Source organism: Coregonus clupeaformis, chromosome 10, assembly GCF_020615455.1.
Source record: "Coregonus clupeaformis isolate EN_2021a chromosome 10, ASM2061545v1, whole genome shotgun sequence".
Taxonomy (NCBI): domain Eukaryota; kingdom Metazoa; phylum Chordata; class Actinopteri; order Salmoniformes; family Salmonidae; genus Coregonus; species Coregonus clupeaformis.
Genome location: NC_059201.1, coordinates 28,093,883 through 28,165,971, shown reverse-complemented (window position 1 = coordinate 28,165,971; position 72,089 = coordinate 28,093,883). Strand labels below are relative to the sequence as shown.

Sequence of the window (72,089 nt, the reverse complement as noted above, 5' to 3'; positions counted from 1 at the left end):
TCCACACGCATCATTAAGGGACAGAGCTCTCCTTGACAAACACACATACACACACACACACACACACACACACACACACACACACACACACACACACACACACACTGGAACAGTCTTTGGAAGCAAAGTGCATTGTAATGCCACAGATCCCCTTTAACAACAACCACTATTAACTTTTGGTAGTTACTGATACAGCCACCGGAATAGTGTTCAAATTCCATCCATGAACCGTCAAAGAGGGTTAGAGAGTGTTTAACCACTAGAGAATGGCCATTCCAAGAACCTTGGAAACCTTGGTGTTATTAATCTGGTGGATTACAAGAACATATACAGTGAGGGAAAAAAAGTATTTGATTCCCTGCTGATTTTGTACGTTTGCCCACTGATAAAGACATGATCAGTCTATAATTTTAATTATAGGTTTATTTGAACAGTGAGAGACCAAAATCCAGAAGGGACCAAAATCCAGAAAAGCGCATGTCAAAAATGTTATGAATTGATTTGCATTTTAATGAGGGAAATAAGTATTTGACCCCTCTGCAAAACATGACTTAGTACTTGGTGGCAAAACCCTTGTTGGCAATCACAGAGGTCAGACGTTTCTTGTAGTTGGCCACCAGGTTTGCACACATCTCAGGAGGGATTTTGTCCCACCCAGATCTTCTCCAAGTCATTAAGGTTTCGAGCCTGATGTTTGGCAACTCAAACCTTCAGCTCCCTCCACAGATTTTCTATGGGATTAAGGTCTGGAAACTGGCTAGGCCACTCCAGGACCTTAATGTGCTTCTTCTTGAGCCACTCCTTTGTTGCCTTGGCCGTGTGTTTTGGGTCATTCTCATGTTGGAATACCTATCCACGACCCATTTTCAATGCCCTGGCTGAGGGAAGGAGGTTCTCACCCAAGATTTGACGGTACATGGCCCCGTCCATTGTCCCTTTGATGCAGTGAAGTTGTCCTGTCCCCTTAGCAGAAAAACACCCCCAAAGCATAATGTTTCCACCTCCATGTTTGACGGTGGGGATGGTGTTCTTGGGGTCATAGGCAGCATTCCTCCTCCTCCAAACACGGCGAGTTGAGTTGATGCCAAAGAGCTCAATTTTGGTCTCATCTGACCACAACACTTTCACCCAGTTCTCCTCTGAATCATTCAGATGTTCATTGGCAAACTTCAGACGGGCCTGTATATGTGCTTTCTTGAGCAGGGGGTCCTTGCGGGCGCTGCAGGATTTCAGTCCTTCACGGCGTAGTGTGTTACCAATTGTTTTCTTGGTGACTATGGTCCCAGCTGCCTTGAGATCATTGACAAGATCCTCCCGTGTAGTTCTGGGCTGATTCCTCACCATTCTCATGATCATTGCAACTCCACGAAGTGAGATCTTGCATGGAGCCCCAGGCCGAGGGAGATTGACAGTTATTTTGTGTTTCTTCCATTTGCGAATAATCGCACCAACTGTTGTCACCTTCTCACCAAGCTGCTTGGCGATGGTCTTGTAGCCCATTCCAGCCTTGTGTAGGTCTACAATCTTGTCCCTGACATCCTTGGAGAGCTCTTTGGTCTTGGCCATGGTGGAGAGTTTGGAATCTGATTGATTGATTGCTTCTGTGGACAGGTGTCTTTTATACAGGTAACAAGCTGGGATTAGGAGCACTCCCTTTAAGAGTGTGCTCCTAATCTCAGCTCGTTACCTGTATAAAAGACACCTGGGAGCCAGAAATCTTTCTGATTGAGAGGGGGTCAAATACTTATTTCCCTCAATAAAATGCAAATCAATTTATAACATTTTTGACATGCGTTTTTCTGGATTTTGTTGTTGTTATTCTGTCTCTCACTGTTCAAATAAACCTACCATTAAAATTATAGACTGATCATTTCTTTGTCAGTGGGCTAACGTACAAAATCAGCAGGGGATCAAATACTTTTTTCCCCCACTGTAAAATGTAGGAATAGAGGATTTGGAATCGTTTATTCTCTATGGTGGGAAAATACAGTATAAGCTCAGTGGGATTCTCCACCAGCTAAGTTCCTACCATTATGTCAGCTTCACATGGGGCCATTCTGTAGTTCTTATGAATGGATCAGAGGGCTCCTCCACTGTTGAAATCAATAAGTTATAAGCCTAATATTATCAAGTTAATCTCTCTGATATTACTGTGGTAGGTCCTGAATATTAACTAGCTGGTTTAGAGGGGGTGGAATAGTTGTGGGTGATCTGTTACATACCGTTTGACTGTCTGTAGATGAGAATGAACTTCTCTTTGAAAGGAAATGTGTGAGATATTATGTTAAAATGAGCAAAAAAAAAATCTGATTTCACAAATCATTAAAAAGTGGCGCCTGATGCCTTTTTAATGAAGGGGGGCCCAGCAGAAAGGGCTGGGGAAGATGATGTGTAATATTCATACAGAGTTGTTTCTGCATTAACCTTAAATTATGCAAGCTAATGGAGTTCAAACTGAAGTTTATGAAAGACCATCTTATAAAAAAATAATCTCCCCGCAATCGTTTCAAGTTGACGAGCGATGTCTGAGGGCCATGTCGGCTTTTCATGTGGACTGGATTCACTGTGAGTTTTCTCTTTAATGAGCCTGGTTCTGTGGGAAGGTCAGGATGTCACGATCGTTTACGGACGAGAAGGACCAAGGCGCAGCGTGATATGCAATCATGTTTATTAACGACTAAACACACAACAAAACAACAAACGAAACGTGAAGTCCAAGGTAGCATACAAACAACATACCTTACACGGAACAAGATCCCACAACCCACTAGTGCCAATAGGCTACCTAAGTATGGTCCCCAATCAGAGACAACGAGCTACAGCTGCCTCTGATTGAGAACCACCCCGGCCAACATAGATCTACACATTCTAGATCTAAACATAGAAAATCAACATAGCAAACACAACACAGAAAATACACACCCTGACTCAACAAATACCAGTCCCCTGAGTCAGGGCGTGACACAGGACCATGTGCCACAACCACATCAGCTGACATGTACTCAGTGTGTATCCATCCTCACCATGTTATTGAGACACAGCGCTGACACAAGGTCAGGGAAAACAAACTCCTAGCTCCCAACACATATACATCACACACACACACACACACACACACACAAACCCACACACACACACACATATACACACACACACACACACACACACACACACACACACACACACACACACACACACACACCACACACACCACACACACACACAAACACACTTCCTCCCCTTCCACCCAGCCCCTCACTGGAGACTACAGTTACCTGACTGTGATTAGAACATACCATCCTCCTGGCCTGCAGGGCTATGTCTTTTAATAAGGTATGTATATTTATCTCATATCCCCTGTCCATGTCTCTATCTGGATCAATAAGGATTAGTATTTCACACCAAATCAAGGGTACAACCTGAACCTGCAGACATTTATAGGAAGTTTATATTGCATCGAATTCATACACAACATGACCAAAAATATGTGGACACCTGCTCGTCGAACACCTCATTCCAAAATCATGGGCATTAAAATAGAGTTGGTCCCCCCTTTGCTGCCATAACAGCCTCTACTCTTCTGGGAAGGCTTTCCACTAGATGTTGGAACATTGCTGTGGGGCTTGCTTCCACTCAGCCACAAGACCATTACTGAGGTTGGGCACTGATGGGGTTGAGGTCAGGGCTCTGTGCAGGCCAGTCAAGTTCTTCCACACCGATCTCGACAAATCATTTCTGTATGGACCTCGCTTTGTGTATGGGGGCATTTTCACGCTGAAACAGGAAAGGGCCCTCCCCCCTACTGTTGCCACAAAGTTGGAAGCACAGAATCGTCTAGAATGTCATTGTATGCTGTAGCTTTAAGATTTCCCTTCACTGGAACTAAGGGGCCTAGCCCAAACCATGAAAAACAGCCCCAGACCATTATTCCTCCTCCACCAACCTTTACAGTCGGCACTATGCATTCATGCAGGTAGCATTCTCCTGGCATTCGTCAAACCCAGATTCGTCCGTCGGACTGCCAGATGGTAAAGCGTGATTCATCACTCCAGAGAATGCATTTCCACTGCTCCAGAGTCCATTGGCGGCGAGCTTTACACCACTCCAGCCGAAGCTTGGCATTGCGCATGGTGATCTTAGGCTTGTGTGCGGCTGCTTGGCCATGGAAACCCATTTCATGAAGCTCCCGACGAACAGTTATTGTGCTGAAGTTGCTTCCAGAGGCAGACAGGAACTCAGTAGTGAGTGTTGCAACTGAGGACAGATGATTTTTACGCGCTACGCGCTTCAGCACTCGGCTGTCCCATTCTGTGAGCTTGCGTGGCTTACTACTTCGCGGCTGAGCCGTTGTTGCTCCAAGACGTTTCCACTTCACAATAACAGCACTTACGGTTAACCAGGGCAGCTCTAGCAGGGCAGAAATTTGACCAACTGACTTGTTGGAAAGGTGGCAGCCTATGACAGTGCCACCTTAAAAGTAACTGAGCTCTTCAACAATGCCATTATACTTCCAATGTTTGTCTATGGCTGTGTGCTCGATTTTATACACCTGTCAGCAACGGGTGTGGCTGAAATAGCTGAATCCACTCATTTGAAGGGGTGTCCACATACTTTTGTACATATAGTATATCTATTATGATCTGTGTTTGGAGTATTGGAAACATTATCTGACCAATCCAAACTAATATCCTATAGATGAAGAATGACAGGCATGGTTATTTACAATAAAACTCCTCAGTTACGTTTTTTAAATTCCGTAGTTGTTTTTTTACTGTCATATTCTCAGTCTGTGTTGCTGTGCAAAGGGGGCCTTTAGTGACATATGATGGAAAAACTTGATAGGTTATGCTGTAGTTGGTGTTCCCAAATAATTTTTTTCCCTCTACTGTGACTTACAAATTGTCCTTGAATGATACGCCATGGGCACATTGTCAGCGTGAATAGACCTTTAGAGTACACAACAGAGTATGAAAGAAAACCCATCATTTGTCTTTAGGCCTATTCCCTGGAAAGGAATGACATGTGTTGCCATTATCTCAGACTTTTATGAGTCATTCCCAACAGCACAACAGAGAATCAAAATATTACATAATTCAAACCCCTCTACTCAAGCAGTGAAACAGCTGTCAATTTGCCTCCTTGGTAGAGCAGGTAAGTTGTTTGGTGAGTTTGACTCCCACCTGTCATCCCACCTGGATTCATTGTCCTTGACCCATCCTTTAGGGAAGAGCTGCTGGGCTGCACCCTCCATGTAAGACTGTTCAGCACATAATGACACCGACAAGCCTCGTGCTGCAGCTGCTGGAGCATTCTGTGGGGGTGAAGTATGTGTGAGCATCAACCCCCTCTCCTCCCTCCCTCCCTCCCCTCCCCTCTCCTCTCCTCCCCCTCCCTCCCCCTCCCTCTCCTCCCTCTCCTCCCCCCTCTCCTCCCTCCCTCCCCTCCCTCTCCTCTCCTCCCTCCTCCCCTCCCTCTCCTCTCCTCTCCTCTCCTCTCTCTCCTCTCCTCTCCTCTCCCTCTCCTCTCCTCTCCTCTCCTCTCCCTCTCCTCTCCTCTCCTCTCCTCTCCTCTCCTCTCCTCTCCTCTCCCTCTCCTCCTCCCTCCCTCCCTCCCTCCCTCCCTCCCTCCCTCTCCTCCCTCCCTCCTCCCTCCCCTCTCCTCCCCTCTCCTCCCTCCTCCCTCCCTCCCCTCTCCTCCCTCTCCTCCCTCCCTCCCCCCTCTCCTCCCTCTCCTCCCTCCCTCCCTCCCTCCCCTCTCCTCCCTCCCTCCCTCCCTCCCTCCCTCCCTCCCTCCCTCCCTCCCTCTCCTCTCCCTCTCCTCCCCTCTCCTCCCTCCCTCCCTCCCCTCCCCTCTCCTCCCTCTCTTCCCTCCCTCCCCCTCTCCTCCCCTCTCCTCCCTCCCTCCCCTCCCCTCTCCTCCCCTCTCCTCCCTCTCCTCTCCTCTCCTCTCCTCTCCTCTCCTCTCCTCTCCTCTCCTCTCCTCTCCTCTCCTCTCCTCTCCTCTCCTCTCCTCTCCTCTCCTCTCGTCTCCTCTCCTCTCCTCCCTCCCTCCCTCTCCTCCCCTCTCCTCCCTCCTTTCCCTCTCCTCCCCTCTCGCCCCACTCCTCAGCGCTGCAGATGAAATTTCATAAAATATTTATAAAAACGATCTCTAAACAGTGTAATTAGAGGCAGCAATTAATGTCGGCCTAATCCTAGGGCTCCTTTTTTTCCGTCATCCTCCATGTGTGTTACAGCAGCCCATGCCGCAGTGCCGCCACACACATTCGCCCGGGCGCCGCTCGCTCAGCCAATTAACTCTCTGCCGGATTTTGTCATATAACATGCCCTACTCAAACATCATTTTTGAATGCATGCTGGATTCCTTACTCTCTCCCTTTTGATGTGTCATCCTATAATGCCGCTACTGTAGTACATAGATATTGCAGCAATCAACAGCTGCTGACACTATAAAACCTAGTCACTATGACACCTACTACATTTCTGCTGAATGGGCTGTAGAATAGCTCTGTCTGCACATTATTGCATTTTAGGTTATTAATTCCTTTCCAATTATTTAAACAAATATGGTACATTAAGTGCCTAATTTCCCAGCTAAGTGTGAGCCGATGGATACTGCTGTGCTGGATAGTGAGTAGACTACCTTGGTCTAACAGAGGAGAATGTAGAAGCAGAGATATGTCATGCACTACTACCTACTGCACAGCCTTTCTTCACGGCTGCAACACCTGTGGCATGTAGTTATACTGCAGGTTTGCAAATTAGGGGGCTATTGAACCTGATATTAGTGGAGCAGGACTTGCATATGTTTCATATGACCCTCTGGATGAGCTTGTTGTATTCATGTATTATTAATTTATTATAATTAGATATGGAAAGTCAGGTTTTTAAAATGTACTCCGTGACACAACTTCATAGCAGTGTAATGGTTAGGGGTGTTTTTCTTCCTGTATGAGAGTGATGTATGTATGTGCAGAATAAGCCTTGTCACATAATCATGTGTCACGTCTTCATGCCAGTTTTCACACAGCTCTCCTAATATTGCAACATGGTCAGAGTCAAGATGGGAGGTGTGTGTGTGCGTTCATGCGCGCGCGCGTGTGTGTGTGTGTGTGCGTGCATGCCTGTGTGTGTGTGTGTGTGTGTGTGTGTTTGGATGGGGTAGAGGGGAGACAAACTCCTCTGTCACCATGAGAACCCTGATGGGAAATATCTCCCTAATTAAGATGCATGAATAATTCAATCCATCCCATGCTAATTAGTATTCCATCAGCCAGTGTGGAGATGACGGCCTGTCAGAGCTCCACTCTGTTTGGTACAGGCTGGGGCCACAAGTGAAGGTATGCACACACATTGAGGCTAGGTTGATTAACTATGTTCTCAATCAAGCCATATGTATCAAATCCAGATCAGGAGTGGCATATAGGCAGTATGTTTTCCTGTAGCTAGTTAGCTTGCTTGATCAGATGAGTTAAATGTTATTGGCTTTAATCTATTACTGTATTTGTTGACTAAAGAGTAGTAGAATGAGATGTATCTAAATATGAAATATTTCAGGGGGTTTCATCTAAACTGGACCTGTTTATTTTTTATTTCATATCCTAAAAAGGACAAAATAATTATGATAAAGTACAAATATGCTATACATGCTTAATTTGTCAGCACTGTGGCCCTGGAGTTAAAGAGATTCCTCTGTGGAGATATTAAATGTTAATAAATGCAATAACAAGGTCTTTAGAAGGGAATTAAGTGCAGATAAATCACCAAGGTTAACGAGGCTCTGGCTTATAATTACTGTTGGGCCAAATAACTGGTTGTCTTTATTTACTAACATTACTTTACTCCTGGTGGAATGGCCTGTCTATGATCATTATACTGTCTGCACATTGCTGGGGACTATTAGCAGCATTTTAGAAATTGTGAATCCTGGATTAATCAATTTAAACATTCCATTTTCTGTTGTATTTCCATACTCAGTCCTTGTGCTGTGCATTTGCAGGATTAGCTCAAGTTATCATAAAGGAAAAATTATATCTCACACAAACACACACACACACACAGCGAGGTGCCTGGAGACTGACTTGGTGAGGTTTCTCCTCTCCTCTCTTCTCTTTGTGGTGGATTTAACCTTGGCTTTGGGGTAAACGCATGGGGAGTGTTCTAAGAGGACCTCGAACTATCAGCTGTGGTTTTCATGCAGTGCTCTGGCCCTCTGGGAATCACCACAAACACATCTATTGATCCACTGTCATACGCTCACACATTCTCTCTCTGTGCACTGGCTAGGCATGGGCCTGGGGGATAGAGCTGGAGTGCGTGCTAATAATACCTTTTGGTTGTCATGGACCCCTTGTTGTGGTATTGGGGTATTGATGGTATGTATGTTTCATGTGGGCTTGATGTTTTGTGTTTGGTAAATTTTAGTGCTATAGGCTTTCCTGAACGCCGATATGGTGGTCTTCTTTACTACATATGATATTAATTAATATCACATTGATATCACATTCTGTTTGATTCATAATTCAATATTTTCATTATGGCATGCAGTATGTACACTATGTGTAGGTTAGATAGGTTAGTGTATGCATTGTGTTCTAGGATATTTAGGCATGGTAGTGTGAGTTAAGTCTGTGGACTGCTCTTACTACAGTGAGGGAAAAAAGTATTTGATCCCCTGCTGATTTTGTACGTTTGCCCACTGACAAAGACATGATCAGTCTATAATTTTAATGGTAGGTTTATTTGAACAGTGAGAGACAGAATAACAACAAAAAAATCCAGAAAAACGCATGTCAAAAATGTTATAAATTAATTTTCATTTTAATGAGGGAAATACGTTTTTGACCCCTCTGCAAAACATGACTTAGTACTTGGTGGCAAAACCCTTTTTGGCAATCACAGAGGTCAGACGTTTCTTGTAGTTGGCCACCAGGTTTGCACACATCTCAGGAGGGATTTTGTTCCACTCCTCTTTGCAGATCTTCTCCAAGTCATTGAGGTTTCGAGCCTGACGTTTGGCAACTCAAACCTTCAGCTCCCTCCACAGATTTTCTATGGGATTAAGGTGTTTTGGGTCATTGTCATGCTGGAATACCCATCCACGACCCATTTTCAATGCCCTGGCTGAGGAAAGGAGGTTCTCACCCAAGTTTTGACGGTACATGGCCCCGTCCATCGTCCCTTTGATGCGGTGAAGTTGTCCTGTACCCTTAGCAGAAAATCACCCCCAAAGCATAATGTTTCCACCTCCATGTTTGACGGTGGGAATGGTGTTCTTGGGGTCATAGGCAACATTCCTCCTCCTCCAAACACGGTGAGTTGAGTTGATGCCAAAGAGCTCGATTTTGGTCTCATCTGACCACAACACTTTCACCCAGTTCTCCTCTGAATCATTCAGATGTTCATTGGTAAACTTCAGACGGCCCTGTATATGTGCTTTCTTGAGCAGGTGGTCCTTGCGAGCGCTGCCGGATTTCAGTCCTTCACGGCGTAGTGTGTTACCAATTGTTTTCTTGGTGACTATGGTCCCAGCTGCCTTGAGATCATTGATAAGATCCTCCCGTGTAGTTCTGGGCTGATTCCTCACCGTTCTCATGATCATTGCAACTCCACGAGGTGAGATATTGCATGGAGCCCCAGGCCGAGGGAGATTGACAGTTATTTTGTGTTTCTTCCATTTGCGAATAATCGCACCAACTGTTGTCACCTTCTCACCAAGCTGCTTGGCGATGGTCTTGTATCCCATTCCAGCCTTGTGTAGGTCAACAATCTTGTCCCTGACATCCTTGGAGAGCTCTTTGGTCTTGGCCATGGTGGAGAGTTTGGAATCTGATTGATTGATTGCTTCTGTGGACAGGTGTCTTTTATACAGGTAACAAGCTGAGATTAGGAGCACTCCCTTTAAGAGTGTGCTCCTAATCTCAGCTCGTTACCTGTATAAAAGACACCTGGGAGCCAGAAATCTTTCTGATTGAGAGGGGGTCAAATACTTATTTCCTCATTAAAATGCAAATCAATTTATAACATTTTTGACATGCGTTTTTCTGGATTTTGTTGTTGTTATTCTGTCTCTCACTGTTCAAATAAACCTACCATTAAAATTATAGACTGATCATTTCTTTGTCAGTGGGCAAACGTACAAAATCAGCAGGGGATCAAATACTTTTTTCCCTCACTGTATGTGGCCTCATCAGTCTTTGGGGCCGTGCTCTTGTGTCAGTATAGGCCTCACCTTTCATGCACATCTCTAGAGAGAGGGGGGGAGTGAGAATGAGAGTGAGATAGGAAAAGAGAGAGAGAGGGGGAGAAGGAGAGAGGAGGAGAAGGAGAGATGGGGAGAAGGAGAGAGGGGGAGAAGGAGAGATGGGGAGAAGGAGAGAGGGGGAGAAGGAGAAGGAGAGAGGGGGAGAAGGAGAGATGGGGAGAAGGAGAGAGGGGGAGAAGGAGAGAGGGGGATCATGATGAATCATTACCAGTCATATGTGCTATGAATAAATAGCAGGCCATTTCCCCATCATAAATATTATCCTGGCGTAATCTGCTCTCTCCAAGGTGGGACCAGATTTTCGTGCCCTGGGGGTTTGGGATGGAGGAGGGTTTACCCAGGATGGGGCCAAGGGCAGCTTAATACCTGAAGCGGTGACTAGATCTGTCCTGGTCCCTGTGGGTAGATGTGCTATAGATGCCAGGCTGAACATCATTAATCATTCTCTGCCTGATGGCTCTCCTCTCCCCTTCCTACCCTTCTACCTGCCTGGAGGGAGTGTGTGGATCCAGCATGCCTCTCTACTGCAGTGTTTCCCAACTCCAGTCCTCGAGTACCCCCCAAGCCCTGGACAAAAACACCTGATTCAACTTGTCAAGGGCTTGATGATTAGTTGACAAGTAGAATCGGTTGTGCTTGTCCAGGGCCACAGAAGAAATATGTACTGTTGGGGTACTCGAGGACCGGAGTTGGGAAACACTGCTCTACTGTATAAACATGTGCGCACACGCACACACACACACACAAACACAAACACAAACACAAACACAAACACACACACAATACTATTTTGTTCATGCCAAGCTATACCCACATAGTTTACCAACCTGTAGATACTTACCTATTAGCTATGCCGCTAAGCTCCACATACAGTACTGTGACATCCTTTAGTCAGTGTTGGAAAAAGTTCCCAATTGTCATACTTGAGTACGTTAATAGAAAATGACTCAAGTAAAAGTGAAAGTCACCCAGTAAAATACTACTTGAGTAAAAGTATTTGGTTTTAAATATACTTGAGTATCAAAAGTAAATGTAATTGCTCAAATATCATTATAAACCTCATCTGCAGCACATGCCTGTCAATCCAGTGGCCAGGGGTGGCACCACCATGCAGGGGGTTATGGAGGAATCACCAGCCAGACCCTGGGAGCGGGAGACCAGATGAGGCCTTAATGACCAAAAACCAAATACAACCTCCCGAGTGGCGCAGTGGTCTAAGGCACTGCATCGCAGTGCTAGCTGTGCCACTAGAGATCCTGGTTCAAATCCGTGACCGGGAGACCCATGGGGCGGCGCACAATTGGCCCAGGGTAGTGGAGGGAATGGCCGGCAGAGATGTAGCTCAGTTGGTAGAGCACGGTGTTTGCAATACCAGGGTTGTGGGTTTGATTCCCACGGGGGGCCAGTATGAAAAATAAAAAAATAATGTATGCACTAACTGTAAGTTGCTCTGGATAAGAGCGTCTGCTAAATGACTAAAATGTAAATATACTTAAGTATCTAAAGGTAAAGTATAAATCATTTCAAATTCCTTATATTAAGCAAACCAGATGGCACAATTTTCTTGTTTTTTATTTATTTAACGATAGCCAGGGGCACACTCCAACACTCAGACATAATTTACAAACAAAGCATTTGTGTTTAGTGATTCCGCCAGATCAGAGGCAGTAGGGATGACCAGGGATGTTCTCTTGATAAGTGCATGAATTGGACCATTTTCCTGTCCTGTTAAGCATTCAAAATGTAAGAGTACTTTTTGGTGTCAGGGAAAATGTATGGAGTAAAAAGTACATTATTTTATTCAGGAGTAGTAAAAGTAAAAGTTGTCAAAAATATAAATAGTATAGTACAGATACCCCCCAAAACAACTTAAGTAGTACTTTAAAGTGTTTTTACTGAAGTACTTTACACCACTGCCTTTAGTGCCACACACTACAGGGATCAACCATCACAGATACATCACAAGAAGATCTGGATACATTCTAATCAAATCATGTTTCAATCTTGCCCTCTCTCATATTCTTTGTGAGGGCTTTTGTGTTGAGCAACTTAGTGACATTGGGATGCAATCTGTCCTGACGTCTGGAGGAGAGGGCTCATTTTTCTTTGTGTCAGACGGTGTCCTTCCTGATGAATTCACAGGCCTCACCAGAGTGGATTGGCTTGCAGCGCAGCTACAGGCAGGTGATTGATGACAGGGAGAAAGGTCCTCAGCTTTTCTCTGATTTCCCCAGATCTGACGTTCTGACAGCCCCAATCGCCAGGCAGACATCTGAATCGGGCCTCTGCCCCACGTCCATTCCATCTCAGACTTAAAGCACTGTTACAGACATAATATAATTAACAGTGGTGGAATTTGACTTGACTCACTGTGATACAGTGAAAGGCTAAACAGTTGGACAATTTCTATGAAATATTCTAAATATTAAAAAAACACAGTTAATTTATTTTCTCATAGAGATGTAGCCTAATTATACATATTTTTTTACCATTAGTACACTGCTTATAGACTCAATACTGAATGAGTTCTCAGAACAACTTCTCAGCAGCATTACGAGAAAATGCTGTTAGCTTAAGTTCACAGGCTTAGCTTGATGGCACTGCATCAGCCGTTTGGGTGGGGCATTGCCTCTTCAATTAGCAGCTCATCCACAGTCCCTCCCCCATTCGCCCTCTCAGTGGGAGGAGCTCATTCTAAAGCCTCTGTCTGCCTGGTGGGTCTGTGTGTGGCTGCTCCTCTCTTTTCCTCTCTTCTCCTCTCCTCTTTCCCCTCTCTTCTCCTCTCTTGCCCTCACCTTTCCTCACCCTCCTCTCCTTTCTTCTCCTCTCCTCTCCTCTCCTCTCCTCTCCTCTCCTCTCCTCTCCTCTCCTCTCCTCTCCTCTCCTCCCCTCCTCTCCTCTCCTCTCCTCTCCTCTCCTCTCCTCTCCTCTCCTCCTCCCTCTCCTCTCCCTCTCCTCTCTCCCTCTCCTCCCTCCCTCTCCTCTCTCCTCTCCTCTCCCCCCTCCCTCTCCTCTCTTCTCCTCTCCTCTCCTCACCTCCCCTCTCCTCTCCTCACCTCCCCTCTCCTCTCACAGGGTGCAGCTTGCTGCTGAGGCAGCACATGCCTGTCAATCCAGTGGCCAGGGGTGGCACCACCATGCAGGAGGTTATGGAGGAATCACCAGCCAGACCCTGGGAGGGGGAGACCAGATGAGGCCTTAATGACTAAATTACAGTCCTAACTTTTTGAGGCGTGATTAGGTTTTCTGCGCCATGCTGTCTGTGCCAGTCCTACACGTCTGTTCAGACAGTCCACTCCTCCCCTTTCCTCGCTTCGTCCCATGGCAGCCTGCCTGGCGCTTGGCAATTATCTCCCACCCAAAGGGGAGCCTGGAAATATGTTGGCGTGTACCTGGGTGGATTGAAGGGGTGGCTCAGGCTATTTTGCTGATGGATGACTTCTTGGACACCTGTCTCAACCAAGAGAGGAGCAGGTGAGGGCCACGCAGACACTAAATTGATTTATTTTGGATTCAAGCCTTTTTTTCTGGCAGCCATTTACTTTCTTCTAAGCTGCAGCTGCTATTCTTAAACGATTTTTCTCTGTCAGTCTGGAGATGATGGGCTTGGTCACCGCTGGTTCTGGATGATTCAGAAACACCAGAGAAATGGCCTTGATAAAAGAGACCATACAAACAGTGGAGGAGGTATGAAGGTGATCAAGATAAGTTTTAACTGGTAGGCCTATTTATACACACATGCACATGTATTGGCACACATGACAGGTTGTTGACTGAATCTTCTGTGATCTCCAAATACGCACACATTCACACACTAAAAACATACCCTGCCAGATTGACCCACAGCCCAAACAGAACAGTGTGTGTATAGCAGTATGGCTCTTTCTCTCTGCCACTGGAGTTGTTCCAGCAGATCCCCAACACCCAGCCAGTGTGGAATCATTCATGCAGCCGCTGACACATCCATTTATTCATCTCAAAATTCTGGGACAGCCAAGCTAAACATTTGTCACATAGTTAGCTTCTTTTGACAGGCACAGGAGGCAGAGGGTCCTGTTTCCTGGGCCCCAGACCCAAGGCCCAACGAGCGGCGAGCAGCAAACAGCACGTTATTAAATCACAGACCTGGAGCTGGACGAGGGATAGCAGCCAAGCACAGACACATTACCGTGGCAACGTTCCCAGCATCCTGCCCATCAGAGCCCAATAAAATATTATATTACATTATTCTCCAATTTCTGCCCCTGTCCGCATCAGGGCCCGGGGGCTGTCTGTGCACTGACAGTGGAGGAATGTTTCCTCTACAGCCATCTGTCCTGATGGGCAGACAGGAACAGGAGGGGAGCAGAGGGGCAGGTCCCAGGGCTCTGGAGGGGCTCCTCTCTAGCCAGCAGCTACACAGCTATACACAGCCATGGAAAGAGAAAGGAGAGAGAGAGAGAGAGAGAGAGAGAGAGAGAGAGAGACAGACTGAGAAGCCATACACACACTGACTGGAAGAAAGGTCAGATATATACAATATTATCCACAAATAGAGATGTTATAGATAAACAGGGACTGTAACAAGTTGCAAAATAAATGTAAACTCATATACACAGATGTGTGTGTATGTGTTTGAATGTGGAAAGAATGAATTAGTGAGACATACTCCAGTGAGTTTTTGGGAGAATTTCTACCTATAATGAGTTTAGTATGAGTCAGACTGTCTGAGTCAGCAGATTCCCACTGGAACATAAGAGATCAACCCCTTAAACCTTCAGGAACTACACACAGTGGAAGATATATGGTGATAGAGAGAGAGGGGGAAGACAGAGAGAGAGAGAGAGAGAGAGAGAGACAGAAAACAAGAAAGAGGGAGTGAACTGCGAGAAAATGGAAGAAAGTAGTCTATGAGAGAAGAAATAGTGACAGATATTCACTTAAGATGTGTAATAAAAAGTGAAGACCCCCTCCCTCGCTCCTCCTCAATTATCCCGGCATCTGCTGTTCTGTTGCAGCCTCATACTGTTGCGCTCCGAGAGGGGCTGACTGAACACTCTAATCTTCCTTATATCCACATACTAGAGGCACATCCTCAGGCTTTCCTCATGTCAACACTCATTACAGATTAACTGGGCTTGGTCTCTATTATTTGGAAAAACTGCAGGATATTTTATGATATGATAACTCAACATTTTCCCCTCTTTTCACTATCCGATCAGTCTTTCCACTGCCTCCAATTCAGATGTTGCAGTCCGTGGCAGTGGATTGCAGGCATACGGTGGGGACTCTGTGGAATGGGAGATTGACTTACTGCTGATGGGACATGGAGAAGGCAGAGAGTGAGGTCAGGTCAGGTAGTGAGGAGAAAGGAGGACAAGAGACAGAGAGGGAAAGAGGGAAAGAGAGAAAGGGGGAGGGTGAGGCCATGTAAGGAGAGGGTGAAGGAGGTGATAAGGTTGAGAGAGGAGGAGGATAGAGATGTTACTGAAGATAGAGGGGATCTGGACGGGCAGACAGCAATTTATTGGATAGAGTGGGGAGGGGTTGGGGGGTCAGGGGGTGATTGGCGGGACATGTCCCACAGGAGATCGGGGTCAGGGGGTTGTGAGGTGAGGGAAGAGATTGACCTGGGAGAAAGGGGGTCAGGGGGTTGTCAGGTGAGGGAAGATATGGCCTAGGAGAGAGGGGGTCAGGGGGTTGTGAGGTGAGGTGAGGTGAGGTGAGGTAAGATATGGCCTAGGAGAGAGGGGGACAGGGGGTTGTGAGGTGAGGGAAGATATGACCTGGGAGAGAATCAAGAAGAGGAGGAGAAGGTTAGCAGAACGTCTAAGGTTAACGTGTGTCATTACAGAGAGAGGTCATTCCATTGAGAGATGTGTGGGTCAGTAAAGGCTGGCATAGAGGCAATGTTGTGGCAGCCCTTGTCACTTCTATACACGGCAGTGAGACTGAACAGAAAGAGGCAGAGAGGGAAAAGACTGGTAGTGAGAGAGAGGACGATGTCAGTATATATAGGTGGAGGTAAAGGCCCAGGTGTCGTGTCGTGGCAGCACCTCTCACCCTTTAACACGTTGTTACTGAGGTAATGTCAGACCTCAGAGGACACCCTCAGCTGTCCGGGCCGCTCTCGTCAGGCCCAGCGTACGAAGGCAGTCACGTGAGCAGGGCTACTATGTCGCCCTTCATGAATTATGCAGCTTAAACAAAATTACAAGCCCCAAGGGCCACCCTGCCGGCATCCATGGGGGAGAGATGGAGATGGAGAGAGCGAGAGCAAGAGCAAGAGCGTGAAAGAGAGAGAAGAGAGAGAGAGAGAGAGAGAGAGAGAGAGAGAGAGAGAGAGAGAGAGAGAGCGAGAGCGAGAGGGGAGCTCATTGACTCAGCTCTGAGAGAGGGACATCCACAGAGACTGTCTTAGCCTCCCCCTCCCCCTGCCTCTCTGCCCCCTTACACCGCTCCATTTGCTCCCTACATGAGCTGCCAACATCCCCCAGCTCCCAGCAGGAGAGTAGGGGGCATCTCGGAGCACTCTGACAGAACAGCGGGGGTCCAGAGGTGGGGTGCCTGAGGCCACGGCCGACTGAGCAGGGGAGTGGAGGGTGGTGAAAGGGGGATGGGGGCTATTTGGCTACCATGCCCATTAAGAGTGGCCAGCATGTACCTCAAACCAAGGACACATGCTCAGGGCTCTCCTGTAAGCCTGTCCCCAGTGACTGGTGTGTGTGTGTGTTTGTGTGTGTGTGTGCGTGTGCGTGTGTGTGCGTGTGTGTGTGTGTGCGTATAGCGCGTGCATTTTTGTGATGGCAGGGGGAACGTGATAGAATATTCAATCTCAAAGATTCATGGGGAGTCTTGGCTAGAAGGCTCTACTTACATTTTATATGCATTTGGATCATATAATTGTATATTTTCATATAAATTTTTACATTCATGAAAAGTTTAATTTTCCTCGCCATCGATCTGATCATTATCATTACCATAGCAATTGATAAGCGAGTAACTAATTGAGTGGCTAGCATACTTTAGTTCAGTCACCAGAGACCAGATGGTCCACAAATGATTAGCAAAGCATGTAGCTAGACCTGTGCTCAGAACATATGTATGTGTGCTGGGGCATGTAATCAACACATTGTTTGACCTGCTTGCTACGTGGTCCTGTAAGCAGTTGCATTTGCTCTCACTCTGGATACCATTAAGGATTCAGAATACAAAAACTATGATGCGTTTGATATAATACACAGACATGAGCACACACAACCAATGACCACATCATTATGTGAGGGCATTGTTTTAGTAACCATTGTGTCTCTCTTCAAACCCTAACCCTAACCCTAGATTGGTAATACATCACACTTGCAGCTAAAACTCTAATCCTAAAACTCCAGCCCCCACCCTCCCCCAACTTTTAACCCTAACCCAACCTTACCTCAAACCACACCCACCCCTTAACCCCACCTCCCCCTCCCGCCACTAGCCCAAGTGATGCTGGAAGTTCTAGCCACAGGATGGACAAAGCTTTTTTACCCTGGACTTTCCTCAAGGAATACAACTCCTGGGGGAAGCACAGGGAAATGGGATTTCTCCCCTAACCTAGCCCTAGATTGGTAATACCTTGCATGGTTAGGGTTTCAGCTGTAGGTGCAATGTATTACCAATCTAGGGTTAGGGTTAGGCCTGGTGCTGGAGAGTCTCCTCTCCAGCAACAGGCCAAAAGGCTGTCCTGTAATTAAAACCTGAGGAGAGCTAGTCTGGGACAGGGCATTTGTGGAGTCTGCCCATCTGTGATTAGGAAGGACCTGGCTTCATCCATTGACAGGCAGGGCAGGGCAGGGCTCAATGCTCTGGGTCCCTCCTCTCTCTGGGTACTGTGGAGACTCACAGGGACACTGAGAGGGGGAGAGCAGGGCAGAGGGGAAATCAATAGCAGGAGTGCTAGGGGGTAACAACATTATAACCTGAGTTATAGGTCTGACGACTGTTTCTCAGGGAGGTTTTGCTGTAAAATAATAGCCATGTGTTACAACTGGATGAATAGAGCAGTGATGTCATTGTTGCCTCGGGAAACGAATGGGAATTCTCATCTTTGAACCATGATATAAGTATAATACCCTGTTAAAACCATGTATTAGAAACACTACATTCTACTATTTTGTTTTGCAAACATCAAACAATTGTGTTGCTTTCATGTTTAAACCTCAAATAAACGACCTGTCAATCATTTAAGAAGCACTGTTGGCAGGGTTGCCAGGTATCCCTCTGTAGCTCAGTTGGTAGAGCATGGCGCTTGCAACGCCAGGGTTGTGGGTTTGTTTCCCATGGGGGGCCAGTATGAAAATGTATGCACTCACTAACTGTAAGTCGCTCTGGATAAGAGCGTCTGCTAAATTACTAAAATGTAAATGTCTAGTTGAAAATGTCTAACTCAAAACCAGCCAAAAAGTCCAGAAAATTAGCCCAAAAAAAAATTTCCACAGCAAGCGAGGAGTTGCCACATTTATACAGTAAAGAAACCCTTTTTCCATAACGTTATCGAGCCAATTAAGAAAGAATATCGTAATAACTTGTAATGACATTAGAAGCAAAGTTATGTTTTCCTCAAAATAATAGTTATTGCAAGCTATGACATGACGTAATAAAGGAATTTGAATATGTCACAAGAGAAAATATAAATCGCCATTATTAAACACGTCAGATCATTTTCCATTAACGGATTTGACTGCTATGATTAAGCAATAAGGCACAAGGGGGTATGGTATATGGCCAATATACCACGGCTAAGGGCTGTTCTTAAGCATTACGCAATGTGTAATCCCCGGAGTGCCTTGTTGCTATTATAAACTGTTTACCAATGTAATTAGAACAGTACAAATTAATTTTTTGTCATACCCATGGTATATGGTCTGATATACCACAGCTTTCAGCCAATCAACATTCAGGGCTGAAGCAGGTTTATAATTGTAAATAAATCCCTTTTGCGCATGTGCATAACTATAGATAAATCTAACAGGAGAGTTTGAGTGATGAAAGTTGAACAGAGGATCTCAAAACTAATATTAGGCTATTTTCTGGCAATTGTGCTGTTATTATGTGCCAGATGTTAAGACTACAACCTGTTGTAAATGGCCCATTTGTGAGATTGTCATTTCAATAGGCATAGGCTACAGACTAAAATCTGTGTTTATGATTGTAATTCAACTTTGCCATGGTTCGCTAAGATAAAGGCAGGTAGCCTATTTCCCCTGATAGTCCTACATCTCATTTCAGATAGTCGACAGTAGCCTAGGCAAGATGTAGGCAAGATGTAAACTGAACGATTTAGCAGCTTGCTTAGTTCAAATTAACAGACTAATTTATTCAACATGAATAGCTTGCCGATTTCGAGGTAAGAAGTGCTTGTGTTTCCCAATAGCCTGCTGGAATAGGCTACTGAGGATGGGGTCATAATTTCAATCACTGAATTGAATATTAATAATATGTGTATTAACTGAATATGCTTGTCAACAACTGCCAGTGTTTATTTGTTTTAAACCTGTAGCCTAATCTGACTGCTGTTACCATCGATCTAATGCGTTCTAACAACTGATCGGTAATTGCGATAGAGCTTTGATAACTTCCCATTTAATTGACTAAACATGTCCATTCATAATTGCATAATAACACAAGGCTCCAACAACAATAAACTGAAGTTATAGGCTAACCTAGAAATAGCCAAAAAACCCGCAACCCGTGACCAATACATTTTCACCCGCGACATCGTTTTCAAAGTAGCCCAATTTGACTGGAAAACCGCGGACATGGCAACCCTGACTGTTGGTTTGAATTATTTGATGTACTGCCTACCAAGTTATTTAGACCTATGTGATCATGTGAACTGGATGACCTGATTTGGTTAAGCCAACGAGAAGCCTTGTTAATTTTTTGGGCCAATCGTGTGAAGACTGATGTTGCTGTTCGACATGTGAGAAAAAATACACAGACACTGTGGTTGAGCTTACACTTTTACATCCGAAGAGATTACGAATTGCATTTAGAAAAAAGACTGTTGCTTAAAGCTGCAATATGTAACTTTTTGGACGACCCGACCAAATTCACATAGAAATGTGTGTTATAAATCTGTAATTCTCATTGAAAGCAAGTCTAAGAAGCGGTAGATATGTTCTATGCACGCTATTTCTATGGTTCCCGTTCTTAAGTTAAATTTTTGCTTCTTTTACTTTCGTTTTGTGTACACCAGCTGTAAACAATATTTTTGGTTATGGAAAATATATTTCACAGCGGTTTAGATGGTACAATGACTCTCTACACAATGGGTATTCAACTCTTACCCTATGAGGTCCGGAGCCTGCTGGTTTTCTGTTACCTGATATTTAATTGCACACACCCTGTGTCCCAGGTCTAAATCAGTCCCTGATTACAGAGGAACAATGAAAAAACACAGTGGAACTGTTGTGTTATATGTTATACTTGCTTGTTTTGTCACATAAACTGAAATTAGGCAAATTATTAGGCTAACTAACTTTTAGCAACTAGGAAATGGCGGAGCGATTTCTGCATAGTGCATCTTTCATTTTACTTACCTGTAACAAGACTAGAGAAAGTCTAGTTAAACATCTTATCTATCGAATTTACCTGAAATCGCCTGCTGCTGTGGAGAATATAGCTAGCCATCGTTGCAACAAGAGTTACCCACATAAAAATATTATACTATACTATGGTATAAATACTATGGTACTCACTGTGTTTTTTCAGACTTTACTGTAGTATTCACTGTAGCATTTACTGTAATATTTACTGTAGTATTCTGTAGTATTTACAGTTAACTATAGTATAAATACTTTAGTAAAAGAAAACTGTAGTATATGCTATAGTAATTAATGTAGTGTTTTTGCGGATTGTAGTATACTGTAGTATTTACTGTAATGCTTTTGCAGACTCTACTATACTGTAGTATTTACTATAGTGTTTTTGCAGACTGTAGTATACTGTAGCATTTACTGTAGTGTTTTTGCGGATTTTACTGTAGTATTTACTACAGTGTTTTATTATATTTGACATAGAAGTGGAGGCTTTCTCCTTCAGGAAACCTACTGGAGAAATACTAAAAGAGCAAATTTTCCATAAACTGTAGGTAAGTAGGTAGGACAGGGATCTGAACGAATAGTTCAGCGCTTCTGCTCTTTTCTATAACCTGTAGGGAACACAATATATGGTCTATAATTGGCACAAATTGCGATATTGGGGAGGGGAATGGGCAGGTTATATGAAAATTAAATACTGTCGTTTTTACTAAAGTTTAAAAAGTGTAGTATTTTTGCGCACTGTATTGTCTTTGCGGACATTACTGTAGTATTTACTACAGTGTTTTTTTTTGTGGATAATACTGTAGTATTTAGTATAGTATTCTACAGTATACCACAACGTTCTATAGTAAATACTACCATGATTGAGGGATACTACAATGGGTAGGATAGTATTCACTGTTCTGAGCGAGCTAAGGAATTTTTTCGTGACGCCAGACATATTTTCTGTTGCATGCAGGGCATTTTCCGCCATGGATTACAAATAGGCATCAGCCTTTGAATTAGGCTATTGTTTTAGGGACTTCGGTACTGTGAGTTGCATTGGGTTCCCGTTATTTTTGCTGTATCATTCGTCATATTTTCAATGAGCTCCAACGCACGCCAGCTTTAGCTTGCAAGGTTGCTAGATCGAACAGTGTCAGTGACAGAGGTTTTAAAGGTCCAATGCAGCCATTTTTATTATTTCTTGGTAAAAATGAAGTACCTTACTTTGATATTTTCAATTAAAATGTTCAAAAATAAACATAAATAGCTTCATAGCAAAGAGCAATTTCTCGAGCAAGAATTTAGCTAGGACTGTCTGGCAGTGGTCTGAGTGGGGAGGGGTAAACTGAAAACTAGCTGTTATTGGCAGAGAGGTTTGGAACTTTCTTTCTTATTGGTCTATTAACCAATTGCCTGGCAGGCCAAAACTCCATCCCACCAAAACAGGCTGAAATTTCAGGCAGTCTTTCCAAACAGCTCTTACACTAAAAGGGCATTATCATCATTTTCACAATTTCACAGCATTATTCTAACGTCATAGCGTGGAAGTATATATGAAACACAGGAATATGACATTTTTTACTTTAAGAATGCATTCTAATACCCAGGGTTATATTTTATTTCTATACATTCTAATTAATTGTATTGTGTAACTGATTATATTAGTTATTTATTATTATTATATATATATTTTTTATATTTAAACATACAATCTAACTGCAGTGAAGCCGCTCAACATTTACATTACATTCTGTCATCTAACCGTCTTAAGTCAAGAGCGACCCATAGGAGCAACCAGGGTCAAACGCCCCGCACAAGGGCACGTCGACAGATCTCCCACCAAGTCAAAACGGGGACCCGAACCAGCAACCTATCGGCCACCGGCCACCGGCCCAAGCACCCAACCGCCAGGCCACCAACCATCAAAGATCCCCCACAGTTTCCTGAGAGCTGCCCCTCAACCATCCAAAACCACTCCCTCTCCCTGTGCTGATCTATTGGAGTCGTGGTGAGAGGGTTAAGTAAGCAAGTGACATCATTATTCTGCTCTCTATCCAGTACCTTCCTAACGATGAGGCTCTTTGATCTCTTGGAGCAATTAGCTAATGGTGGAGATAAAGATAGGCCAGTCTCCTCCTCTCCTCCTCCTCTCCCTTCATCCACCTCATCTCTTCTTCCTCAACTTCCCCCTCCTTTGCTCCGTGGCGAGGCCAGGCGAGGTGAGGGAGGAAGATGACAGCCTCACTTCCTGTGAACATCCTTATCAGCGTAGCACATATCGATCACATTAACATTACCTCACACTCCAATCAATGGATGGCCCAGCTACTGAGCTGTGCTTAACGTGGAGACAAAGGAATTCACTTTTCATCATCTCATCTAATCTATCATCTCTATCTCTATCTCCTCCTCCCGCTCGCTCGCTCTTTATTTATTTATTCATTTATTTATTTATTTATTTATTTCTCTCTCTCTCTCTCTCTCTCTCTCTCTCTCTCTCTCTCTCTCTCTCTCTCTCTCTCTCTCTCTCTCTCTCGCTCTCTCTCTCTCTCTCTCTCCCTCGCTCTCCCTCTTTCTCTCTCTCTCTCTCTCTCTCTCTCTCTTTCTTGCTCTGTCTCTTCCCTGTCTCGTTATCGCTTTCACACACACACACACACACACATGCACATGCACGCGCGTGCGCACACACACACTATATGTCATCCCCTCTCTCTCTATCCCTCGCTTTCTCCTTCCATTTCCTTCTCCCTCTCCGTTTTTCTGATGGGGACCCAGGTGTTGGCTGAAATGGAGGACATGAAGACAGTGGAGAGAACTATTGAGTAAGCAGCAGGAGTTAAATGGAACAAATAGAATCCCTGTTTTTGTTTCTTATGGGTAACTGAACATCACCAATCCAAATATGTTCTTACATGCACATGCACAGAAACACACACACTGATAAACAACCTTGTAAACCCTACGCTGTAGCTTTGTCCAATGTCTGCAGCAAATATTCTCTGTGATCTTTCAGAATTGATAGTGACCCCCTTTATATCAATTTCTCTCCAACACAAACAGCAGAGCCAGCAGACTGTGGATGGAGTCCCTGCAGAACAGAAGCATTACTGTCAGTCTCTCACCTCTAACTCAGAGCATGCCCAAATCCTTAGAGCAACTTTGGACCAAATGTATTAATATGATTTACATAAAGTTAAACTTCCCGCATGCAGCCAAGGAGGCCATTCTAAAATAAGCAGTGGTGACAGAGCCAATGTGTTATGTGTGTCAGGCCCGGGGCAGGGGGTCTCCCAGGGGAGTGCTGGCCTGGAAATGACACAGACTGCGAGAAGGGCCCAGATGCAGGGGAATCAGTCATCTCATCTGCAGGGGCAAAAAAAGGACAAAGATGCATTACAGGAGCTATGGACACAAACACCTGATATTTCACACATAAGGGTTTAAATGTTATTTTAGAGAGGGATTATTATGCAGGAGAGATGATGCAAGGGCATGTTTTCAACACCAAGAACACTTCATCTTTTCAGAGGTACTGTGGTAGCTATATTATTCACAGCGCTTATTTACAGAAAACACATTATTTATGACATTATTCCATGGACTATATTGAGGATTTCTTACAAACTAAATGTCCTTCCAAGATGTTTGATGTATAACTAGTTAATAACAGGTTTAATATAATAACAAGGGGTCAAAGACTGCGATGATACTGAAATTGCTGAAATATAGTAATATACAGTATTATGATAAAATAAGTGGTCATGTCATAGCCATGTTTACCGCAAGGTCAATATCCTCTCCAACATCTTGACTGCATCATAATCTGCAACTAAACTGACACCTTTTAAGGTGGAATGATTTTTGAGAAACCACAATGGAATCTCTGGAGAGCTGAGGTGATAGAACAGGAGGAACACAATCCAGTGTCAAATGGAACATGAGGTACAGAATAATTATTCCCTCCGGAACCACACAGAATGCCCTGGAACATTCTAACAGGGCTATGGCACGCAACAAGAAACATCAGGACCTGTAAAAAGCAAGAGCTTCACATTTAAGCACAGGCACCACGCCGTAAAGCGAAAGAAAAGCCCTGTGTCAAGGGTATCAACAACACTACAGACCCCATGTCCCCCATGCATGCCTCCACTATTCCCAGCCACAACTGTGAAATGACCAGAATGCCTTCCTCTTAACTGTGAAAAGGTGAAAAAACTCAAACGTCAACACCTAGTTTTAGCTTGAGACCCCAAAGACAACTGTGACCGAGTCAGAAACCCATCAGAGTGAGAGGAGGAAGTAAGGATTCATTTAACCATGTAAGGAACTTTCTAGCCATGCAAATCTGATTGGCCGTTTCTGCCAGGAAATCCATAACCACAGTGCAATATTAATTACTCCTGCAGGATCCATTCTATATTTAATATGCAGGGCGCATGGCAGTCATTACCAGCCTGTGTTTCAGCCCTGGCCTGCATGTCAGCAGTAATCAAATCTAAACGTTAACAACAACACGTTCAGCAATCAATACAGAGGAGGAGAGAGGATGGGGGAATTTACAGCACAATATTAATTCACAGTTTCATGTGTGTTTGTTTCTTAATTTTTATACCATGTCAAAATCCTATTGACACATATCACCCCCCCCCCCCTTTCATATTCCCTGAATATGATTCTCTTTACACAAGCCTACTTAGCCTTTGTTGTAGATATTCTTCAGTCCACACACGTTCAATATATTTTATTTATCCTTTATCAAACATTTCATTATGTGTTGTAATACAAAAAAATTGTCAAACACTAAAATTGTATTATCACTAAATATAAATATGGAATCAGCCCCAGCTCAATCAGCCTCAACTGCAGTGCTTAGTTACTGGGCAACAGTCAGAGGAGAATTTAAACAGCTAACGCTGCCCTGAAACTTCAACAGCGGAGCAACACTGACCTCTAGTGTATAAGAAAATCACAGAACAACTCCGCCTGTTGCGCTCCCACCCGGCAGCTGCTTGAGCTCTCAAATTGCTTTCTTAAATCATTCTGAATGTGAGAGGGGACATAGATCAAGCCGTGGAGGAATACAAAAAAATAACAAAGCACTATGCCAATTACTGGCCGTGGGTCCACATCAGACTTTTAAAAACCTAATCAATCCCTTTCTCCCTACATGCTGTGTGTGTGCGTGTGTGTGTGCGGGTGCATCTATGTGTGTCACCCAGATCGTAGCCCAGAGTTTTACACCACCACTGCACAGGGGGACAGTAGCCTATCTCCTCTGCCTGTGACTTATTCAGAATACTGAGATGTTTAGTGACCTTGGGATAGCTAGAAATCGGAAATGTGCACCCGTCACACAGCTCTCGTCTCTAAAACCAGCCCTCCAGATCAGCCTCTGGAATGGTTCAGTTCAGTTCAGTTTTAGACAGGCAGTGAGGAAGCCACCTGCAGCTGTCAGTGCTCAGAGTGTGTCAGGGGTACTGAGCTATAATAAAAACAGTCAGGGGCAACCCAGGGGTCCTCCCAGGCCTGGACAGGCTCATTAATATAGGGATTTTACTGAACACAAGGATCCACTGGAAAAAACACGCAGGGCAAGGGCTAAAGAATATATATTCTAACTGCCTAGCCACCCATCCTAAGCCTGTAAAGAAGTGACATGTCTGATTGGCACCACGTTCACACAGGCAGGACTGAACAGATGCCATTAATTTCTGCTGGCCAGTGGCCCAAGGATCAGCTGGCCACCCATCTCCAAAAAAACACCAGCCAGTAATGAGTGAAATGAATGCTCAACTCAGTGATATGACAGCAAGAAGCTATACTACATAGTTCTCTCCTTCTCTCCAATTCCCTTTCTCTGTTTCTCCCAACCCCCCCAAGCCCCCCATCTCTCTTTCTCTTTCTCTTTCTCTTTCTCTTTCTCTTTCTCTTTCTCTTTCTCTCTCTCTCTCTCTCTCTCTCTCTCTCTCTCTCTCTCTCTCTCTCTCTCTCTCTCTCTCTCTCTCTCTCTCTCTCTCTCTCTCTCTCTCTCTCTCTCTCTCTCTCTCTCTCTGTCTCTGTCTTTCTCTCTTTGGCAGCGGGCATGTTGGTTGCTGATGCATTCCTATGACATATTGAGGTAATAAAAAGCCCCTCCTCTGGGACGGCCATGCTGGACTAATTAAGCACCTCCTCTGCGACCTTATTGCAGGAGGCAGTTGCCATGAAATCGCAATACATTTGGGCCTTGTGTCAACTAGATCTCTCATCTCCAATTTATAGGGGGGAAAAGTTGCAAGGTCATTATCTCAAAAGCCCCCATTACACAAAATAATCTCCTCAGTATAAATTAGCTGGATTGACCACCAGCACAGAGATACTACTTTGATAGGAGGGGTACAGGTAGACTGTTTGTGTTTGTCAAGCACATGTGAGATGGATGGAGAAAGGCTGTCTGATCACTATGTGCAGTAGGCTATAGTTCCCCAACCAATATAATTAATAAACATGACCAAAGAACACCTTCTTCCCTGCATAAGTGGAAGCAAATAGATTTTTTCTGCCTCAGGCAAGGTAAATAAATGTACAGGTTGCTCTTGAATAAGCAATCCGGGGAGCAGTTTATAGTTATTTCTACTCTCATTATTAACCAGCGATAACATGAAGAACATGAAATCCTAAGCCATATGTCTCATGTTGCTCAAAAACATAATGACTTCCTACTAAAGAACAATATGTTTTCTATATTGTGTGAATGAGTGGGTGTGTGTAGGCTGACACAAGGCAAGCTGGGAGATGAGAGAATCAAAAAGAGCAAAGTAAAGAGTGTGAAACTGAGGCAGCTGGTGCTGTGCCATGTGTGGTCAACCTGGAAGAGTGCAGAGTGTGTATGATGTGTGTGTGCGCTGTGTGCGTGTGTGTGTGCGTGTGTGTGTGTGTGTGTGTGTGTGTGTGTGTGTGTGTGTGTGTGTGTGTGTGTGTGTGTGTGTGGGCGGGGGGTTGAAGGTGTCCTTTGATTTGGCCTGTTGTGCACTGAGGCTCAGTGCGACAGATGACTCAGCACCTGTCATCACGGGACACCACTCATCAGTCATCCACTCCATATGCTGCCCATTCAAACCAGACATGTGAGCAACTTCCTGGCAAAGTGCAACTTCCTGGCAAAGTTCAAGCACCTACTGACCCACTCCACATCTGTTTACAAAGCCTTAATCACATTCAGTGGAGAGATTGAGAGGAAGAAAAGAGAGAGAGGAGAGAGAGAGAGAAAGAAAGAAAGAGCGAAAAAGAGAGAGGGAAAGAGAGATTGAGTGTGAGAGCTTGTGTGCGTACTTGTGTGAGCCTGAGTTTCTGAGAAAGAGATGCATAGGGCATTCTCTTCAAAAAAGCCAGGATTCAAAGAGCAGGGAGTTTCAAAAGGAATCAGCACTGAGGGCAGTTTGGTTTGAACTGTGTTTGTGAAAAGGACTCTGGGTAAGAAATACATTTCTGAAGACCATTAAGTGAGTTTCTGTCAGAGATAGGAGAGGAAAGTAGTATGAGAAATGAGGGGGGAGGAGGAAGGAGGAAGGAGGAAGGCATCGGCACCTCTGCAGAGGGGGTATGGGGGTACAGTACAGGGGATGTACAGAAGGAGCAAAAGTGTGTGCTCACATTGAGGTAGGAAGAGAGAGAAAGAAAGAGAGAGAAGAAGAGAGAAAGGGAAAGAAATAGTGGGACAATAGTGGGACACAGTCAGACACATAGTGGGACAATAGTGAGACAATAGTGGGACACATAGTGGGACACATAATGGGACAATAGTGGGACACATAATGGGACAATAGTGGGACAATAGTGGGACTCATAGTGGGACACATAATGGGACAATAGTGGGACAATAGTGGGACTCAAAGTGGTAGAACATTGGCCTCGGGCTGTGCTACGTGCTGTGACTCCCATCTCCTCTGTCTTCAGGAAGCTGCGTGTGTGTGTATGTGTGTGTGCATGCGTACGTGTGTGGGTGTACGAGGTAGGGGCCAGCATTGGCCCACATTCCCTGCTCACCCTGGTGCTGGAGTGATGGCTACAGCATTACAGTGTCAGTGGCCCTGTGCCCCGCCACGCCAGCTCCTTCACACACACATAATAAACACTCTCCATCATCCGATCAAACTCAGCCGAAACAGACCAATCACAAGTAGCAGCCCAAAGAGAGCAAATTAGTTATAGATGTACGTTAAATTACTTTCACTACCTCCCCTGGTCCATGGATGGGACAGAGAGAGTGACTAATGAAATAGTGTTTTAATACCTCCTCTAGCCGTGAACGCTCTCCCCCCTCTCTCTTTCACTCTATTGCTCACACTCTTTTTCCCACCCTCTATTTCTCCTTCTCTTTTCTACCTCCCCTCCTTTACTGCCCCTCTCCCTCTCTCTCTCTCTCTCTCTCTCTCTCCTTCTCTCTCTCCGTCTATCTCAACGTGGCAGACTGCTGAACAGTGGGAAACTGGTGCTTCTTTTTATTCTACAGAGGGCTGTGCAGAAAAGGCAATGTCAAATGTTGGTGTGAATAGATAATGCATTAAGGATGGTCTACTGGGGGGGGGGGACAACATGGAGAGAGAGGAGGATTGTGCAAAGAAGACCAAAGTGACCCAGGATCCATCACTGCAGGATTCCTAACAGGGGAAGGTGTGAAATAGGTTATGTCCCATGTAGGGACTGGTAAGAGAGAGGAGAGAAGGGGAGGGATTGATTATGGCCACACTCCACAATAAGGGAAAAAGTCAACCCTGCTGTATATACCATCTCTCATACAAAGAATATACAAAACTCACACATATAAAGATAGTACAATAGACCCAACTGTTAAACAACTTAATTTAGGTCAGAATAAAACCCCTTGCGGTAATGTTTAAACTGGTCAATGTTTGTCAACAGGTGTTATTGATTCCCTGTTAATTTATCTGTCTCAGTTGATAGTGTCTACTGTCTTCAATCATAGGAAATGCTGTCCTATGTTCAACTGAAAAAAACTGCCTCTCAAAAGGAATATATTGTGAATATATTTGCTAACTCTAGTGTAAATTGTCACAAAGACAGTTCTGCCCACCCTCCCACTCTGTACTGTAAAGCAATCTAATCTGGCATTTCTTGCATGATGTCAAACCGTACACATATTTTGACATTTAACAAAGCAGTTTATCAAACCTAAGCCGTCTTTGATGAACCTCGCTTTCATATGGTTAATAATACCAATACGCAGAGAACACTCCAATGGGAATCACACATTACCAAACATCCCATCTATAACACATAATAAGACTTGCTGGGCTGCCTAGTGTGGCATTATACAGATCTGGCATTATACTCCAGGGCACAGGGATGTTCTCTCTAAACCAATAACTAGAACATGTCATCTCCACAGAAGGTTTTCCCAGAGTTATGTCAGTGTGCTATGCTTGATCCTACAGCAGTAGCAGATGCAAGGTAAGCATAATGGTAGCCTCTGCTCTGCTTGCACAACATCTATGCCTATCTAATCTGTGAAGCTCAGAGAAACACAACCCATTCAATTTCTACTGCTGATAGATGGTGTTGCTCTTTGAGCCCTGAGGGACTACATCTCTCCATCTCACCACGGGTCTTACTGTGTTCGTTGTGCAAGCCAACTCTAAATTCATCAGATGGGCATTATTTTGTACACAGCATAGACCTCCATTACCAGGTGTCAAGGGTCAAGAAAAACACCCATTAAACTAACAGTATATCCATCATATTACATGTTAGGCTTTTCATCTGCTGTAGAAATTACACTATCTTAACAAAGACTGAGTCTTTAATTTGCCTATTGTATCTTAGTTCTTAACTAGAATTGACATTCTACTGTCATGCCCTGGCTCTGGGGACTCTTTAAGGTTGAGCCAGGGTGTTAGTTTCTATGTTTAGTTTTCTAGGTTTCTGTTCTAGATCGTTTTATTTCTATGTTGGCCAGGGTGGTTCCCAATCAGAGGCAGCTGATTCTCGTTGTCTCTGATTGGGTACCATACTTAGGCAGCCTGTTGGCACTTTTGTATTGTGGGATCTTGATCCGTAAGGTTTGTGTTTAACCCTAGGACTTCACGTATCGTTTATTGTTTTGTTCGTGTGTGTACTCATTAAAAGAATGTACGCATATCACGCTGCGCCTTGGTCCGTTTCTCACGACGATCGTGACAGAAGATCCCACCAAAGAAGAACCAAGCAGCGTGTTCAGGAGCAAACACCGGGAAAGGAACTGGAGAAGTTGGTGATGTCCCAGGTGGGCGTATGGTGGTCCTGGGAGGACATGTTCGCGGGCAAAGGGCCATGGGCAAAAGTTAAAGCCCTGGCGAGAGAGGAGGTACGGCGCCAACCGTGCCGTCGTCGGACAGGTGAGAGGCAACCCCAAGACATTTTTTTTGGGGGGGGCACACGGCATGGACGACGGGGCTGCTGGAGGCAGCTACAGGGCGAGTTTGTGGACTAGGAGAGGAGGCCACCAGGTTACGGGGGCCATTGGTCATGAGGGGGAAGGAGAGTGTAGAGGCACGGCGAGAGGTACTGGGGTGTGTTACCAGTCCGGTCCGGCCCGTTCCTGATCCCCGCACAAGGCCAGTGATGTGTGTTCCCAGTACGGTCCGGCCTGTTCCTGTCCCTCGCACCAAGCCTGTGGTGCGCGTCGCCAGCCCGGTCCGGCCTGTTCCTGTTCCCCGCACCAAGCCTGTGGTGCGCGTCGCCAGCCCGGTCCGGCCTGTTCCTGTCCCTCGCACCAAGCCCATGGTGCGCGTCGCCAGCCTGGTCTGGCCAGTTCCTGCTCCCCGCACCAAGCCAGTGGTGCGCGTCGCCAGCCCGGTCCGGCCTGTTCCTGCTCCCCGCACCAAGCCAGTGGTGCGCGTCGCCAGCCCGGTCCGGCCTGTTCCTGCTCCCCGCACCAAGCCTGTGGTGCGCGTCGCCAGCCCGGCCCGGCCCGTTCCTGCTCCCCGCACCAAGCCCATGGTGCGCGTCGCCAGCCCGGTCCGGCCTGTTCCTGCTCCCCGCACCAAGGCTGTGGTGCGCGTCGCCAGCCCGGTCCGGCCTGTTCCTGTCCCTCGCACCAAGCCTGTGGTGCATGTCGCCAGCCTGGTCCGGCCTGTTCCTGCTCCCCGCATCAAGCCTGTGGTGCGCGTCACCAGCCCGGTCCGGCCTGTTCCTGTCCCTCGCACCAAGCCCATGGTGCGCGTCGCCAGCCTGGTCCGGCCTGTTCCTGCTCCCCGCACCAAGCCAGTGGTGCGCGTCGTCAGCCCGGTCCGGCCCGTTCCCGCTCCCTGCACCAAGCCAGTGGTGCGCGTCGTCAGTCCGGCACGGTCCGTGCCTGTTCCACCTGTGCCTGGTCCGGCACCGGTCAGCTGCTCCACGTCGGAGCCAGAGCAATCCGCTCCACCGGTGTTCAGTCCAGCTCCGGCCAGCAGGGCCAGACCACGAGGGCGAGAGAAAGAGTGGTGGTCACGCCCGGAGCCGGATCCGCCTCCGAGGCGGAATGCCCACCCGGCCCCTCCCCTGTTGGGTTTAGTTGGCGCGGTCGCAGTCCGCGGCTTTTGGGGCGGGGGGTACTGTCATGCCCTGGCTCTGGGGACTCTTTAAGGTTGAGCCAGGGTGTTAGTTTCTATGTTTAGTTTTCTAGGTTTCTGTTCTAGATCGTTGTATTTCTATGTTGGCCAGGGTGGTTCCCAATCAGAGGCAGCTGATTCTCGTTGTCTCTGATTGGGAACCATACTTAGGCAGCCTGTTGGCACTTTTGTATTGTGGGATCTTGATCCGTAAGGTTTGTGTTTAACCCTAGGACTTCACGTATCGTTTATTGTTTTGTTCGTTTGTGTACTCATTAAAAGAATGTACGCATATCACGCTGCGCCTTGGTCCGTTTCTCACGACGATCGTGACATCTACTGTGATCTGCCCACACCATCTGTGGCCATTTTGATCAGAAGAAGAAACTATTGGAAAAAGCAAAACATCATTATACGTTTAAATAATGTTATCTTGAATAGAAAATAACCAAAACAGACAGTTAATTTAGCAAAATTACAGTTAAAATATAAATGTTTCCTTAAAAAAATTGCAGAAGTTCAACCCACACAAGTACTAAAAAGCAGATTTACCATCATTTGATTGTAGTATCATAAAAAAAAATATTTTGACGTAAATATAATTTATGTGGTACAAACGACTGCCATTTAAAGGGAGGGTACACCAACATTTTAAATATACTTAATTTTATTGACAAAAAGTTATTTATCCATTGATCCTGAGAGACAACGACCAAAAATATGGCTTAGTTTTATCTATTTACTTACCCTACAGCTAGCATCAGCATTGCTGCTAGTGAAACAATGGGCCTATGGCAGGAGGCTTCAAAAAGCATGCCCAAATCCTCAAGGTCACTTCAAACCAAATGTTATAGGAACCCAAATACCATAACAAGTTGCACATGTAGAATATTGGAGGATATTATAGGAATTCTGGTTTTTATATAAAATTTTCCGTAGAATAACTATTTTTCGGCGAACACACACCAATACGGTCATACCTCATTATAACCAGTTATAACTATATGCGAGTCCATAAGGTGCTCCATCTATGCAGGTGACCTGTCTAGCAGGTCAAGATCACTCCAACAGGTCCTCCTCCACCTTCTGAGTATATGTATAACTTAACAGTATGTCTCCAGAGAAATCTGGATTCAAATAAATACTTTTTTAGATTTGCCCTAGAATAACTACTTTTTGGAGAAAACACACCTATACATCTCCCTGCGTACATTCAGAGTGTATCTAAGTTCTGTATAGCAGTTCTATCAAGTATTTATACCATTGCCAGATGTTGTATACCATTAGCAGATTTATATATGCACAAAAATAAGGTAATTTTGGTTTTGTACACAGTCACAGTCAGCAGATGATCTGTCTAGCTGGTCAAAATCACTGATACAGGTCCCCCTCCACCCTCTGGTGGTATGGATAACTTGTTATTATGTCTCCAGAGAAACATACACTACCAGTCAAAAGTTTGGACACCTATTCATTCAAGGGTTTTTCTTAATTTTTACTATGTTCTACATTGTATAATAATAGTGAAGACATCAACACTATGAAATAACACATATGGAATGATGTAGTAACCAATAAAGTGTTAAACAAATCAAAATATATTTTATATTTGAGATTCTTCAAATAGCCATCCTTTGCTTTGATGACAGCTTTGCACACTCTTGGCATTCTCTCAACCAGCTTCATGAGGTAGTCACCTGGAATGCATTTCAATTAACAGGTGTGCCTTCTTAAAATGTAATTTGTGGAATTGATTTCCATCTTAATGCGTTTGAGCCATTCAAATGTGGTGTGACAAGGTAGGGGGGTATACAGAAGATAGCCCTATTTGGTAAAAGACCAAGTCCATATTATGGCAAGAACAGCTCAAATAAGCAAAGAGAAACGACAGTCCATCATTACTTTAAGATATGAAGGGCAGTCAATACGGAACATTTCAAGAACTTTGAACGTTTCTTCAAATGCAGTTGCAAAAACCATCAAGCGCTATGATGAAACTGGCTCTCTTGAGGACCGCCACAGGAATGGAAGACTCAGAGTTACCTCTGCTGCAGAGGATAAGTTCATTAGAGTTACCAGCCTCATAAATTGCAGCCCAAATAAATGCTTCACAGAGTTCAAGTCACAGACACATCTCAACATCAACTGTTCAGAGGGTACTGTGTGAATCAGACCTTCATGGTCGAATTGCTGCAAAGGACTAAAGGACACCAATAAGAAGAAGATACCTGCTTGGGCCAAGAAACACGAGCAATGGACATTAAACCGGTGGAAATGTGTCCTTTGGTCTGGAGTCCAAATTGAGATTTTTGGTTCAAACTGCTGTGTCTTTGTGAGATGCGGTGTTGGTGAATGGATGATCTCCGCATGTATAGTTTCCACTGTAAAGCATGGAGGAGAAGGTGTTATGGTGTGGGGGTGCTTTGCTGGTGACACTGTCTGTGATTTATTTAGGATTCAAGGCACACTTAACCAGCATGGCTACCACAGCATTCTGCAGCGATAAGCCATCCCATCTGGTTTGGGCTTAGTGGGAATATCATTTGTTTTTCAACAGGACAATGACCCAATACACCTCCAGGCTGTGTAAGGGCTATTTTACCAAGAAGGAGAGTGATGAAGTGCCGCATCAGATGACCTGGCCTCCACAATCTCCCGACCTCAACCCAATTGAGATGGTTTGGGATGGGTCGGACGGCATAGTGAAGGAAAAGCAGCCAACAAGTGCTCAGCATATGTGGGAACTCCTTCAAGACTGTTGGAAAAGCATTCCAGGTGAAGCTGGTTGAGAGAATGCCAAGAGTGTGCAAAGATGTCATCAAGGCAAAGGGTGGCTATTTGAAGAATCTCAAATATAAAATATATTTTGATTTGTTTAACACTTTTTTGGTTACTACATGATCCCATGTACAGTGGGGAAAAAAGTATTTAGTCAGCCACCAATTGTGCAAGTTCTCCCACTTAAAAAGATGAGAGAGGCCTGTAATTTTCATCATAGGTACACGTCAACTATGACAGACAAAATGAGAATTTTTTTTCCAGAAAATCACATTGTATGATTTTTTATGAATTTATTTGCAAATTATGGTGGAAAATAAGTATTTGGTCAATAACAAAAGTTTCTCAATACTTTGTTATATACCCTTTGTTGGCAATGACACAGGTCAAACGTTTTCTGTAAGTCTTCACAAGGTTTTCACACACTGTTGCTGGTATTTTGGCCCATTCCTCCATGCAGATCTCCTCTAGAGCAGTGATGTTTTGGGGCTGTCGCTGGGCAACACTGACTTTCAACTCCCTCCAAAGATTTTCTATGGGGTTGAGATCTGGACTGGCTAGGCCACTCCAGGACCTTGAAATGCTTCTTACGAAGCCACTCCTTCGTTGCCCCGGGCGGTGTGTTTGGGATCATTGTCATGCTGAAAGACCCAGCCATGTTTCATCTTCAATGCCCTTGCTGATGGAAGGAGGTTTTCACTCAAAATCTCATGATACATGGCCCCATTCATTCTTTCCTTTACACGGATCAGTCGTCCTGGTCCCTTTGCAGAAAAACAGCCCCAAAGCATGATGTTTCCACCCCCATGCTTCACAGTAGGTATGGTGTTCTTTGGATGCAACTCAGCATTCTTTGTCCTCCAAACACGACGAGTTGAGTTTTTACCAAAAAGTTCTATTTTGGTTTCATCTGACCATATGACATTCTCCCAATCCTCTTCTGGATCATCCAAATGCACTCTAGCAAACTTCAGACGGGCCTGGACATGTACTGGCTTAAGCAGGGGGACACGTCTGGCACTGCAGGATTTGAGTCCCTGGCGGCGTAGTGTGTTACTGATGGTAGGCTTTGTTACTTTGGTCCCAGCTCTCTGCAGGTCATTCACTAGGTCCCCCCGTGTGGTTCTGGGATTTTTGCTCACCGTTCTTGTGATCATTTTGACCCCACGGGGTGAGATCTTGCGTGGAGCCCCAGATCGAGGGAGATTATCAGTGGTCTTGTATGTCTTCCATTTCCTAATAATTGCTCCCACAGTTGATTTCTTCAAACCAAGCTGCTTACCTATTGCAGATTCAGTCTTCCCAGCCTGGTGCAGGTCTACAATTTTGTTTCTGGTGTCCTTTGACAGCTCTTTGGTCTTGGCCATAGTGGAGTTTGGAGTGTGACTGTTTGAGGTTGTGGACAGGTGTCTTTTATACTGATAACAAGTTCAAACAGGTGCCATTAATACAGGTAACGAGTGGAGGACAGAGGAGCCTCTTAAAGAAGAAGTTACAGGTCTGTGAGAGCCAGAAATCTTGCTTGTTTGTTGGTGACCAAATACTTATTTTCCACCATAATTTGCTAATAAATTCATTAAAAATCCTACAATGTGATTTTCTGGATTTTTCTTTCTCAATTTGTCTGTCATAGTTGACGTGTACCTATGATGAAAATTACAGGCCTCTCTCATCTTTTTAAGTGGGAGAACTTGCACAATTGGTGGCTGACTAAATACTTTTTTTCCCCACTGTAGCTCAGCTGGTAGAGCACGGCGCTTGTAACGCCAGGGTAGTGGGTTCGAACCCCGGGACCACCCATACACAAAAATGTAGGCACGCATGACTGTAAGTCGCTTTGGATAAAAGCGTCTGCTAAATGGCATATTATTTATTATTTATTTATTATAGTTTTGTTGTCTTCACTGTTATTCTACAATGTAAAAAAATAGTAAAAATAAAGAAAAACCCTTGAATGATTAGGTGTGTCCAAACTTTTGACTGGTAGTGTATATTCAAATAAAGGTTGAGGTCATAATGACCCCAAAGAACATAATTGTTTTAAAAGTCCATATTGATACAGAAACACTTAATAATTATTTATATTTGTTAAGAACAAGGTGATTGACTAAGTCCTGAGAATTTTGAAGAATAGAATAAACCACCTTTGGGCTATGATAAAATGTTTGCCTCTGGGGTTAAGATGACCCCAGTCAGTACTATGAGGGTTAAGAAATCTAAGCCGTCTCTGATGAACCTCGCTTTCATACGCAGAGAACACTCCAATGGGAATCACACATTACCAAACATCCCATCTATAACACATAATAAGACTTGCTGGGCTGCCTAGTGTGGCATTATACAGGTCTGGCATTATACTCCAGGGCACAGGGATGTTCTCTCTAAACCAATAACTAGAACATGTCATCTCCACAGAAGGTTTTCCCAGAGTTATGTCAGTGTGCTATGCTTGATCCTACAGCAGTAGCAGATGCAAGGTAAGCATACTGGTAGCCTCTGCTCTGCTTGCACAACATCTATGCCTATCTAATCTGTGAAGCTCAGAGAAACACAACCCATTCAATTTCTACTGCTGATAGATGGTGTTGCTCTTTGAGCCCTGAGGGACTACATCTCTCCATCTCACCACGGGTCTTACTGTGTTCGTTGTGCAAGCCAACTCTAAATTCATACACAGTATAGACCTGCATTACCAAGGTCAAGAAAAACACCCATTAAACTAACAGTATATCCATCTTATTATGTTAGGCTTTTAATCTGATGTAAAATTGACACTATCTTAACAAAAACGGAGTCTTTAATTTGCCTATTGTATCTTAGTTCTTAACTAGAAATGACATATTCATGTGATCTGCCAATCAGTGTCTTATATCCTAATTTCATAAGAGAAGCATGTACATTTCTGCAAAATAACTTGTCAATGTCTTACCACATCTCAACTCCACAAAAATACAGCATACTTAAGCAATAATGCCCAACGAGGTAAATGGCCAATATACCACGGCTAAGGGCTGTTCTTGTCACGACGGAATGCAGAGTGCCTGGATACAGCCATTAGCCGTGGTATATTGGCCATATATCCTTATTGCTATTATAAACTGGTTACCAACATAATTAGAACAGTAAAAAGTATTTTTTTTGTCATACCCGTGATATACCACGACTTTCAGCCAATCAGCATTCAGGGCTCAAACCACCCAGTTTATAATATAAAATACATTGCTCCCTCTCAATGACCACACGTTCACGTTTATCATGCATTCACACTTTCATCGTGAAGATAATAAAACCTAATAAAGGGGACAACATACAATACTTTATGCTTTATGCAACCAGCCTGGTCTCATAGACTAGATGTAACATAGTAAATGTAAATCCGGGACACTCAAATCAGTATGATACAGTGCATTCGGAAAGTATTCAGACCCCTTCCCTTTTTCCACATTTTGTTACGTTACAGACTTACTCTAAAATTGATTAAATAAATAAAAAATCCTCATCAATCTACACACAATAATGACAAATCATAAAACGTTATTTTTTGGGGGGGCAAATGTATAAAAAATTAAAAACAGAAATACCTTATCTACATAAGTATTCAGACCCTTTGCTATGAGACTCGAAATTGAGCTCAGGTTCATCCTGTTTCCATTGATCATCCTTGAGATGTTTCTACAACTTGTTTGGAGTCCACCTGTGGTAAATTCAATTGATTGGACATGATTTGGAAAGGCACACACCTGTCTATATAAGGTCCCACAGTTGATAGAGCATGTCAGAGCAAAAACCAAGCCACTCCTCAGTAAAAGGCACATGACAGCCTGCTTGGAGTTTGCCAAAAGGCACCTAAAGGACCTTTATGAGAAACAAGATTCTCTGATTAAACCAAGATTGAACTCTTTGGCCTGAATGCCAAGCGTCACGTCTGGAGGAAACCTGGCACCATCCCTACAGTGAAGCATGGTGGTGGCAGCATCATACTGTGGGTATGTTTTTCAGCGGCAGGGACTGGGAGACTAGTCAGGATCAATGGAAAGTGAACGGAGCAAAGTACAGAGAGATCCTTGATGAAAACCTACTCCAGAGCGCCCAGGACCTCAAACTGGGGCAAAGTTTCACCTTCCAACAGGACAACGACCCTAAGCACACAGCCAAGACAACGCAGGAGTGGCTTCGGGACAAGTCTCTGAATGTCCTTGAGTGGCCCAGCCAGAGCCCAGACTTGAACCCGATCGACCATCTCTGGAGAGACCTGAATATAGCGACGCTGCCCATCCAACCTGACAGAGCTTGAGAGGATCTGCATTGGAGAATGGGAGAAACTCTCCGAATACAGGTGTGCCAAGCTTGTAGCGTCATACCCAAGAAGACTTGAGGCTGTATCATTGCCAAAGGTGCTTCAACAAAGTACTGAGTAAAGGGTCTGAATACTTATGTAATTGTGATATTTCAGTTTTAGATTTGTTATAAGTTTTTGCTTTGTCAATATGGGGTAATAAAATGTCATCCATTTTAGAATAAGGCTGTAACGTAACAAAATATGGAAAAAGTCAAGGGGTTTCCGAATGCACTGTCTGTTACGTTTGGTATGGTTACATATGACAGATGGTTACTTAACGAAAAACAAAAGTAGGGTGGTTGGTCAGGGTGGATGGGTAGGTATATAACGTGAATGTTTAGCAACCCAAAGGTTGCGAGTTCAAATCTCATCATGGACAACTTGTGCATTTTAGCTAATTAGCAACTTTTCCACTACTTACTACTTTTTAGCTACTTTGCAAGTACTTAGCATGTTAAAGAACCCTTCCCCTAACCTTAACCCTTTTAGCTAAGCCTTCTCCTAACCATAACCTTTTATTTTGTAAGTCGCTCTGGATAAGAGCGTCTGCTAAATGACGTAAATGTAAATGTAAATGTAATTAACCTAACTCCTAAACTTAACCTTAACCCTAACCCCTAGCCTAGCTAACGTTAGCCAGCTATCTAACGTTAGCCACCTAGCCAGAATTCGTAACATATCGTACCTTTTGCAAATGGTCATTCGTAACATATCATTTGAAATGGTTGATGGACACCCACAAATTAATACATACCATACGAAACATAACATATCATACTAAATGGAGTGTCTCAGATTTATGTACAACATAAAACGAAATGCTCTGAGACCAGGTTGTGTCAACATGACCTCAAAGTCCTCCATCAACCCTGTGTGGAGAGGTTGGTCACTCAACCACCGCTGTGGACACACCAGAGACCAGGAAGTTGTTCTGAGGAAGAGCATAAAGGAGCATTATGGGAAAACACAGGGTGTAGATGGGGGTTGGGGTAGGGGGTCAACAGGGTGGAGGGAACAGGGGGTGAGGTGAAATCAAATATTATTATAACAAAAAGATCCTCAGACTCAGCGACCATCCCCCGGTCTCTGGGATATCCCCCACCTTGCCATGTCCCAGGACCTTGGGCTGGGCTCAGTGGGCTGGTGTGTGTGTGTTCTAACTTATTGGCTTAGTGATTTGTTGAGTGTGTCAGACTGCATGCGGCTCAGAGCGCTAGCCTGGAACATCGGGGCCTTGCTTCATTAGCTAGTCACACCCTTAGCGCTGACATTTTCAAAATTGTTACACAGCGTTCTAATTGGCGTGAAAAATTAGACACAGCTACAAACAAACAGTCATGGCTGCATGGTAAATCTGGCTTTGACACCAAACAGTCATGGCTGCATGGTAAAGCTGGCTTTGACACCATGCTCTGTGCCACTTTGACTGTCATTTTCCTCTCCCAATGTTAACATGCTGATAAGAAATAGAACACACAGACATGGTTTTATCTTAGCTGAATTGTAGTGGTAAAACTACAAGAAACAATAATCTTACCCATTACAATAGCTACATGTCAAGAGTTAACTTAGACACAGGTGAATGACAGTCTATTCACATCTGGTGAACTGTAATTGATATAATTTTTTATGAAATAATGATATGCAAATACTGAATGATAATGATGTCATTTATTGCTGAGCACTTTACTCAACATCCATATTAACTTATAATACAGTCCTTCAAATACAGCATAAAAAAAAAGTGAGTTCCCATCAGTATCTTATAACAATAAATGCATCTTTCAAAAAACACTAAAGAAAACAGTGAATGCAAAGCTACAACCTATCTAGACATGAATTACCTTGTTGTCATAACAGCTGAAACTGTTTGTACATTCATTCTATGATCTATTTGTGAAAATGTAAAAGCAGACACTTATTTTGGTCATATTCAAATATAAATGGATCCTGAACAAGAATATAAAATGACATCATTATGTCTATAACAGTGCATGTAAAAACATGTGGCATTCTTCATCCACTCATTGTAACATCAATAGGTAGAAGAGTAAAATGTTCATGACTACCTCAAGGCTGAAATATTACATCCTCGGTATGTACGTGACACACACCTCAACTGCAAATGTGTGTTCAGTTTCATACATTATTTAACATATGAATTTAACTTTTATAATTCACAGAATAACACTCAATGTAACTTTAAATATAATTATTAGGTGGTTTTAACTTATACGGTATACCTAGGGCAAGGAGAATTTCCTGAGCACCAAAAAAAATTGATACTAGCTGGGACGGCTCAGGGGAGTGGCACACCTGGCAGCTCAAATAAATAAATAAAGTTCCAGAAAGGATTACACTGCTATTTGATCTCATACAGTCAGAAGTACTTATTTCCAAACAGCCTTTGTCAGCATGGGGGAAAAACTGCTACATGGGGAAAAACAACATAAGAATAAAAACTTCAGGAGTGTCCCCCTCCAAGGTTAGTAGTAGTGTGTGTGTGTGGGGGGGGCTATATACAGTATTGGGTAGGCCTATATACTGATATCAATATATGAGTGTACTTGTAAACAGTGGTATCATGCATGGCTTAGTTTAGTCTCCTCCGTTTCTGGTTCGTCTCCCTGGGCGTCTTGTTGCTTCTTAGCCTTCTTCCCTGCCTCTCCTAGCTCCTCTGAGGAGGGCTCTCCCCTCTCCCTCAGCCCCAGCCCCTGCTCCTGGTCCTGGCTCTCACAGCCCTCCTCCACCTCTCCCTCCTCCTGCCGCCTCTCCCGCTCCAGCATCCTGTAGTTGTAGATATTCATAACAAAGAGGAAGAGTCCTGCGAACACCATCACCGCTCCACACATGAGGTACAGGTACTTGTAGTCACCAAAGGCGTCCACCAAGGCTCCTGAAGGGGAGCAGAGGGGAGATGTTACTGAAGGTTACATAAAGTAGCTAACTTTTCCCCCCTATCAAGATGCCCACAAAATCCCCCCTGCTTATAGTATCTTCCTATCAACAGGTTGTTATGGGTTAAGGGAAGCCTTTCCCCATCGCTCTCCACAAGGTGAATCAGGAGGTGTAACATGGGTATGGTTTAGATGTGCTTTTCAAACTCTGTTCTGTAGAGTAAAAGATCCTACTGGAGACATGTAGGAAATGACATGGAGCCATTACACCTGACCTTGCTTGCCACGGCTCTCTGGGAAGGCAATTTGGGCTGCTGCACCAGAACGAATCAGGAGTGTGGCCATGTCGATTCTGAAAATGATCAAAATCTAGCCCGCTTCAGAGGAAAAGTGACAAATGTAGTTTATATCAGATTGGAGCCATAAGCTTCTTGAACCTCCCCCCTCCCACCGGATCGATCTGCAGTCCTCCCCATCTCACTCAGCCTCCACAGTGTGCATCTAATCATCTGTCTGTCTGTCCGTCTGTGCATACTGTATAACAATCTGCACGATCATGCATGTCAGATGTTTATAGGAACCACTAAATTGATTAATGAAAGGGAAGATCAAATGTGACAACAGTGTACTTTCCCAAGCTATTGTATGCCCAGTTTATGGTCATTGACTAATTCATTCACAATGAATAACTTTAGAAAGTATAACTCGAGAGCTTGGAACTATAAGGTTCTATCTGCAAAAAGATGATTCTGAGATAATTGCCTTTAAAGTTCTGAACCCTCATTGGTTTCAGCAATATTTATCTTGTATTCTTTCGAACTTAACAACATCAATTGGGGTATTTAGAGTACTATATAGGTAGAGAACATTAAACAGAACAAAGCTATGTCAATAACTCAATTTTGACAAAAACGCAGAAAGAAACTTACAGTCCCAAGCTCTCGAACGCTCACAGCAGAGCAACACAACATGATTTAACCACATCCCTTTTATGTATCTGATGTAACTTTCCCTTTTTTGTGCAACGAGACATGGCCTTTGATTGCTCTCTACATTTCAAACTTTTATTGAGGTGTTTATCTGTAATGGACTCATTTCCCGCAAACATCAGTTACTAATGGTCAATTACTGAGTCTGGCATTATTGAGTCGTCTGGGAGACACAATCAACACAATACTAAACAACCCACTATACATGAACACAGAGTTAGGTTGTTAAATAGAAGGGCAGTTTTCAGGTTATGTAAACCAATTAAAAGATAGGTCTTAATGAGTCAATTTTAAATGAAGCTGATGATGGGGGCATGAGTTTGTCTCTCTCTCTCTCTGTGTTTGTGCGTGTGCGTGTGGAGGTCACTTTGCCCGTGGTCCAGTACAAAGCAGCAACAGGGACATGGTCTGATTAATGGCGTTCTGTCCTGTGGGTGTGTGCAGATGACCATCACCCTCATTAAGGCAGCCCTTGATTGGCTGAACAGTAATTAAGTCCATCTGGCAGAGTCACCTCTTTTTTAAATGTATTCATGGCTTCATTATGGCCCAGGTACGGGCCTCTAATGAGTGAAGTCTGAACTGAGATTCATTAAACACCGAAAGCAAAAGGCTAATTACATCAATTACCTCACTTTCTCTTAATTAGGCTGACCCCCAGGTTTGGGCGGAGGCACGGTGCGGCACGACGAGGCTGGCTGTAACGAGGAGACTTGTAAGGGGAAATGTAGAGAAGAACTGGAGAAGAACGCTCAATGTGCAGGGAGGCGCTTATTTACCCCCATTAAATGAGCACCTCAGAACGGGGTCGGACAAAACAACCAGGAGGACTATACATTAACACCTCATTAAAACTCTGCAGAGGAGATTTTAAAAAAGAATGCCAACAAACGTGAGCCTACTTCTACCAGACAGACTACACAGACAACCAGTTGGTATGCTGAAGTTTGTATGTATTCTGACAGAGCCCGTTCTCCCTCCTTTTTCACTCCACCGTTTGTGTCAGTCTGCCATTTCAGAGACTGTGAAATAAGAGGGACTAGCTGCACTCTGAGAACATTTGTATTCAGTCAGAGAAAAACCACAGGTGATTCAAAGACTAAGCAAGTTCACTTCCATGTAAATGTGTTATTTAACAGCTTGGGCTGAGCAGAGAATGTTAGCATTGTTAGTTCTCCTCTGTGCTAAATAAGACCAAAATGAAAGTGGGCTGTAGGAGACAGAGTTTTCAAAGGGTGTGCTATCCCTAGCAAACTCAGGGAAATATGGGCGGGAAACAATACCTTTTTGATTACACACTCAAAAAAGCATGAAAGGAAAAAGGTCCTGTAAAACACTCTGCTTGCGGTATAAAAAAAGAGGACCCGTCTTGGAATAACCTTGCACAATGATTCCTGGTGTTCATTTCATCAGTAGTAAGCTATTATGGGGAAAGGCCTTTCTCCTCCTAAACCTTAGATTCTGAGAGAGATTTATGGCATCGTTTTAATAGTAAAGTGTACTAGATTGTGCTCGCTAATTAGAATTTGGGGTTAAAGGTCAATGATTTGACTTATATCCATAATTCTCCATAAATGTATTATCAGCTAATCAAATGAAGTTTGCAACATCGCAATGGTCAAAGGTTTCCATTACTCCAATAACTGAAACTCTCTAAGCTTGTGTTTGCAACCAGTGGCAGTAGGTCTACTTTAGACTGAGGGGACCCGGTAAAGAGAGAAGGAGAAAATAGACGGAGAGAAAGAGTCGCAGAGAGACCTTCATTACCCTTACGGCTTCTTAGCTCCCAAAAAATGTCCATCATTTGTGTGGAGGACGAATCCTCTAGCGGGCGTGCCCTGAAAGCCGAAGCGGGCCAGGCTTATTTACAGCAGTAAATAACCGTGACCAATTACTGCTTTTTCTCTGGGCAGGCCATGCGCTCCAGGCCACCCTGCTCACCGATGATAATCCAATTCTACTGGAATGTCTTACAATAATGACACCCTGGAAAGTAGTTGGGCTCCACTCCACCACCATGCAGCGCACGGCCGTGACCGAGTAGCAGAGTGAAAATGACACAACTGACTGGCGGGTTTTCTCTGCTCCAAATCCATGTTCTGTTTTATTTACCAAACTTATTCTAAAGTAGGACTTTTCCTATACTCTGACAATAAAGGTTCTCTCAAGTGCATGTGTAACACTCGGATACTGTCAGACATGTATTGAATGACAATGGAGAGGTGGTCTTGGGGGAACTGGAGGGAGAGTGTTTGTTGACTAAAGGGAAATTAGTGCTTGTCCTTTGTCAATAGGGAGTATGTTTGTCTGTTGGCTAAAGATGTCGTAGCATTAGTTGTCTATGAGCTGTATGGATGTGTACTGACTTGAGAGAGAGGGGGATTGTGGGCTGTGTGCAGTGTGAAGGCTTACCTCCAATAGGTGGTCCCAGGAGCACGGGGCAGCACTCTATGATGGTGGCCAGTCCCACTGCACTGGAGAACCGCTGAGGCCCCACCAGGTCCATGAGTGTCTCAAACAGCAGAGCACACACCATGCCAAACGCTATGCCAAAGAACACTGAGTAGGCCGCCAGCCCCCCGTACCCACTGGCCAAGGGACACAGCAGGTGGCATATACCGTTATAGATGATGGCAAAGCTGAAGAAGTACTGTATCCTGGGCCTGATCCACTTAGTGTTAGCCATCAGCCCTGTCAACGGCCTGGCAAACATGTCTACGAAGCCCATGATGGACAAGAGGAAGGCGGAGGAGTACTCGTCGAAGCCATGGCTCAGGGCGTAAGGGGTCAGGAACACTACAGGGGCAAAGAAACCAAAGAACATCACCGCGTTCCCTATGATGTAGATCAGAAAGCCCCTGTGCTTGAAGAGAGAGAGGTCCAGAAACTTGTTGAAGTTGTCCATACAGCCTTTCTCCAGCTGTGTGTTGTGTCCATTCACCTGGGCCTCAGACTGGTCGGTGGTAGGTTTCTTTGGGGTTCTGTTTGTCTGCGCAAGTTGGTCTCCAGTTGGCTTTGGACCAATGGGCCTCATGAGAGAGCCGGCAACACAGCAGTTGAGCAGTAGAGCTCCCAGGATTAAGAAACTGCCCCTCCAGCCAAATTGGTTAAACAGGAACTGGTTGATAGGTGCTAAGGTACAGAGGAAGACTGGACTTCCTGCCATGGCCAGCCCATTGGCTAACGGCCTCTTGACCTGGAAGTACTTCCCAATGATGGTGACGGATGGCTGAAGGTTAAAAGAGAGTCCAAACCCTGCGGGAAATACAAGAGAGGAGAGTAGTCACGTTCACAAGTTCCATTTTCAGAGGCTAAAACCTTGATTTAAACGCCTGGTACCGCAGGATTAAATTAAGACCAATTCTACTTTGTGCACATTAAGGTTCCATCTCATTGAACATTGCCTACTAAAATCTCATTAAGGGAAGCTGGAATAATTTCAGAAATGATTTCTCCATTTAAATGGCAATAAATTACAGGCTCCGGCTAATCCATTCACTACTACCTCCTTTCCCCAAAATCCAATTTAGAAGTATTTCAGCCTGTAAATGAGCATCTTATTCTCTAAATGAGTCTTCACTTTAAGATTAAGAGCTCCAGGTAGAGACCCCGACTGACCCATTCCATCATTCTAACATTTGCTAAATGTCTGCTGCTCACAATCCCACACTAAACAATGCCCACTGAGCTACACATCTTCCAAAGCCTTATTTTACGAAGTTCACAGATAAAAAATTGTTCTCAGTATGCATTCTTCCCGGATTGAAATTACATAATGCTAACACAGACTTCATGCAGATTTTGATTAGCTTTCATCTCCATTGTCTAAAGAGGTGGTCAACAATTATGGCTGTCTCAACTTGATTGAATTAGGAGGCTCATTCAAGTACAATGATTAGAAATTAATACTCCTTTTATTTGTTATTTGGCTCTTTGAGAGGGTACAAACGGAGAAAATCACTTCAACTTAAAAGGTAGCTGCAATTATAAGGCCTTCTGTATCTCAACTACCACCTAAACTCACAGGGTGTTTGTGGCAGCATTCAACGGACTGGTAAGATGTATGTGAGAGAGGGACGTGTGTGTTAGCCTAGCTAGCACATCTCAGCAGGCCAGGGCAGATGGGATGAAGAGAGATTAGAACACAACACAAGGCCCTATAGCCACCTCCTCCCTCTATTAATCTTCCAGGCCTGCAGGTCTGGCGCTGGCTAATGAGTCTTGCTGGGTGGAGGGTGGCGGATGGCGGACACTCCCGTGAGGGGACCAGGACGGGAGCCTACGGGAAAGAACAGGGGGCCCTGGTAGACCGTGCTCTCCGGAAACCGGAATGACACCGTCTTAATTACACCTTCGCTGTCCCCTCAGTGCTCCGGTCCAAGCCCAGAGGCTGAGAGACCCTGGGCCCAGACAGACAGACAGACTGCATGCCAGCCCAGCCAGGGAGACCAGGGCCACCCAGGGAGGATATGCACCCCCATAGGAGCACCACCAGGGCTGGTTGAGTGATGGTAGAGGGTTGATTCACACTTTACTTCACATACACAACATCCAACCAGTCCAGCCATCGTCCCAGATGTCTTTCCAGAAGAAAACTCTGAGGCCTATATCTAATATTGTGTTTTATGTATAATGAATTCACTACAGTATCATCAATAGAACCAACAATTAAATTGCTTAGGTTTTCACATTTAGAGCATATAATAAGTTTATGGATTAGGCCTACAGAAACTATTAGTATCTCTCATTAGTCAACTTCAATGCAGTTAAAAACAAATTATTTTTGTTTCTGTTGGCCCACACATATACACATCAATCACAAAACAAGCCATGTCAATCAAATGTATGGAATGAGTGGGTACCATACCTCCAATGACTCCTACGCATATGTACAAATGCGTAATGGTATTGCCAAAAGAAGCAGTTACCATAGCAACGCCACATATCACTCCACCAGCTATGACCACAGGCCGGCTTCCATAGCGATTGACCAGAATACTGCTGATAGGTCCTGCAAAGAAAAAAATGAGAGAGGAGAGATCAAATGGGTAGAGAAAGTGTCCGTCTTAGGTTCATACAGCATTGAGATAATAGATAGGCAGTTGACATCGGACCGATAGATCCCTGCCGAAACCTAACCCTTGATCTTAACGTTACCCCTAATGCACTGCTGGTGAAATATCCACACATAGTAACTTATGTCGGGCGTGAAGAGATAGCTGATGTTCTAAATAGTTACCTTACCTACATAAGCAAAGTAGGCCAGTGCCTCATTTGTATTTCTCCTGATAATGTTCCCACAAAAAAACCTAGTGTGAGTGATCAATCATTAAATAGCCTTCGATATTCTGTCTCTCTTTATCCTTCATTCATAACCCTGCCACAGAGAACATGTAGAACAGTCCTTTAGCATCACACAACCTAACACCCACTTCTGTTCCCTGCTAAAACCAGATGATTTAAATAGTCACTAAATCATTCCCCACAATTCATTTAACAAAAAAAGATGAGGGTGCATCAATCAAAAAAATATGTAGGCTGACACGAATATTGAAAAGTCAACATGCTGCCTTTCTAGTCAGTGCTGGAATGACACTGCAAGGCGGGTGATAATAGAAAATTCATAGTAAACAATAAGAAGATTACAGTTTGGCATACAGTTGAATCCATTGTCCAAAATTGATTACATGCATTAAAAAACACATTGTAAATCGTTCTTGTTTATCTACATGGATCAGGATTTATGCACATCAAAAGGACGAGCTAAAGGTGAAAAAACTAATCATTTCACTGGTCCATTAGACATTATGACAATGACCTTGGTGTTATACTTAATATAAAAGCAGCTGTACACTGCACAGGTTCAAAGAATAACTAGCATCCTCATTTTATTTCTGTTTTGTTTTTTAATCAAATCCACTTATGATCACCTCCAGAGGTACACTCTTTCTCCATATCTAGTCTTTTTGATTTTTTTATCATTGTAAAATGCAATGTTTAGTCATTGCAGCATAACATTAATTTTTTTACTACAGCTGAATCTGTAGATAAAAAGATACACTTGCATATTTACCTATCTACAAGATACAGAAGATATCTCTGGATTAGCTATTACATAAAAAAATGTCATCCTAGCAGTGCCCTTAACCATTGCTTGAACAGATTCATCCAGCCTAGCAAACCCTGTGTGGATATAGAGACTAGGGGTACGTATAGATCCCATCCTCCTAGTGCCTGTGTCACTTTTGGGGTGGCATCATCACAATTTCCTCACCCATTATAACTTTATCACTCTGGCTCCCTAAGTCATTGGTCCCATAGGGACTTGTTATGAGACCCAAATGTGCTGACGGATGATATATTCCCCGTCTTGTTTCCACTGTGTGACATTGCAAAAGCCCAGTCAAGGACAATATGATAAAGACATGTGCCTCTGCCACTGTGCGTGGGAATATTTCACAGGATTCTCTATGCTGGTGACTGCAGGTGAGTCAGGCGCCCTGTCGTCTTTTAACCTTGCAGATCCTGATGGATTTACCTCAAACTTCAATTGCATCATTCCATTATAATATTCTCAGTGTCATCTAATGAGTCATTCAAGGTGCATTATAAAACATCCTTACACTTGAGTCACAGACTGACAATTATGAATATACTGTACAAATGCTCATGCAAACAGAGCAAGGGCAAACAAAATAAATAACATTTGCAACTGACAGTCCAGACATTTGTGACCTGATTCACTCAATGATGGCCAACTGAACGTGCCCCAGGGTGAATCCCCTGCCGCCGCACAGCCCCACTGATAAAGAGTGGGTTTGTTTAAACATCCAAATTCGTGTCAGGTGCAACCTATTTCTACCCCTTCCATATGAAGCCTAACAATAGGCAGCAAGATGCAGCCACTGGTTTACGAGTTAGTTTAATTCAATATATTATATTTAAAGGTTTCCAGGATGAAAGAGGTTGCTGTCAAAGCTGATTAGAGTAAAGTAAGAGGCAGCAAGCTGCTTATTCTATCAACATGATCAAGTCAGTTAGGTTACTTACAATTGCTTGTCTTTCATCTTAAATAGCCTACTACAGTATTTTCTTCAACTAGTAAACTTACTAAATAAACTACAAACAGATGTTATTATCCCCGAATAATAAATATCATTGTAGAGGAGACAACTTCACAAAGACTTTACTTTTTAGGCTTTCATAGTCATTTGAACACAGTAGTACTCACTATTCTTGATTAGTTACAGCTACTACAATGAGTCCTCACATGGAAGATACAGGCCTACATTTTGGGGATGAAAGAAAACAAGCAACTGCAACGCTCCATACAAGCCATGCATCCCTTAATACATCATCTGTGCATTGTGGTCATAATTGACTCAATGCTGACTCAGAGCTGCTTGGCTACATGCATGTCTACTCACCACCGGCATACATGGCTGCCAGCATGATGGAAGAAATCCATGCTATCTGGCTGTAGGAGGCACCGAAGATCAGCTGTATGTCTTTGAAGAAGACAGTGAGGGCTTTGGGGAAGGCATATGAGAAGCCGATAGAGATAAAGGCCCCAAACACCACGGCCCAGCCCCAGCCCCCGTCCGGAGGAGTGTCCCCCAGAATAGATGCTGGTGCAGGGGACATGTTTCTGTCGATAGAGGGGAGGATGATGATGATCAAATTGTTTCATGAAAGCAAACCAAATCTTGAATGTACCTTTTTTTTTTTTTAAAGCAGATGAATCATCACAGAGAGCAGTCAATCAAATCACTTTATTTACCCAAACCAATTATTTGACCCAGGTTGTCAGGACTGTGTAATATTTTTTTGACATTAAATAAGACCTAAATACGAGTTAATCAAGAAATGTCCTCTGTAGTGGACACCCGGGTGCCAGCAAATGTTTTTCATCTACTGTACCCATTGACTGTAACGTACATCTTTTCATATTTACGTCCTAATGACCACTACAAAGTCCAATTTTGCACTTACAATAAAATATAAATAATATTTTTTCACTTTTTTTGGTACCATGTTGTTGTTTTTTACCCCCAACATTTGACTTTTTTTTTCGGATCTCAGGAGGATATGGAAGTTGCATTAGACTACCTGACGATGAGACGCACACAGAAGCACGTAAACGAACGAGGGCAGTTTAGTTTAGGTTTTTGCTTATGAAGTTGCATCACCTCTCTCCGGATCCAATAAAGTCAATTCTTACAATTCTAAGAATGTATTTGTATAAGAAGTAGCCTAATGATGATTTGTGCTACCCTCAACAAATTCAGACTCAAATTTCGTTTGTACACGTGGATATCCGACTTGGAATACATACACACAACAGAAAGTTGAAGCGGGTCAAAATATTATACGTTAGGTGCGAGACAAAAAATAAAACGATCTTACCTTGACGACGAATAGCCCAGAACTTAAACTCCCAGTTCACCCACAAAAGTTTCTGAAACATATCGATTTTATTTTTCAGACGCCCCTATTGGTTCATTGAATTAGAACCGTGACTGTGTTATGCTCCCAAAAGTGTAGGAATTAGCATTTTAGGCTCCTAGGTAATCAATTCTGGCTGGTTTATCTTTTAGCCAAACACAAATCTATTTCTGATTGTCCTATCTTTCACTAAAAAGGTCACAAGAATGTCGCTACTCAGTGATGTCAACTAGGTATATTTGTTACCAAAGTTGCAACCTTGTAACTAACTAGTGATGGGTATCATGTCTCATAACATGTTACATGAATGTGATCTAGGTTAGCCTACTTTTAAAAATAGCTAGCTAGATATATATATATATACATACATACATACACATACATATATATACACATATATGTATACACACATATACATAAACACACACACACACAGTATAAGCTACAAGGGGAATAAAAGGTTAGCAAATATTCATCCAGCACCAAATAATATGGCATAAAAAAAAGTCACTATGGTTTCACTTGTCATTTTATTCTCAAATTATGTGCAATGTGAATTTCACAGTTGAGCTCAACCACCACTATTCCCCAAACTACACACACAAACCAGCAAACAAAAAGAAAAGCAGTAAGATTCCACTGCTAGTAGCCATCCATGGAGGATGCATACATACAGGACTTGAATGAGCTTGGGCATGGCCACACAAGGCCAACTATAGCTTTTGCACAGAAAGCACATTGATTGGCTGATTCGTTGTACGCTTTGAGTATTTCACAAGACTGGTGTGTTGGAGATATGAATGTAACGTTGGAGTTACAGACCTGCTTATTGCGAAGTTTTGGTAAAGAAAAAGTACTGAGAATATTATCTTTATGTGCAGATATTCATCTTGTGTGGGATACAGAACAGAATCACTCTATAACTAAATATAGAAAATGGAAAAACAGCCATTGAAAATAACAAAATAAGTCTATTTTTCAAGTTAAAAAATAAAAAAAAGTTGTAAAAAATTGTGCAAGTACAGCAAACGTATGTTACACATGAAACAATACATTTTTAAATACAGTACTGTGTATCAATAGAAATCCTGAGTTGTCCATTCCTGGTTCCCATGCGACTGAGTTTTTAGGCATTTGGGGAAACTCTTTTCTCCTTCCTCACCCATGGAGGGCACTGCTCTGGCCAGATCAAACCAGCGCCAAATGATGTGCAGTATTTTTCTTTACAAAAGTTTTTAATGTCCACAGCTCCAAACATAGAATGTTTTCATACTACTCTCCATTTCAAATTCTGTGAAGACAGAACTGCATTTCCCAAGATTGCTTTGTTGTTGATGATATATTTTGGGGAAATGCTTAAAATATGAGATCAAATAAATGATCATATGTAGTGCAAAGATGACACAGGAACCTGCATATGAGGAAATTGATGTCATTGAATTTGTTGCAGTTCCATAGGGAACATCTCTCAATTACTGTTACTTATTCAATATATACAATATTATCAAAAAAGCAGCACCAATAGTTAGTTTTTCTCCATGTCATAGCATACAGATGGATTCATGTATAAAAGAAGAACACTGTGGTAGTGCTCTGTCCAGGAGGGTGCTGCTTGGTCAAGTTTGCAGTGACGGACCGTTGAAGAGTGATTCAGTGCAATGATGAGTAATATTTTAGAGACACTGCCTCGCCAGGCTAAACACACAGGACTACTATCTGATGCCCCCACCCACCCATAGGCACAATGACATCCCCCTTGGGATCTCCTCCTCAGACTACTACTGTACAGCAGCCAGCCACACAGGCAAATATTGAGACATTTCAACTAGCAAAGTACCCAAATTAAGCTTGAAAACAATAGTTAATGCACTTCCACTAGGGTAAACCTAAATGTAGGGCTGTGACAATACCAGCGTCGCAATATTTTTTCAGCGGCAAAAATTAAAACACGAAGCAGACAACCCTATTTCGCCCTTTAAAAACCTGCTGTATGTAGAATATTGTGCTATAGCTTGGAACATAAATAAAGGTGACTCTGGATAACAACATAATGATGTTTGTTTGTTTCCAACATTAGGACTGTAATCCTAAAATAGTTATATCCACTTCATGTTTTGTTTCCTTGCCACGATATTAACGAGTATCGGGATACTGGTATCGTCCCAGCCCTACCTAATTGTAGCAAACTTTCCTTAGTTATTACTACTTGAAACTTGATAAACTTTTCAGATTAACCAAAACAAGTTCTTAAAAGCATTTTGACATTTAAGAGGTAGGTTAATCCAAACACTTTTTTAAATCAGATTGTAATCAATACCACACTTTGGCCAAATCAATGCATCAGCCTGAACCATGTCCCTTCATTCCTTATCTGGCTTCTGTTAAATTGCTATCAAAGCAAACTGTTGCCTGGTTCGAAATGTCGCACTTATCTTGGCCAGCCACACATCTTGTTTCTCCAATGTGGAGAGTGAATAGTCTAACTTCTCTTAAATTGTCTTGGCATGTGAAACTCAATGCAACAAAATGGATGCCAGCTCTGAGTGGGAAGCTGTGTGAGTCCATTGCATTAATCTACGAATTAAAAAATTATAAATCCAACTGCAACGAAGCCAAATAGCACATTGGTTGACACAATTTAGGCCTTCTCTTGAAAGCAAAGTATGCGTTTCATGAAATAGCATCATACCGATCACACATGGCAATAATACTAAATTGATCTAAATCACTAGCACACTTCATACACAACTAATAAACACTTCCACAAAGACGAGCTTGCTGTAGGGAGCAATGAGCATTCAAATCAATACAAAAGTCAGACAAAAAACCCTCAAGCTGAGCTAACCTACCAATGAGCAACACCGCTCATCTTACCCGTATGAATATACTTACACATATATATATATAATTTTCGCTTTATGCTGACGTATCATTTCCATAACTAGAGGGTACTTCATATTCTGATCCATCAACTGCATGTCAATCAATTGTAAAAATTCTAACCTATATATGCCTTTAAGATAAAATTGAACAAAATGGCTCAACAACAAGCAAACATGATAATTGCACTTATAATTCACTGGACTGTAAAACAAGCATCAGTGTGGGTATTTGGTGCTGAGTGGAAGAAAAAAAACATAAATACTGCAATCTTTTAAAAGCACCCCTATTTGATCACGTTAAACCTTATATTTTAACGCTTTAAGACTAAACTCTTGACTGCCCAACACAGGACAGCATCAGGCACAAGGCAAGCAGGACCTCACGCTCCCTCCTCCCGGAGGGGTTCAACCCAATAAATGTTTGTCACGTACACTGGATAGGTCCAGTGAAATGTGATGTTTTACAGGGTCAGCCATAGCAGTACAGCGCCCCTGGCGCAAATTAGGGTTAAGTGCCTTGCTCAAGGACACAGAGAGATGTTTCACCTTGTCAGCTCGGGTATTTGAACTAGCAAACTTTCGGTTACTGGCCCAATGCTCTAACTGCTTGGCTACCTGCCACCCGTTCCCCATGGCCCTCTCAGAGCACTTTCTGAAGACATTGTGGGTACAGTTTGGCCACCACACACTCAAAATGGCGGCCCAGGTCCCAGAGGCGGTCAGGCGTCTCGTAGACTTTGGTCCACGCGTCCGCCTTGTCGTCGTACTGGTAGAGGGAGTTCTTCCTGCTGGTACGGAACACGTGTTCCTCCACCATGACCTGCGTGGCTCGGACAAACAGGTGCAGCTTGCCCTGGAGGAGCAGGGCCTTGATGTAGGGGCTGGTGGCCTGGTCGAAGGGAAGGTCCTTCTTGCGGGCCCAGGTGTTCTGCTCGATGTCGTAGACCTCCATGGTGAAGGTGCGCTGGTGGTTCCTGCAGATGCCAGCGATGTAGTAGATGCAGTTCTTGTGTAAGGCAACCAGACCCTGGCTCCGGGGGACACTCATGGGGGACAAGTGGCCCCAGTAGTCCTTGCGAGGGTCGAAACAGAAGAAGTATTCATCTGTTAAACAGAGAAAAGAAGCACCAGTGTTAAGACACATTTTGAAAAAGAAATGAAGTGTAGCTTTCAAATACACTTTATTTAGTCTCCTACACTTGCCAGCAGCATACCACCTTGCATCCCACTGCTGGCTTACCTCTGAAGCTAAGCAGGGTTGGTCCTGGTTGGGAGACCAGATGCTGCTGGAAGTGGTGTTGGAGGGCCAGTAGGAGGCACTGATTGGGAACATTGCTCTGTGTTGGGTGCTGTCTTAAAGATGGGACGTTAAACGGGTGTCCTGACTCTCTGTGGTCACTAAAGATCCCATGCCACTTATTGTAAGAGTAGGGATGTTAACCCCGGTGGCCTGGCTAAATTCCCAATCTGGCCCTCATACCATCATGGACACCTAATCATCCCCAGCTTCCAATTGGCTCATTCATCTCCCCTGTCACTATTCCCCAGGTATTGGCTGTAAATGAGAACGTGTTCTCAATTAACTTACTTGGAAAAATAAAACACCTCTCCTGTATCTTTTTCCCACTGCATTTCAAGGTTGCATAGTCGCTCCACTATCCCGACTCACCTTGGAGGATGTAGATGCGGTCTCTGTACTCCACAGCGCTGTGGAACTCCATGGCTACAGGCATGGGGCTGACGGCGGTCCAGCAGTTATCCCTGGCATCGTAGCACTCCACTGACCTCAGTGCATTCCTTCCGTCCCCTTCGTACACACGGCCCCCCAGGGCGTACAGCTTCCCACAGCAGTGGACCAGCCTGCAGCCGATCCGGGCCCGCAGCATGGGCGAACGCGCCAGCCAACGGTTCCCTGCATGCTCGTACTGCCAGAAGTCGCTCTCCGCCCGGTGGTCAATGGACACCTCGCTGTTGCTAGGGCGGTAGCCCCCGGCGATGAAGATGTCGTTCTCTGATGACACCAGGATGCCCACCTCCCGCAGGTCATTGGGGGGCTTGCAGAGCTTGAACAACCTCCCAGCAGCAGTGTCCAAGCAAGGCACGGTTTGCTTCTTCCCTGAGTGTTTGTGTGCTGCGTCAAAGCAGATGACCATCTCGGAGGCGGTCATGCCCAGGCGCTGAGAGCAGCCGTTGAGACGTGCCTTGGCTTCGGCAGGTTCTCTGGACAGGGAGAGGGCGCAGGCGAAGGGGGCCGGGATGCGGCTGAGAAAAGAATCATCCAGGAGGGGCAGTCGGATGCATTGAGAGAACACCTCAGCAAGGTGGGCCTCCCTGCGAGGGCTGTCGTGCTCCAGCCAGCGCACGATGCTCTCATACACATGCTCTTCCTTCTCCACGTTCAGGTCATCGTTGTTCAGGATGCTCACCAGCTGCTCCTTGGTGAGCTGGAGGAACTCCTGCTCCCTTGCCACACACAGGAACTGCAACACAGCACAACACGCATGTCACATTTCATCTGTCACAGCATGCTCAACTAACAGATGCAGACCTGGGAAACTTATCTAAATCTTATTTACTGTGTCATCTACCCCAATGTGTTCTCACATTACTGTAGTTATAAGGCCATTTAACAACAGTTCCATACATTAATCCTTCCCAAAAGGTGAGCAAAGTGAAGCATAACAGTGGAACAGAACAGCTTGTTCTTAGAATAAAACCAACCTTCTTGCGTATGTAGTCCTGGGAGCGCTCCCTCAGCAACTGGTGGCCATAGGCGTCTGCGAACATGTAGACCCCGGTGCAGTTCTGGGGGTCCAGGCGGCTGATCATGAACTGGGCACACTGGTCCTGCAGGGCTGGGATCTGGAAGATGCTGGCTGCCGTGAACAGGGCCTGGACATTGGACTCGGAGAGCATGACTCTGGACGTGTAGGCATAGTCCAGGACCAGGTGCATGGACTCAGACTCAACCCCGACGAGCCGCACCTCCCTCTGGCTGCTCTCTGTAAGGCCACTGGTGAACATGGACCTGGTAGGAAGAAGAGGAAATACAAATGAAAGTGCATAAATCTTGAATGGTGTTGCAGCATATTCTGGTCCCAGATCTGTTTGTGCTCTTGCCTACTCCATTGCTGTCATTGACATGACAATAAGTGACAGAGTTGGCATGATGGCGCAAACAGACTGGCACTCGGGCTAGTTGCGGCATTTGTTATCATATAAAAGTTTGACCCTTCAAAAACTCAGCATAGCTAATACATTTCCCTCAACTCTAAGTGATATCCCAAATGTAAAGGACTAGAAGCAAGCAAACGCCTCACACATATCTGACCTACCTAAAGTAAGGGCTGATTGCTGCAAGGACATTTCGGTGACACGAAAATCTTTTGCCATGGTCCACCTCAACGACAATGTCTGTGAGCTGTGCTTCATCATACAAGGCTTTGAGCTGCTGGAGGATGTTACAGGCATGAACGGCATCAACCCCACTGTAGGTCGTGTTTGCAGGAGTGCCATTCTGTACTTGTAACAGCTTGCCTACGTCTATGGAACAAACATAAGAGACAACATGCCTTTTTAAAATTATGGATTAAACAACAGTTACATAGGAGAGAGACAAACAAAATACTACAGATTTTGAAATTATGTTGGTACTAAATATTACTTAACGTTAGTGGCATCATTAGCTAGATATATGCAGCACAACAATTGAATAAAGTGTACTTTACACAGCGTGGAGAGCAAATACTCTAGTTACAACACGTGGAGATTAGTAATGTGAATCTATTGCTGAACTAAAATTACTTTTCGACACTTGAGATTTCTTGTTTGTAGTGCTAACGCATTACCAGTGTACCATGGAAATCCCACCCAGTTCAACTTGTGTGCTCGACTTAACTTATTGACAGAACAAAGACCCGTCCAAAACAACGAGGCTTTCACAACAAGCTAGCTAGCTCTGCGGATTAGAAACTCAGTTGGATAGCACCAAAGCAAGCCTTCCGCGGCATTATTAGCCGGCTAAAGTAGCTAGTTAGCAATCTTTTAACAACGTAACGTTAAACCTGTCAAAGCGGTCACTAAAACCAACTAACGGCTAGTCATTAATCTAATTTGATTGTCAAGTATATCGTGCTCATGATGTTGACATGGAGCTAGCTACCTATCCAAGTAAACTGGCCAACCACGGTTAATCCTTCGTCAGGATGAGACGTGGGTACGTTAAAATACTCTAGCTAGTTAGCCGGACATATCTACTTTCCTGCTGGCTAGCTATAGTATCGGTAGATATTAGCTAGTCAACTACCTAACTACACACTTTCTTGACAGCTATTAATAAAAGCTAAGATAGCCACGAAAAGGTTTACTGTGTTAGCCACGACTATCATTTGCATACAAAGACATGCAATTGTTTACAGCCATCTATCTGATCGAGTTAGCTAACGTTGTAGCAATGCTAACTAGTTAGCACAGATTTTAAAGAAGCCATTCACTTACAGCTTCACTTGTAGCTAAAACGAAGCGAAATAATCGTCATTGTCTATTACTTTTGTCAGAGTGTAATCTCGGTTTTTATATATCCTTCAGTATGAATTATGGAACTTTAAAATGCGTTAAATAAGTTTGAATCGTCAACACAAACAATCAAGAAACGCTAACCTCCACTGGCAGCCATTCTCCCCAAGTCTTTCTCAAACTGGTCTACGAGCTCAAAGCGGTCATGGTTAGAAGGGATACAGTTTTTGTTAGATTTGACTTTCCGTACTAGCAGGTTAGGAGAATCAACGTAGCAGGGTAGGAGAATTAGGTTAAGGCTATGGAAAAGCTTAGCTAAAATGCAAAACATTTCAACTTTTGACGTTAATTTGACAAAAGCTGGATCCCTTCTAGCCATGACCGTCTCAAAGCAGACCGTGAAACATCACTACTGTGAGCCCCGGAAACAGGCGACAGCCAATCGCAAGAGAAAGAAGAGCCAATTAAATTATTTTGGGTAAAGAGACAGCAAAATAAAATATCAAAGCAACCTCAAAAAATTATGATCAATTGATTGTCTAATTTTGACATAGCCCACAAGGTTCCACAAATAGGTAAATGTGAAAAAACTTGTACTAATTGATTGTCTAAGTGAAACATACTTTTTCTCCAATCAATGGCTAGATTATTGCACTGTATTTTCAGACATTTTGAAACATTAAATATATACTCAAAAACACAGGAAAAGGGAAAAGCTATTTGCTGTTCATCTACATGTTCTTTTCACATTAAAATGATAATTTATATAAATATAATAAATACACCATAGAGATATATATGCCCAGAGCATTTTATTTAGGAGAGAGAACGTTTTTGTAATGTTACCCAGATATTTGAGTGTCCAGTTTTCCATTAATTAGGGGAACATTCTATGTTTGTTAGCAAAAAACATTAGCGTTAGGAGAGCATTCCCTAAATGTGAAACATAATTTAAAAAGATGAGAGAGGCCTGTAATTTTCACCATAGGTACACGTCAACTATGACAGACAAAATGAGGAAGAAAAATCCAGAAAATCACATTGTAGGATTTTTAATGAATTTATTTGCAAATTATGGTGGAAAATAAGTATTTGGTCAATAACAAAAGTTTCTCAATACTTTGTTATATACCCTTTGTTGGCAATGACACAGGTCAAACGTTTTCTGTAAGTCAGGTTCTTCAATCCTGGTCCTGGAGGGCTCGAAACACCTCTGTTTTTCATCCTCTCCTTCTAATCAGGGGCTAATTCAGACCTGGGAAAACCAGGTGAGTGCAATTAACTACCAGGTAGAAATAAAAACAGAAGTGTTTCGGCCCTCCAGGACCAGGATTGAAGAACCCTGCTGTAAGTCTTCACAAGGTTTTCACACACTGTTGTTGGTATTTTGGCCCATTCCTCCATGCAGATCTCCTCTAGAGCAGTGATGTTTTGGGGCTGTCGCTGGGCGACACAGACTTTCAACTCCCTCCAAAGATTTTCTATGGGGTTGAGATCTGGAGACTGGCTAGGCCACTCCAGGACCTTGAAATGCTTCTTACGAAGCCACTCCTTCGTTGCCCGGGCGGTGTGTTTGGGATCATTGTCATGCTGAAAGACCCAGCCATGTTTCATCTTCAATGCCCTTGCTGATGGAAGGAGGTTTTCACTCAAAATCTCACGATACATGGCCCCATTCATTCTTTCCTTTACACGGACCAGTCGTCCTGGTCCCTTTGCAGAAAAAACAGCCCCAAAGCATGATGTTTCCACCCCCATGCTTCACAGTAGGTATGGTGTTCTTTGGATGCAACTCAGCATTCTTTGTCCTCCAAACACGACGAGTTGAGTTTTTACCAAAAAGTTATATTTTGGTTTCATCTGACCATATGACATTCTCCCAATCCTCTTCTGGATCATCCAAATGCACTCTAGCAAACTTCAGACGGGCCTGGACATGTACTGGCTTAAGCAGGGGGACACGTCTCGCACTGCAGGATTTGAGTCCCTGGCGGCGTAGTGTGTTACTGATGGTAGGCTTTGTTACTTTGGTCCCAGCTCTCTGCAGGTCATTCACTAGGTCCCCCCGTGTGGTTCTGGGATTTTTGCTCACCGTTCTTGTGATCATTTTGACCCCACGGGGTGAGATCTTGCGTGGAGCCCCAGATCGAGGGAGATTATCAGTGGTCTTGTATGTCTTCCATTTCCTAATATTTGCTCCCACAGTTGATTTCTTCAAACCAAGCTGCTTACCTATTGCAGATTCAGTCTTCCCAGCCTGGTGCAGGTCTACAATTTTGTTTCGGGTGTCCTTTGACAGCTCTTTGGTCTTGGCCATAGTGGAGTTTGGAGTGTGACTGTTTGAGGTTGTGGACAGGTGTCTTTTATACTGAAAACAAGTTCAAACAGGTGCCATTAATACAGGTAACGAGTGGAGGACAGAGGAGCCTCTTAAAGAAGAAGTTACAGGTCTGTGAGAGCCAGAAATCTTGCTTGTTTGTAGGTGACCAAATACTTATTTTCCACCATAATTTGCAAATAAATTCATTAAAAAGCCTACAATTTTCTGTATTTTTTTTTCTCCATTTGTCTGTCATAGTTGACGTGTACCTATGGTGAAAATTACAGGCCTCTCTCATCTTTTTAAGTGGGAGAACTTGCACAATTGGTGGCTGACTAAATACTTTTTTTCCCCACTGTATATTGCTAAGAATGTGAGAGTAGTGTCTCCCCTAGCAGGTCTTGAACCCAGGCCACCAGCACCAATGACGAACGCCCTAACCACGGTCCCAATAAGGGATACCCCTAAGGGCCCATACTCAACTGGCGGACTGCGGTCCGGATCTGGACCCAGAACGGGGTCAATAGTACAAATGGTGTCCCGACTACAATTTTTTAAAATTTAAATAAAACATTTGAGTCGGTCAAGCTTCGACCCTTTTGTATCATATAAAAATGAGCTGAATTGCAGGAAATACGCTTTAAAACAGTAAAACATACAGTGGGGAGAACAAGTATTTGATACACTGCCGATTTTGCAGGTTTTCCTACTTACAAAGCATGTAGAGGTCTGTAATTTTTATCATAGGTACACTTCAACTGTGAGAGACGGAATCTAGAAAATCACCTTGTATGATTTTTAAGTAATTCATTTGCATTGTATTACATGACATAAGTATTTGATCACCTACCAACCAGTAAGAATTCCGGCTCTCACAGACCTGTTAGTTTTTCTTTAAGAAGCCCTCCTGTTCTCCACTCATTACCTGTATTAACTGCACCTGTTTGAACTCGTTACCTGTATAAAAGACACCTGTCCACACACTCAATCAAACAGACTCCAACCTCTCCACAATGGCCAAGACCAGAGAGCTGTGTAAGGACATCAGGGATAAAATTGTAGACCTGCACAAGGCTGGGATGGGCTACAGGACAATAGGCAAGCAGCTTGGTGAGAAGGCAACAACTGTTGGCGCAATTATTAGAAAATGGAAGAAGTTCAAGATGACGGTCAATCACCCCTCGGTCTGGGGCTCCATGCAAGATCTCACCTCGTGGGGCATCAATGATCATGAGGAAGGTGAGGGATCAGCCCAGAACTACACGGCAGGACCTGGTCAATGACCTGAAGAGAGCTGGGACCACAGTCTCAAAGAAAAGCATTAGTAACACACTACGCCGTCATGGATTAAAATCCTGCAGCGCACGCAAGGTCCCCCTGCTCAAGCCAGTGCATGTCCAGGCCCGTCTGAAGTTTGCCAATGACCATCTGGATGATCCAGAGGAGGAATGGGAGAAGGTCATGTGGTCTGATGAGACAAAAATAGAGCTTTTTGGTCTAAACTCCACACGCCGTGTTTGGAGGAAGAAGAAGGATGAGTACAACCCCAAGAACACCATCCCAACCATGAAGCATGGAGGTGGAAACATCGTTCTTTGGGGATGCTTTTCTGCAAAGGGGACAGGACGACTCACCGTATTGAGGGGAGGATGGATGGGGCCATGTATCGCGAGATCTTGGCCAACAATCTCCTTCCCTCAGTAAGAGCATTGAAGATGGGTCGTGGCTGGGTCTTCCAGCATGACAACGACCCGAAACACACAGCCAGGGCAACTAAGGAGTGGCTCCGTAAGAAGCATCTCAAGGTCCTGGAGTGGCCTAGCCAGTCTCCAGACCTGAACCCAATAGAAAATCTTTGGAGGGAGCTGAAAGTCCGTATTGCCCAGCAACAGCCCCGAAACCTGAAGGATCTGGAGAAGGTCTGTATGGAGGAGTGGGCCAAAATTCCTGCTGCAGTATGTGCAATCCTGGTCAAGACCTACAGGAAACGTACGATCTCTGTAATTGCAAACAAAGGTTTCTGTACCAAATATTAAGTTCTGCTTTTCTGATGTATCAAATACTTATGTCATGCAATAAAATGCAAATTAATTACTTAAAAATCATACAATGTGATTTTCTGGATTTTTGTTTTAGATTCCGTCTCTCACAGTTGAAGTGTACCTATGAAAATTACAGACCTCTACATGCTTTGTAAGTAGGAAAACCTGCAAAATCAGCAGTGTATGGACAGTATGAACAGTTTGGGGTCGCATGGGTTGCGAGGTACCCTGTACCCCCGCACATTGACTCGGTACTGGTACCCCCTGTATATAGCCTCGTTATTGTTATTTTATTGTGTAACTTAAAATAATAAATAAAGTATTTAGTAAATATTTTCTTAACTCTAATTTTCTTAAAACTGCATTGTTGGTTAAGGGCTTGTAAGTAAGCATTTCCCGGTAAGTTTTATTCAGCGCATGTGACAAATAAGACTTGATTTGATTTGATTTGAGGTGGGCGTTTGTTACTATGCCGATAAATGACAATATCTATCCGGACCTTTGCCACCTAGGAAATTGGTGTGACCGGACCTTCTCAAATAGTACTTGAGTACCCCTGCCCTAGGGCATGCATGTGCTTATTGGGCCAGCATAGTTAGGCCCTGTCCGTAAGCAAACCCTAACCCCTTCTCCCTAGACACTTGATCTGAAACAACTGGATAAGTGTAAGCAATAGGGTGAATGCAAATCTCAGCTCTGTTAAAAGTACACTCAAGAAAAACTATTTTATTGATCATAGTGATTCAGGACTGGAGTAACATTAAAACAGGGTTATATGCCCCACCAACGTTAGACAACTATATAAAAAGCCCTAAAATTGCTGAAATAAGTCAATCAAATCAACGATGAGAGAACAGTTAGATTAACTGATAACTGACACAGACATATTATTATTATTATTATTATTATTATTATTATTATTATTATTATTATTATTATTATTATTATTATTATATTATTATTATTACATGGTGGCGTAACAAGAAGATCAGAATGCCGTGAACTAAGAGATTTTGAGGTAAAATCCCAAGTGAGGACATTTTGAATAATAATTACTGTATAAATGAACATGCACAATGTAATCATGTATGTTAAAGTATGTCAAATATGTAAATTGGAAACACTGTATGTTAAAAGCATTGTGTGAGTGTGATGTCCCTAATCTTGCCAACAAACAAAGAGCTGTGAATGGATCAGTGGTTCACCAATCAGAGTCTTGATGTGCTCGGCCACAGTAACAAGGGGTGATGTGTAATGATGAAACACTCTGATTAGGCTACTTTCCTCCAGTGTGGATGCTCGCCCACGTTTTATAGTTAGCAGAGGTGGGTAGAAAATCTGATTGTAATTTCCTCAAGTAAAAGTAAAAGTAGACCTCCTAAGAAACTACTCAAGTAAGAGAAAAGGATCCAGTCAGAAAACTACTTAAGTACTAGTTACAAATTTAGTTTGGGAATTTTATTTTACACCTTATGTCAAACTGTGACAGCAAACAAAAAGTACAACAAATTATTGCAATTGATTTGACATTCATTGATTAATTTAGCCTGCCAGCACCATCTTGCAGATGTCCTCCAGCACAGGTAGTTTCCAATGAAGACTGACATCAAACAAAGTCTGTAGGTTGTACAGTTTCAATTAAAGTCTTATTCAAAGTTGACTTAATATCTATTAATGTGCTCAATTTCATAAAAAGGTAAATGGTACTCGAATTTTACAATTTAAATAGCATTAATGACAATGAATTTTACAAGTACATGTGATGGTGAATGCATACTAAAAAGATTTACATCAAGTGTGATGGTTAATTTTTTACTCAGAATGAAATATCAAGGAGGATCAGTCAAACAACAATCAATATCTATATGTCACTATCAATCATGTTAATAGTATGCAAATCAGACACATTTCAGCATGGAATTAAACATCAAGGTAGGTATTCAGTTAAAAATCATGTGAGTAATAGATAATCAAACAATGCAGATATCAATTGCCATAGTCAACTCAATCATCTTTTTCCTGCCAAGGTAGGATTTACCGGTCATGTCTAGATGGAATACAGCTTTTGTCAAATTGACGTCAAAAGTAAATTATTTTTTTAGCATTTTAGCTAACCCTAACCCTTTTCCTAACCTCAACCTACTCCTCCTAACCTGCTACGTCAATTATCCTAACCTGCTGCATAAGTTCTCCTAACCTGCTACAAAATAACAATTTTGACAAAAGCTGTATCCCTTCTAGACAAAACCGGATTTAACCTCCACCCTCCTTCTCTTCCAAACCTCTCCTTTCCACCTTGAAGGGAATTTTGTTTTCTTTGCTGGCCCATTCTCCTTCCCCTCGGTCATGCCACTACAAGCTTTAAATAAAAATACACACACACATTTTTTTATATTTTTTTTATAGTATATGGTGTACAAAAAGCTTACTGAGATAATACACCGACTGTATGGCAGATGTGCTTATGACATTTAGACACACACAGAGTGAGAGAGAGTAATAGAGTGGGAGGATGCTGCGCTGGACTGATCCGTTGATCTAGCTAGCTAACGTTAGCTAGCTACATAGTTGACACTGCAGCTAGTTAGCTAAGGAACATATAAAAATGTACTGGGGAGGGGTTTGCTTTGGGGAGGGCTGTGTTTTTGTTATTGGGCACAGGGGATGGTAGTGCATTTTTTCCCTGGTTTACATTAGCTCTTTTGCAGGTTTTACTATATAACTTCCTCCATCCTAGCCAAATTTCCTCATCTGCTTGCATGCGCCTCCCCTATATCAAGGTGTTTTGGCACTTCCCTTATGCACTACGCTTTTTCATGTGCTAACTGTTACTATACCACAGGTCAAACTAGTCTACCTTTAACTTTCTATCCTGCCCTCTATCCACCATTCATAGTGGCAATAGTGGTAGGTGGATTGTTTGTCCAGATCTGCAATAGGCTAACTAGCAATCATACCACACATAAAATAATTTTAAGATGCATCAAATTTCAGTATGAATCCACAAGAACAAATAGGAATAGCTAAAATGCAGCAGAGAGGCGAGGTGCTTCATTGCACATGAAAGAACAGTGAAGACATGAGACAATCGGCTCAAAAAGCTCTCCTATTGATCTTGTTTAGGGATAATACAATTATCCTACCTAGACTATAGTAGCCTACAACACCACAATACAACAAATACTTATATTATTGTTTTCAAGTGAGTACAAAATTATTCTCTAGGCTGCAGTGAAAAAGTCATCTGAATAACGATGCAAAAGCCCTGTGATTTGAATGTTTCATTCCATTTGGATCATTTGGATCCATTGGTCTACTCTCGACAGTTTATAAGGTCTAGAATGGCACAGTAGCGGGCCTGTCTGGCTGTATTTTTACTTCTGATACTGAGCTGCGCCGTCTGTTGCAGATCATCATTCTCCCAAGTCGTCCTATAATAATGTCGCCACAAACTGTATGCTCCCGGCAGGCCCAGTTATTCAGAAAAGCTTAACGCAAACTCTGCCTCCAATCCAAGTGGCTATTTCTCTCGCACCTATAACCTAATGCTTCAATATATCAAAAATATTTATCATTTAACTTTTCAAATGTATGACCTTTTATGTGTGGCATAAACACAACCAGTCAACATTTTTATCTAATTGGGCTACGTCCAAAATATAATTATTGCATCCTCAAAATGGCTTGACATTAACCTGGTTTCCATCCAACATTTTTATGCGAGGAGAGTACATGTCGGATAAAAAATGTCACGACATCATGGGAAAGCTAGCAGTTTATTAAGCTACAGATTAAATATGTTATGATGAACTTCACAGGGTGTTGAAAGTGCACGGTGATGCGCTTGATGCTCCTTTCAATAAATATCAAGGGTTTTATTCTGGTGAAATGATGATCGATGCTTGGCTGCTGTTTGACAAATACAAATAATCTCACACTTTTGTCTATAACAATCTCATCAAGTAGCAGGCTATACCCGCACTGTATCTGGGAGCTGTTGGCTAGAACGCACATGCCAATACCAGAGTGGGCACATTCACTATACCTACACACATTATTTTGTGAGAAAATCAGGCTCTGTCCTAGCCGGCCGCGACCGGGAGACCCATGGGGCGGCGCACAATTGGCCCAGCGTCGTCCAGGGTAGGGGAGGGAATGGCCGGCAGGGATGTTGGTAGAGCATGGCGTTTGCAACTCCAGGGTTGTGGGTTCGATTCCCACGGGGGGCCAGTATAAAAAAAATATGATGTATGCACTCACTAACTGTAACTCGCTCTGGATAAGAGCATCTGCTAAATGACTAAAATGTAAATGTAAATGTAAAACCATCAGTAGGCCTAGAGTGGGAAATGCTATGGAAACCCATTTAACTTGTGTTTGTTATTCAGTACATGGGAATTTACCCCCAAAAGTTATTTTGAGGCTCCCCCTCCTGTCCAGCTCAGGCGTTCTGCGTCGCTGACCTTCTAGCTGCTGCCGAACCTGCTGCTGGCAAATGCCCTTCACTCATCAACCTCGTCATCATTACATAAACCTGATTCCAATCCCCACTCTATCACTGTATATATACTCCCTCTGTCATTTGTCTTTGTCGGTCATTTTATATGTTGCTTGTTTTCCTGAGAGGAATCTCGCCTACTATTTCCCGAGTACTTTATGTTTAGCACTGCGGATTCCATCCCGCTTTAAGCTGTGGTGCTTTAGTAAATTCAGTAGTTCTAAACCTGCGACTGCCTCCTGCCTACTCCTCTCTACACTTGTGACAGAATGACTGACCCAAGGAAACAGGAGACAGCAGGACATCCCAACCTCTCCGCTGTAGGAGCGAAGCACCTCGGAACTGCCATGGACGAGGTGATCCGTATCGTACGCCAACTGCAGGCTACACCTCCACCTTCCCAGCTCCTCACGGTCATTCCAGCCATCCCACCACCATCTACATCACCCAGTCCAATCAGCAACGTCCACCTGCCCCTCCCTGAGCTGTTTGACGGCACCCCAGCTGACTGTAGGGGTTTCTCCTGCAGTGTGACCTCAACTTGCACGTCATGCCGGAACGGCCTCCGAGAGGGACAAGGTGGCCTTGGTGATTTCAGTGCTGACAGTCCGGGCTCTGGAGTGGGCGCACGCCGTCTGGGAGAGGGACGGTCCAGTACAGTCCTATGAGCGCTTAACCCAACTCTTCCGTGCTGTTTCTCGACCACCCAACAGTGGGCAGAGAGGGAGGTGAGCGTCTCCTCCGTCTGTGCCAGGGGTCCAGGACAGCGTCTGAGTACGCTCTGGATTTCCGGATGGTGGCTGCGTCCACTGGCTGGAACGACCAGGCCCTATTGACTGTTTTCCGCAGCGGGCTACAGGCGGATGTCCAGACCGAGCTGGCCTGTCGTGATGAGGACCTCACGCTGGACCAGCTAATCGCCATGGCCACATACCTGGATAATCTCCTGTGTGCCGTCGTCGCCCATCCCAGGGGTTCGGGTCTCTCCCAGGAACCTCCAGCGAGACAGAGCCCATGGAGGTGGGCACGACGCCCCTTCCCCCAGAGGAATGTCAACGCCGCCGTCAACAGGGTCTCTGCTCCTACTGCGGGGAGTTGGACCACCCCTGGAACACCTGTCCCAGAAGGAGAACCAGGCGAGGAAGCGACAGGCCGAGGAGCACTCCTGCACCTTCCCAGGTAGGTATGGAGATGCCTTGCTCCTCTCTGTTCACCCAGCCCGTCCTCCTCCTTGTCACCTTCCCGGACTATCCTGGTCCCCCACTGTCCTGCCCTAGTGGACTCAGGTGCTGCAGGCAATTTCCTAGACCGGTCAGTGGCCTTATCATTACGCATTCCTCTAATCCCTTTGCAATCCCCTATCCCAGTCCATGCCCTAGACAACCGTCCCCTAGGAACATGACTGGTGAGCCAGACCACGATTCCCATTTCCCTCACAGTTGACACAACCACCATGAACGCATCACGTTCCTCATCTTAGACTCTCCTGCACACCCCGTAGTTTTAGGTCTCCCCTGGTTACAGTTGCATAACCCCAGTATATCATGGACAGAGAGGAGGTTATTGGGTTGGTCGCAGGAGTGTCAGGGAGGTGTCTCTCGGTGTCTATCTGTGCCACCTCCGTAGAAAGTCCGGACCAGGCCACCCACGTCCCTATCCCGGAGGAATACCGGGACCTACAGGTGGCTTTTTCGAAGACTTGTGCCACGTGCCTGTCCCGTCATCGCCCATGGGACTGCTCTATCAACCTACTGCCTAGTTCTACCCTCCCGCGGGTCACAGCTACCCTCTCTCGCATGTAGAGACCGAAGCCATGGAGTTCTACATCTAGGAGGCGCTGGCCCAAGGATTCCTCCGTCCTTCCACCTCTCCGGGCCTCTTCCAGCTTCTTTTTTGTGAAGAAGAAGGACGGAGGTCTCCGCCCCTGTATCAATTACCAGACACTGAATAAGGCTACGGTTAAATTCAGTTCTCTCCTGCCTCTCATACCCACTGTGATCAAACAGATGCACGGTGCAAAGTACATTTACGCAGTGCCTTCAACCTGGTGCGCATCAGAGAGGGGGATGAATGGAAGACCGCCTTCAGCACCAGCTGACACGGTAATGTCCTACAGCCTGACAAATGCACCCTCGGTGTTCCAATCCTTCATTAACAAGGTGTTTAGAGACATGTTGGGTCGCTCTGTAGTGGTGTACATAGACGACATCTTGGTGTACTCCACTACACGCGAGCAACATGTATCATGTCAGGTCCGTTTTGGAGAGGCTGATAGGGCATCACCTGGACGCGAAGGCGTAGAAGTGCCTTTTCTTCCAGCAGGCGTTCTCCTTCCTGGGCTATCGGACATCCTCTGCGGGAGTGGAGATCGAAGAACAGAGGGTCAGTGCAGTACGGTCGTGGCCTGTTCCCTCCAACATCAAGGCGATACAGCGCTTCCTAGGTTTTTCCAACTATTTCAGGTGCTGCATTAGGGGTTTCAGCACAGTGGTGGCCCTCTCACCTCCCTCCTGAAGGGAGGTCCTTGACAGCTGCGCTGCACTGGGGAGGCCAACAAAGCCTTTCGTGCGCTCAAGGAACGGTTTACAAACGCACCGGTTCTGGATCACCCTGACCCGTTTCTGCCCTTCATTGTGGAGGTGGACGCCTCCGAGGTTGGAGTAGGGGCTGTTCCCTCACAACGTACTGGATTGCCGCCTAAACTCCATCCATGCGCCTTCTACTCACGGAAGCCGTCTCCCGCGGAGTGGAATTACGACATGGGGGATCGTGAGTTGTTGGCCGTCAAGAATGCGCTGAAGGCATGGCGGCACTGGCTGGAGGGTGCTCAACACCCATTCCTTGTCTGGACGGACCACCGGAACCTAGAGTACATTCGAGAACCGGCATCAGGCCAGGTGGGCCCTATTCTTCACCAGGTTTGACTTTACCCTCAATATTCAAATTTATAAACACAGGGTCGCTACAGTTATTTTTATTTGTGTCGTAAACATTATTTTGAGTTAATTCTATGAGGGGGAGGGTGTGCAATTTATTTTACAGCACAAGTTAAGAGTCGTGAAAATACTTGTAACATTGAGGAGGGGGATGCATTTCTTTTTTATGACACCTTGAGTTGGACCAGCCCCTCAGTAAATGTCTAACTGTCCCTAATGTGACAGCTAGCTAGTTAGCTATTGCCACATAGTTAGCTACCTAGCCATTTGATTTGCACCACTCCAGCCGACGCTTGGCATTGCGCATGGTGATCTTAGGCTTGTGTGCGGCTGCTCGGCCATGGAAACCAATTTCATGAAGCTCCCGACGAACAGTTCTTGTGCTGACATTACTTCCAGAGGCAGTTTGGAACTGAGTAGTGAGTGTTGCAACCGAGGACAGACGATTTTTACGCGCTATGCACTTCAGCACTCAGCGGTCCAGTTCTGTGAGCTTGTGTGGCCTACTACTTCGCGGCTGAGCCGTTGTTACTCCTAGATGTTTCCACTTCACAATAACAGCACTTACAGTTTACCGGAGCAGCTCTAGCAGGGCAGACATGTGATTAACTGACTTGTTGGAAAGGTGGCATCCTATGACAGTGCCACGTTGAAAGTCACTGAGCTCTTCAGTAAGGCCATTCTACTTCCAATGTTTGTCTACGGAGATTGCATGGCTGTGTGTTCAATTTTATACACCTGTCAGCAACGGGTGTGGCTGAAATAGTTAAATCCACTAATTTGAAGGGGTGTCCACATACTTTTGTATATATTAGTGTACAATATTACAAATACAGAAGGTAATAAAAGTGCAACTTATCTCTGATCGCGTCTGGCTAAGAAACAATGAACAAAAATATCCTCAGGAGTGAAGACGTGCGCTTCACTTCAAGCGCTGTGGTGGAGATGTGGGGTTTGACAGGCAACTTTGAGAGACAAAGGATTGAATAGTTTTGACGTTAAGCTATTTTGAATAGATTTCATTGGTCAAGGGGTTGTGAAACGTTCATACAGACTTAAAGGCGAACCAAT

At 44.1% G+C, this 72,089-nt stretch overlaps 2 protein-coding genes and 1 non-coding gene across 5 annotated transcripts; all 3 read right to left on the bottom strand.

Moving 5' to 3' along the window:
• Positions 1-21,306: 21,306 nt before the first annotated feature.
• LOC121576085 lies at positions 21,307-21,361 on the bottom strand. Its single transcript, XR_006002437.1, has one exon. It is a non-coding gene; the product is annotated as a U7 small nuclear RNA (small nuclear RNA).
• Positions 21,362-41,150: 19,789 nt separating this feature from the next.
• On the bottom strand, positions 41,151-51,808 carry LOC121575852 (monocarboxylate transporter 2-like). Of its 3 annotated transcripts, none has more exons than XM_045222945.1 (5): positions 51,787-51,808; positions 50,808-51,028; positions 48,248-48,391; positions 45,793-46,635; positions 41,151-42,390 (listed from the first exon to the last, which is right to left on the bottom strand). In XM_045222945.1, the coding sequence occupies exons 2-5, from the start codon at positions 51,022-51,024 to the stop codon at positions 42,077-42,079; spliced, it is 1,518 nt and encodes a 505-aa protein (XP_045078880.1). In that variant the 5' UTR covers positions 51,025-51,028; positions 51,787-51,808; the 3' UTR covers positions 41,151-42,076. The 3 variants fall into 3 exon arrangements, with proteins under 3 accessions (XP_045078880.1, XP_045078879.1, XP_045078878.1); XM_045222944.1 differs by lacking the exon at positions 51,787-51,808 and adding an exon at positions 51,716-51,773; XM_045222943.1 differs by lacking the exon at positions 51,787-51,808 and adding an exon at positions 51,490-51,684.
• A 3,448-nt stretch (positions 51,809-55,256) lies between these two features.
• Positions 55,257-59,509, bottom strand: LOC121574956 (kelch repeat and BTB domain-containing protein 8). Its single transcript, XM_041887661.2, has 5 exons — positions 59,367-59,509; positions 58,043-58,250; positions 57,429-57,735; positions 56,377-57,187; positions 55,257-55,811 (listed from the first exon to the last, which is right to left on the bottom strand). Exons 1-5 carry the CDS (start codon positions 59,380-59,382, stop codon positions 55,348-55,350), a joined length of 1,806 nt encoding a protein of 601 aa, XP_041743595.2. The 5' UTR covers positions 59,383-59,509; the 3' UTR covers positions 55,257-55,347.
• Positions 59,510-72,089: the final 12,580 nt, after the last annotated feature.

Bases quoted from the DNA above. Each gene is read 5' to 3' on its own strand.
- LOC121575852 (XM_045222943.1), bottom strand. From the start codon at position 51,566: ATGCAACTTCATAAGCAAAAACCTAAACTAAACTGCCCTCGTTCGTTT. The intron at 51,029-51,489 runs GTAGTCTAATGC...CTCTATCGACAG, and splicing joins TGTGTGCGTCTCATCGTCAG to AAACATGTCCCCTGCACCAG. The intron at 48,392-50,807 runs GTGAGTAGACAT...TTTTCTTTGCAG, and splicing joins GGCAGCCATGTATGCCGGTG to GACCTATCAGCAGTATTCTG.
- LOC121574956 (XM_041887661.2), bottom strand. The intron at 57,736-58,042 runs GTAGGTCAGATA...TCTTCCTACCAG, and splicing joins GCAATCAGCCCTTACTTTAG to GTCCATGTTCACCAGTGGCC. The intron at 55,812-56,376 runs GTGAGTCGGGAT...TCTGTTTAACAG, and splicing joins CCGCATCTACATCCTCCAAG to ATGAATACTTCTTCTGTTTC.